Here is a 71,435-nt window from a genome sequence, read left to right as displayed (position 1 = left end):
CTCCCCCTCCCCCCCGAGAGCAAGAGTGATTTCACTAAAGAGTGTCCTATCAGAGAATACGATAACCGGAAGGAAGATTGGCCAAAATTCATGCATGGTGAGAACTGCTTAGTGCAGACGTTCACCGAGAAGATCGATGGAGGTCGTCGCTTCTTCAAATGCCCGCGAGCATGGGTAATTGCTATTATATTTCGTTTGTTAAATATGTTTGTTGTTTAGTTTAGTTACCTAAGGCATGTTAGGTTTTGTCGAATGAACTATGTACCTTTGTTTGGTACATGTTCTTACATGCCATTTCGTGTGCTTGTTGTTCGCTTTAATTACCTAAGGCACATTATGTTTAGTTCAGGACCTCTGTACCCTAGTTTGGTACATGTTCTCCCGTGTCATTTCATGTGTTGTGAGTGTTGAATTATATAATGTCCCTACTTTGTTAGGTTTTATTTGCAGTACGTGATCTCATTTCACTACGTCCGCAATATTAAACTGAATATTATGACCACAGATAATAAAAACAACAACACAATGAAAAGTCCAATACTATGACACATTAAACAACACAATAATACTAGAAGTACATGCCGACAAACTAAATAACGTAGTATATGACCTAACTATGCCCATACTTAAAGTACATTACATGACAACATAATAAAAAATCCAACAGTAGACAACATTGTTCATGAATAAACCATAGAACTAGCAAGTCATGAAGACTACTAAGTGCAACGAGGCCACTTTTCTTTTCTCAGGGCATCGGGATTCTCCTCCATCGTTGTTTTCGCTCGGCGTGCACACTCAAGCTTCTTCTCCCTCTCCTCCCTGTACGCAGCAACACGTCTCCTTTCCTCCTCTTCCTTGTGCTCCTTTTCTGCAGCCTCATCTCTGCGTCTCTTCTCCATCATCTCCTTGTCCTCTGCCTCCCACCGCAACAGTTTCTGCATTCATTCCTTGTCTTCAGGCTTGAGCTCAGTGTCGATCCACTACTCAAAATCACAGAGCGATGGAGGGGTCTGCAACAAATGCAATTGTTACAAAACAAAAAATAATGCAAGATTTCATATGACACAAAATAATTATTACACAATATTAATTCATCACCATCTTGTTAATGCGGCGCTGACACGGTGTAGGCTCAAACACAAAATTGGAACACAATCAATACCTCTACCTATATGTATCTCTTTTATCGGACTTGGCTACCTTGCAAGGATCGCCGCAAAAGCACATGGGCACTGGAATACCACTAGGCAGAGACAATGGGTCGAAGGCATTTTCGATCATCCGGTCATAACTATAATTTAACCAATTTCGTTCTAAGAACCGAAAGCAATTAACATTAAACCCTAAACCTAGGGTTTTTCATTTGATGATACCTTGATTTGCTAGCTTTTTCACGCCTTGACATCCTACGGTTGTATAATACAAATATTAAAAATTGCATGAAACTCTAAGTAATGACGATTCTTAGGTTGAAAAATCCAACTAATATATATCGAATCGATGCGAAAAAAAAACTAGGAGCGGAGCGAGGATACCTTGCTCTCGAAGATCTACGGATTAAATCAAAGTTTCCAAGGTCCAATATGCCAATTCGTGAGGTAGGCGAAGTGGGGAGAGCAAAATCTCGAGAGGGTGGAGAAAGAAGAGGAAGAATCCTCGGCCAGAAAGGCTGGGCGCTGGGTTAAAACACGACCTCGACGCCATAGATCTTGGTGCCAAGCTCGGCGCCAATAATCCCGGCGCCAACCTCGGCGCTAATGACCACGGCGCCGAGGTGGCTGCCATGTCACCGTCACGTCTGCGTCAACGTCGACGTGGCTGAGGAAGCTCGGTGCCAAATGCTCTGGCGCCGAGACGTGTAATCTCTGCGCCAATTACTGTTACGCCGAACTGATGGTCTAGATTTTGAAAGCATAACTCCAGAAACGTATGTGTGACAAACTTTAAAAAAAAGGCCAAGAAAAAACAAAAAAAAAGGACGGCAGGACCGGCCCGGTGGTCCGCGGCCGAGCAGTGCTCTCTCGCCAGTCCCTACGCGCTTGGACTGTTCACCCCGGCCGCATCCTGCTCCGGGCAGATTCCACGTTCCTGTGGGAACGGAATGTTTCACCTCGGTCTCTGACTCTGAGCCCTTCCTTGCCTGGTGGCTGGTTCGCGCGCGCGTTCACCGGAATACTGGAAGGCACGGACAACCGCAAAGGGACGCTCGGTCGGTGCATGCACGAAATGGTTTTGTTTGCGGACATTTCCATTGTTTTGCACCGCCCGGCGGCCTGGTGGGAGATCGGGGGGGTTGTCGGTGCGCACGGTAGCCTGCCGCAGCCATTCTTCGCGGCTGGATGCGCTTGTCGGCGAGCGGCGGCGAACTATGCAAACCTCTGCGTGCCCAGGGAATGTACCGATTGTCTGGACCTAGGTGCACATGGCCTGGATGAGGTACATATATAGAACAAAAACTGGCTGCGTTTAGTTCACGAAATGAAAATTTTTGGATGTCACGTCGGATGTTTCGGGGATATCGGAAGAGGTTTTCGGATACTAATAAAAAAACTAATTACATAGCTTGCCTGGAAACTACGAGACGAATTTATTAAGTCTAATTAATCCATCATTAGCGCATGTGAGTTACTGTATCACTTATGGCTAATCATGGACTAATTAGTCTTAAAACATTCGTCTCGTGATTTCCAACCAATCTGTGTAATTAGTTTTTTTTTCTATATTTAATACTCTATGCATGTGCCGCAAGATTCGATATGATAGTTTAGGGTGAAAATTTTTGGAACTAAACCAGGCCTTGCCATTGCAGGAAAGGAAACGGGCGAATATACTGCCGTGTTACCAGTTCCAAAAGCTGATCTACTCTGCCAAATTGTTCCGAGACGCCTACCAACTCCTTGGCTGTTTCCATGTACCATGACCTGTCACAGTGAAATTCCGTGCCAGTGCCAGAGTTTGTAACCGTTGCAGGCTTGCAGCATGTAGGGTTTACTGACGCAGCGGTGATCCCTTCGCGTATATATGGAGGACCAGAGACTGCACCTTGTTATGGGACCTCAGGTACCGTGGCAAGGTGCAGTCTGCCTCTCTGGTCTCTGGTGCCATCACGCCCTCTACGGCGAAGATGGGGACGATGAAGGCACTGGCGTGCGTCGCCTGGGCATTGTCGCTGATAAATGTCGTGATGGCCGCCGATTACGTCGTCGGCAACCCGGCCGGCGGCTGGGACGGCAGGACGGACTACAAGTCCTGGGCCGCAGCCCAGACTTTCGCGGCGGGAGATAACCTAAGTAAGTGTCATCAGGCATCAGCTCGTATACATATACTCTGTCGTCTGTCATTATGTGTTGCATGCCTACCATAGGCCGTCCTCGTAAAATTCTTATCGCGTTGATGATTCTTATGCACATGCAATGCAACACGATGCAGCCTTCAAATACAACTCATACCACAGCGTCATGGAGGTGACCAAGGACGCCTTCGAAGCGTGCACGACGACCGACCCCATCTTCTACGACAACAGCGGCAGCACCACCATCTCGCTCACCATGCCGGGGACGCGCTACTTCATCTGCGGCGCGCCGGGACACTGCCTGGGCGGCATGAAGATGGTGGTGGAAGTCGCCGACCGACCCGCACCCACCACACCCACTTCGCCGCCGCTGCTGCAGCCGCCGAGACGTGCAGGGCACAAGAAGCACAGGAAGAGGTACTGCCCGCCTGAAACCCTGCATGCGCCGGCACCGGCCCCCACAGTGCAGGCCGCCGAAGCAGACTTTCCGTTCGCGATGTTTGCTCCGATGTCAGCTCCGCCACCGCCGCCGCCAACATCGGGCGGGCTTACCGTGCTATGAGCAACGTGGGGCGAGGCCACAGCGGCGCTAGCAGCTCTTGGCTGGTTCATGCTTGTAGGCCAGTTTGAGATCAGGAGGTTTTAGACACCGGGTCATATGAACCAATCGTGTGCACGTTTTATTAGTAGATAGATTGTGTGGTATTTGTTGAGAGTTTGGGCTTGTATCTTTCGTGTGTTGTAAGGAGTTTATGTTAATGAACTAGTAGTATACTTATTCCTTGTTAATAATTGACATGGCGATATACCATGGAACATTTTATGTGTATTGTATAAACAGTAGAAAATACATCATGGAACATTATATAAATACTCAGCGAACACCAAATAATGCTTCATGTAACATCTCATAGGTATTAAGGAGCATTGCAAAATGTACCACGTATAGATAATTAAAAATAAAAATAGAAAAATGAATAAAAAGGAAGAAAAATTCAGGAAAAAAGTAAACTGAAAAATTCATGAAAAATGAAAGAAAATAAAAGATAATGAAACCGAAAAATAGAAGAGAAAAAAATAAAAAATAAAAAGGACTTATCATGGGCAAAAAAAAAACGCCTCATAGGGGCCTTTGCAGCTGCACGGTGATTAGTTTTTTTTGGGGGCTCTAGAGAGGACCTTTCCTCTTCGTGAACAATTGAGAGCGGCCAAAAGAGGATGATTTTATTTAGGTTTATGCCTGTTAAATATAAATAAATTACTACAATTCAATCATACAATAATTAGTTCACCATAAAAATTTCATCACAATTGGACCATAGAAACTGCAGCTATGAATTATTCAATTAATTACAGAAAAACATAGATCTAAAGACACAGCAAAAACTTTGTATTAAAGCATATCATATTATATGTTCACTGCGTAGATCTACTTATGTGGAGTCCAACAAAATTGGATTTTTCATTTTATGATTTTTGTGTGATTTACTATGATTTTTTAAAGATTCAGTCAAAATAAATAAAAAAGAAAAAAGACAAAACCGCATTTAAAACTGCTTATAACAGGGTCAGGGAGGTAAGATGAACGGTTTTAAAAGTTGAGGGAGGTATTTTGCCCGGTTTTGGACTTCAGGGAGGAAAAATAGACTTTCGCGAAAGTTGAGGGAGGTAATGTGGACTTTTTCCGACTAGAAATCATGTGCGGCGTTGCCGCGCGGATGATCCTATGTCGGGCTAGCACCAACCTGCGATACTTCAACCAGTAGCTGCAGGTGAACAGGACCGGATTCCATACACATTGATGTATATAGCTTGATTAAGGAAATCATTCTCAAAAAGGATGATGGCCTATATCAACTTGAAGATAGAAAAAAGAAGTTCAGAATATGTGATAAGCCTAGATAGTATAGCGATTCAGAAAAACATAAGCCCAGGACTCGTGATAACCAAAGGAGACATGTCAACATCTCTTGATCTAATTTTGTATATATTGCAATATATACGACGGACACCACGGGGAACCACTAGGAGATACACAACGGTGCTAGAGCTCCTAATGACTGCACTACTGCAGCATGTAATGGCTATATAACCCTTCTCTTCCAAGTCTGTCTTCTATTTCCATGTTACTGTCTGTTGAATAATAGCCACAGCAAGATTGTGTAAAAGGGAAAAATCAGAACATGCTCTTTTGGGTATGTATGCCTATACTGAGTTTTGATTATGGGCAGCATACTTTAAGTTTACTCAATCGGAGTTCGGAACTATGGAGATTGGAGTTTTAAAAACTAGAAGGTTTCAAATAAATATGAGGCAAATTTCAATTTGGTTAAATTTTGGTATGTCTTGGTGCACATTTTTTCCTTATATAGAGATAACAAATTTAAATGAGTTTCTGTTACTATTGTTCTATTTCTACTGCTGGGAAGGAAACCGGTTATTGCCTTGAGATATGTGATGAAGGTCCAGTTACATCTATGACAAACAGCAATAGCAAACGCAAGGAATGAGATTGGGTGTACCTTAACCACCTCGCGGTAAGCTCGGCGATCTTGTCGGCCAGGGCACGTGGGGAGAAGATTACATCAGTCATCACATCACACATGATGAACTCGACGAAGCAACCAAAGGAGAGAGCGAGCTAAAAATGTCAGTTTTGAAACTAAAGAATGAAATAGATGAGGAACAAATGAACTATTGAGGTTGGTTTGAATCAAAAGAGTAGCAACCAGGTGAGTATATTCAAATATATCATTAGGGAAATATAAAATGACTGCTGCCATATTAATAATATTAGTATAAGTACAGGCAACATCATAGAATATATTTACCTTTACTTGTATCTCTGGTTATCACATCGTTGTTGGTTTTTGAGTCTAGTGGAAGAATTCTCCATGGTTATTTGCTTATATTTCCTTGGTCAGAAGAAAAGGAGAGGGCATGTGATCCTGTAGCAGTATATTGGTTTGAGAAGGTAATTAAGAATGCAAATGAAATAATATATGTAGTTTGCACAGAAATTGAAATTAAAATATAATTATATAAATTAAGTTTGGCAAGAGAAGGATATACCTCTACAAGAACTGAACTTGAGAGCAAGGTAGAGGAAGAGTTAATGTAAGGGCTGCACTATACATGAATAATCATACATGAATCTAAGATCATAATTGACTGAAAAAAACTATATAGTCGTGGTAATCTAAAATTTTCAGGGACTCTAGTATAAAATTGCCTTTAACCGATTACATATGTATAGTCATGCTCCAGATATTATATATAAAAGAATGACAAATTATATACATTGGCATAAGAAATAATTTATGCAATGAGAATGAAAAAATTATGTTTGTGCGATTCTATATTATCACAATGAGAGAACAGTGATATATCATAATGCACATATGGCCATGGATTAGTAGATATTGGTAGAAGCTTCATTGCCTATGGGCAGTACAAATTGCTGACCTTGATACAATTCTATACATCAATGTTGGATTGTAATGTTGGATTTGATATGATTGCTTTACCAAATGTGCAGCACTGAAATTATGCACCGTAGAAAACATTAGAAAGTTACTTTACTTTAACCACAGAATGGCTAATTATTACCTCTTTAGTATTCAGATCACATTTAATTTGACAGTGTAAACTTATAGAGCATATATATTACAGCAAATAGAGTTTGCATGGATTTCTAGCTGAACAATCTGCAATCTCTATAATATGAATTAACAAACTGAAATACATTTGAGTATGTAGAAAAACGTGCCTGAGCAGGATTGAGTACTGCTCTTCCTGCACCTCTTCACATCTCATCATCATTGCATCTTACAAGCGCCCAGGTACCAATAATGGCCAAGTGAGATGCGATGGTGTGGGGAGATGGAGATTGCGTCGCGGTGAGAAATCAGTGGGCAGCGCACGGGGGCGATAGGCTAAGGTAGGTTTAGAACAGCGAAGCAGCAGAGAAGCCATGTTTTTTCGGACTGCCATTTCATCTAACACCATGTAGGCGTCCCTTGAGGAGCTGCTATTCTGAGCTTTCTTCGGTGTCGTGCTGCCCCACGCCACTGGTCGGAGCCACGGCGGTGCTGGGGAAACAGACAGGGGTGCGTCCCTACGACCACAACGATGCGGAATGTGCGAGGTGACGCGGGCGGCAGACCACGTGGAGGTCCCGGTTCGACTGGCGAGGTGGCCGTGCGCCGTAGGCCAGTAGCGTGGTGGGGAGCACGTTGCAGGTAAGCAGACGGAGCTCTCTTTCTCTCCCTAACGCTCTCTCGCCCTAGTCACGACGACATCTCCGGTGGCGGCCCATCGTGAGCGCGGCGTCCCCGGCACGAGCGGCATGGCGCGGCTGGTCTCGGCCACCTTAGGCGTGTGTGGGGGCCACAGACGTGGCGGCCTCAGCTACCTCACAGCAAGCGAGGGGCGCTGGGATGGCAGGGGGTGGACTGGCGCTCGACACCCCGCCCGCGCCGGGACGAGGGAGGTGAGGGGGGGGCAGCGACGACAGGTGGAGGACTGGAGGAGAGGAACTGCGCTACGGAGAGGCCGAGTCGCCCAATGAGCATGTTCGTGAGGATTCGCGACCGCCCGGGTTGATGCTTAACGGGTCAGAGACCCACTACAACACCGATTGGATGGTCCATATTGTGATTTGACCAGATCTGACGGCTGGCAGGTTTACATGTGACGTGGCCCTATCTGTTAGCTTGCTTTTGGTGTAGGATTCGGATTCATTTATAGACATGGGAGCTTATGGAATCTTTAACTTTCGACCCTCACGCAATAATGACCGTCCGATGCGGGTGTGATCAGGCCTCTCGCCCATCAAACTCACGAATCGTTTTGAACCCGGCTGACGCTGACCGCTTCTTTAGGCTCCTGCCAATGTCGCCGCCGCCCTGCCTTTCCACCCTCCATGAACGCCCTTCTCCGGTGTCTGCGCCCACCGCCCTCAGTCTCCTCCCCCATCCCCTCTTCCGCTCACAGCAGCCCCTCCTGTCGCATCGCGCTCGAGCTTGATCTACAAGGCGCCCGCCGCACCCTTCCACGCAACTACGGCAGACAACGCCTGCCCTTGCCAGCTTGCCGCTCGACCGTTTGTTCCCCTACCCCAACTATGCCATGCAGGAGGCCGAGATGGAGCGTACCACTATAGCCGTCCATCGGCCTTCCCAGTTGCTCAGATCAATCACCGGCCCCTTCATTCTTTCTTGAAGTGATCTCGAGTAGCAAAGCTAATATCCGGAACCAGAACTGCAGTTCAAGCAGAATGATGCATTGTATATGACCTTGTTAGAACTTGAACATGATCTATAGGCATAGAACTAGCATGTCTACTTGTTGTTGAATAAAATCATGAACCCTAGAACATCTACTAGTGCACTAATAGTAGGTAGAACAAGAGAAAAAGGGAGGGGTAGAAGATGGACATGTCAAACCTGACACCGCAGAGGGAGTCAATCCAGAGGCGTCGGCCATCTCGTTCGTCGGTGAAGTCTGCGCACGGGCAACGACGTTCGGGGAAGAGGTCGTTGAAGCTGTCAACGTCGGTGGAGCGGGGCGGCGTGGTTGGTGGCTTCCCGTCACTGGTTGCGCCCCTCTAGATCAGATTAGGGTTTAGGTTTCGGTGGGGAGCTCGGCTCAGGCGAACCTCATGACTTGAGCCGCCAGCCCCCACCTCTATTTATTGCGCAGTGTGATAGGGACCCTCCAGCCATAGTGGGCTAGGCGACCCTGATCAGGGCGCGGATCAAAGGCCCAACTGGGCCGTTGGGCTCAGTTTGGGATTAGAGATCAATCTAACAATCTCCCCCTTGATCTCCTACCATCTTTCAATTTTATATCATTTACTTTTGTTCATACCATTACAGATTAGCGCATAGAGCATGTTTCATCGTCACGGTCAATTGCCGATAGATTTAACAGCTACAACACACCACTCTGTTCTGAAATAGATACTTAACTTTGGGCCTTCTTTTGTCCAGAAATTATAGGCTTTCCCTTAAACCCATGCCGGCTACATATTCTCTAAACACGTTGGGTGGTAAGCCTTTTGTAAGCGGATCCGTGAGCATCTTTTCGGTACTTATATGCTCAAGACTTATGACAGGATCCCAGACTTTATCTTTCACAACATAATACTTTATGTCAATGTGTTTGGCAGCACCACTTGACTTATTGTTGTGAGCATACTGTACTGCCGGATTATTATCGTAGTATAACTTAAGTGGTCTATAGATGTTGTCAACCACCTTCAAATCGGGTATGAACTTCTTTAGCCAGTTCACCTGCCCCGTTGCCTCATAACACGCTATAAACTCGGCATACATTATGGACGATGTAGTGATGGTTTGCTTTGAGCTTTTCCATGAAATAGCTCTCCCTGCGAGAGTTAATACATATCTAGACGTGGATTTTCTATCATCTCCCGCATGATCAGAATCTGAATATCCCACTATATGGAGTGAATCAGATCTTCTATACGTCATCATGAGGCATTTCGTTCCTTGCAAATATCGCAAGACTTTCTTTACTAATTTTCAGTGTTCTGTTCTAGGATTGCTCTAGAATCTGCCAAGTAACCCGGCAACAAATGCCAAGTCAGGGCATGTACATACTTGAGCATATTGCAAGCTTCTGACAACTGAAGCATATGGAACCGCTTTCATTTGATTGATCTCATATTGGTTCCTGGGGCATTGAAAATCCCCATATCTATCGCCCTTGACTATAGGAGCAGGTGAGGGACTATATTTGTGCATACTTAATTTCTTTAAGATTCTTTCTATGTATGCCTTTTGTTACAATCCTAATACCCCTTTACTTCTATCTCGGTGAATCTTGATCCCTAGAATGAACGAGGCTTCACTAAGATCTTTCATATCAAATTTTAAGGACAAAAACTTCTTTGTCTCTAGTAGTAGACTGACATCACTACTAGCAAGTAAGATATCGTCCACATACAGGACAAGGAAGATAAACTTTCCATTCTTAAACTTTGCATAGACACAATTGTCCTCAACATTCTCTTTAAACCCAAAACTCCTTATTGTATGATCAAACTTCAAGTACCACTGTCTTGAAGCTTGTTTTAATCCATAAATGGATTTCTTTAGGCGGCATCCTATTCGTTCTTTTCCTTCCATGATAAAACCTTTTGGTTGTGCCATGTAAACATTTTCCTCCAAGTCCCCGTTAAGAAATGCCGTCTTTACATCCATATGATGTAATTCTAAATCGTAATATGCCACTAATGCCATTATGATTCTGAAGAAATCTTTATATGAGACTGGAGAAAATGTCTCATTGTAATCAATCCATTCTCTTTGCGTAAAGCCTTTTGCCACAAGTCGCGCTTTATATCTCTCTATATTCCCTTGAGAGTCAAGTTTTGTTTTGTAGACCCATTTATAGCCTACTGTTTTGGCTCATTTAGGAATTATTTTCAAGTCCCAAACTTTATTGGCATTCATAGATTTCATTTCATCTTCCATGGCCTCAAGCCACTTTGATGAATGATCATTTCTCATGGCTTCTTCAAATGAGGTGGGATCATCCTCCATTTGAAATTCCTCAGTATTGTATATATCATAGTCAATAGGAATAGCCGATTTTCTAACTCTTTGAGACCTTCTAGGGGCCTCCACATTTGGCACATCTTCTGTTTGAGGCTATTGTTGCTCCCCCTCATGTGTGGCAATAGGTTCTACGGGATCCTGAAGAACAGGTTCCTCATCATCATTCATTGTTGCCACAGGCGGAATAACAACAAGTACTGACACCACAGTATCTTGCACTGTCGGTGCAGCGATAGTAGGTAGTGAGAAAAATGGCTCATGAATCATCGAAGTGGGCGCATACACCCGCTTCTCTTTAGGATTAATTTCTCGAGCTACCATGCTCCCCTCATCATTTCATCATCTAGGAAGACAGCATGTCTCGTTCCAACAAACTTTGTATGTATGTCTGGACAGTAGAAACGAAAACCTTTTGACTTTTCTGGGTAGCCAATGAAATGGCAACTTACTATTTTAGGATATAGCTTCCCAATGTTTGGGTTAAATACTTTAGCCTCAATAGGACTCTCCCACACACGTAAGTGGTTTAGTGAGGATACTCTTCCTGTCCACAACTCATACGGTATTTTGGGCAGCGACTTACTTGGTACTCTATTGAGAATATGAATGACGGGTTTTAACGCCTCCATCCACAGGCTCAACGGTAAGGTAGAGTAACTTATCATACTGCGCACCATATCCATCAGGGTACGATTGCGTCTTTCAGCTACTCCATTCTGCTGAGGTTCGCCTGGCATAGAATACTGGGCTACTATGCCATTCTCCTATAAGAACCTTGCAAAAGGTCCAGAAACTTGGCCATATGGGGTATACCGACCATAGTACTCCCCCCCACAGTCGGACCTGACTATCTTAATCTTTAAATTGTGTTGGTTTTCAACTTCTGCCTTAAATATCTTAAATTTATCCAATGCTTCTGTTCTTTCTTTGGTTCGATAAATGTAGCCATAACAGGAGTAATCATCTGTGAATGTTATGAATGAATCATAACCATCCACACTCTTTACAGGAAACGGTCCACAGATGTCTGTGTGAATAATCTATAAAATTCCTGCGCTTCGTTTGACATCTTTCTTAGTTTTCTTTACATACTTTCCTTTTATGCATTCTCTGCATTGTTCTAAATCCGAGAGCTCTAATGGAGGAAGAATATCATTCTTAACTAGTCTTTCTATTCTCCCCCTTGAAATATGGCCTAAACGACAGTGCCATAATTTTAACAACGCATCGTGAGCTCTCTTTTGTTTTCTGTTTACATCCACAGACAAGGATACATTCTCATTGTCGCACGCAATGTTCCCATCATTGCATACAACATTCACATCATCATATAGTGATAACAAATAAAGCTCATTTTGTAAGATAGCAAGACCAACACATGCATTATTAAATGTTATCTTACATTTGCCATTTTCAAAATGGCAATCATATCCATCTTTGTCCAACCATGAAACACTAATCAAGTTTCTCTGTAAAGTGGGAACATAAAGTACATCTCTAAGTAAAAGTGTGAAACCATCAGCAAGCTCTAGAGAAAGATCGCCAACGGCTTCAACATCTGCTCGGACTCCATTTGCAACTTTAACGTGTCTTTCGCTTCTTTGCGTAGTCCTCGTCGAACGGAATCCTTGTAAAGAATTAGCAACATGAATATTTGCACCTGAGTCAATCCACCAAGTAGATTTCGAATATTGTACATACAGGGATTCATTTATGAACGTAATAATGTTCTCACCTTTCTTTGCCATGATCATCTTTAAGTAATTGGAACAATCTTTCTTATAATGTCCTGTCTTCTTACAATAGAGACACTGGTCTTTCTCTACTGTAAACTTGTTCTGCTGAGGCTGATGCAGCATGGGATCCTTTCCCTTTGACTTTGAGGAGGAGTTAGCATTATTATTCTTTTTATTGTTGTCTTTCACATAATTGATAGTGCCACCATTGGTAGCTTTCATTCTCTCCTCCTCTTGCACATACATAGTCATGAGCCTCTCTAAGTCCCACTTCTCGGGCTGTATGTTGTAGTTGACAATAAAAGTGTCAAATTCCTTTGGTAAGGAAGTAAAAATCAGATGGATAAGGAACTATTCTTTAAGAGCCAGATCCATTGGTTTTAGCTCGGATGCCAAATTGCTCATCCTTAGTATGTGCTCTCTTATGCCACCATTTCTAGAGTACCTCTCTGTCACTAGCTGCTTTTATCAGCTGGGTAACATATGTCTTAGAAGAGCCAGTGAACTGACTCTTTATTCTATCGAGATACTCGGTGACGGTGTCACACTCTGGGATTAAGCCCATAATTACAGGCTCAATCGTGTTCTTTATCACAGCTATACATTTCTTGTTGACAGTGACCCATTTCCTAAGCTCAAGGTGATAGGACATCTTTTGGGATTCAAAATCCCTCTCTCTAGTTGTCCAAGCAACATCAACCTCATTTGTCTCCCTCACCGGTGCCACAGGCTCAGTGGGACACGGTGAGGTGACTACCCAGTCCACCTCAGTCAAGATGAAGGCCAGGTCAATCTTTTTCTTCCACTCCGTGTAGTTATCACCTTTGAGAGTGGGGATCTCTTTGATACAACCCATCAAGTTGTATCCGCTTGAAAACACAATTCATATAGAGTGAGAACATAAACATAATAATAACAATTGTATGCCTTAGTTTCAATGTTGGTCAAAATTAAAACATACAATTATCCTCTACACAAATTCAACATCACCGTTGAGCATAAATAGAATTAATGCATGACAAAACTCATAAAATAACATCATAATATTGCCATTAATCAACATTGGTCAGAATAATAATAATATTATAATAAACAAAAAACATATTCATTTTTCAAAATTAAATTCTCCCGTTGGTTCGAATTTAATAATGAAAATAACAACTTTAAATACGCAGCGGAAAAAATAATTCACTTTAATGAATTTTCCCACAGGGAAATTCTCTTTTCTATTTACTTTAAGTCATTTATCCATTTTCCAGGAAATAAAAATTTAATGGAAAAAAGAAAAAAGAAAAATTGATTCAAAATGAATATTGTTCATCAGCCCAGCCGGCAAAACGACCCGGCCCACTCTGCTTGCGCGCGCGCTGTGCCTCCCAGACTGCAACCTGGGTGAAAGGATCAAGATGCCCAAGAGGGGGGGTGAATTGGGCTAATTCTAAATTCTCTTGCAATAATCAAATCCTACGGATAGCCCAATTAACCCCTTGTGCCTAGAAAAGTGTTTCTATCAAATTAACGCACAAAAGACTTGCAACCTATGTTCCAAACTTACTCTAGCATAGCAATTCTATGAATGTAAAGACAAGTATTGAATTGCTCAAAGTAAATACTTAAAGTAAATGCTCAAAGTAAATGGAGAGAGGGACGCGGCGATGTTTTGCCGAGGTATCAGAGAGTCGCCACTCTCCACTAGTCCTCGTTAGAGCACCCGCGCAAGGGTGTAGCTCCCCCTTGATCCGCGCAAGGATCAAGTGCTCTCTACGGGTTGATTCTTCGACACTCCGTCGCGGCGAATCACCCAAAGCCGCTCACAACTTGAGTTGGGTCACCCACAAGCTCCACCGGGTGATCACCAAGCTCCCAATCACCACCAATCTGTCTAGGTGATGGCGATCACCAAGAGTAACAAGCACGAACTCTCACTTGACCACGCGAAGCCTAATGAGAAGATGGATGCACACTTTGCTACTCTCGATTTGCTAGTGAGGCTACTCTCTTGGATTCTCAAATCACAAACACCTCACTAGGACCTTGCTCTTCTTGGCACTCACAAATGTGTTTCTCAGCTGTTGGAATGAGTAAAAGTTACTCCACACACGAGTGGAGCTTCTATTTATAAGGCAGCCTGAAAAACGAACCGTTATGAGCTTCTACGGGATGATCGGACGCTCCGATCATTTTGACCGGACGCTCCGGTCAGTTCAACCCGCGCAACAGTTTTCAAGTGATGACCGGACGCTGTCAGGGTCCGGTCAGTACTGACCGGACACGTCCGGTCGCTCTTGGATGCTTACTGTACTCGACCGGACGCTGGATACTCAGGGTCCGGTCAGCACTGACCGGACGCGTCCGGTCACACTTTCTCAAGTATGGACCCTTACTGGAGTTGACCGGACGCTGGCCCTCAGCGTCTGGTCACATTGACCTTCCAGCGTCCGGTCACACCAGACTTGTTCTCCTCGGTCAAATGAACTGATCGGACCCTGCGGCCAGCGTCCGGTCGTACCGGAGCCAGCGTCCGGTCAGTATTTGACCCTCCATTCACTTCCAACTCTCGATCATTTGTGAATGAAGTTTGCTCCAAAGGATCTTAGGCATTCATAGGAGCTACCTAGAGCTAGTTTTAACAAGTGTGCACCACACCTAACTCAATAGACTCAACTAGGTCAAGCTACCCATCCATACCCCCCTTAATAGTACGGCCAAAGGAAAAACAAAGTCATAAACTACTATAAGTGTCTCTCCAACTTCAATTGACACTTAGAACTAGTTATCCTTAACCTTGTCGTCCATCCTTTGAAAACCGAAATGATTTCCATCATAGGGGCATGACAACCTCGATTGCCCAATCGATCTCCATTACCATGACCTAACTTAATTGCCTCTGCAAAACACACGTTAGTCAAAGTAATCTTGTATTGACATTAATCACCAAAATCCAATTAGGGGCCTAGATGCTTTCAATCTCCCCCTTTTTGGTGATTGATGACAATACCTCCTCGAGTATGTTATGGAGTGAGGTTTTTGACGGGCTTGGTTCATATAAGCTTTTGTCGATAAGAACAAAAGAGTTAGGTAAGCTTATATGACCCAAGCCAACTCAATGTACTCAAAGGATGTGAATTAAGCATGAGCACGACTTAACATAGCTCATTTGCATCGGAGTATAAATGCGGAAGCAAAAGCAAATGAGCATGACACAATTGATATGACATTTAAATCATGCATAGTAGAAAGCACACATGTCATATATCACAATCACATAGATAGCACTATCACATAGATAGAATAATATGCGTGAAAGTAAACACACGAATGCAAAAGTAATAGTGTATCACACAAATAAAACTCCAAATGTATATAATAAGCTAATACTATATAACTAGCTCCCCCTAAATGACGCTCCCCCTGAGTCTACATACTCGAACCCTCTCCCCCTTTGGCGTCAAACACCAAAACCTAGGGGTCGGTCGGCAGGGCTGCAGCGGACGAGCCAGGCGCTGAAGAACGTGGGGCAAGCTGGAACTGGGCACCATCATCATCTGACCCTGAGCTCTGAACTGACTGACCCTCTATGGCAGAAGTGTCGCTGAAGCGGTCTTGGTCAGAGCTAGGGCTGGTGCTGCCTGTGAAGCTGCTAGTATGTCTATCGTAGGATCTGACGAGGCGACAGACGAGGGGAGCCTCTGAGTAGTCACTGCGACTAGGGCTGCTGTAGACGGACCGGCGGTATGCATATGAGGCGGAGTAGGCATGCCGGTCAACTCGCTGAAGGATGCTCCAAGACTCCTGGAGACTGACGTGTCAGGCACGAATAGCGAGGAAGACTGCTCTGGTGTGAAGCCTGTCTGAAGTGGAGTGAACTGCGAGGCTACCACGGGTGAGGCTAACCACTGGGACACATGTACAAGAGGTGAAGCAAACTGAGCTGGAGGTTGTCCCTGACTCTGGAGCCCACTGGGCTGTACTGCTGGAGTCGTCGAAGTGGTAGGAGGCTGAGCAAGCTGGGGCGAAGGCTGTGGCTGTGGGGCCCCAATGGCTGTCACTACATGCTGCATAAAACCCATAAGCTGCTGCTGCAAGAGTATCTGCTGCTGATGCATCTGCTGCTGCTACTGCATGGCCTGTTGCTGCCTCTGGAACTCGTCCTATCGAGTCTGAAACTGGGCAAAAGTAACAGCTGTCTCCTATGCCTGTCTATCCTATGTCTGCTACATCCGCTCAAGAATAGCAATGAGAGCAGGGTCTGTCTGCAGAGCAGGTGGAGCAGAACTGGAGCTACCGGCCTCTGCATTGTGTCTGCGTGGAGGCATCTGAGGAATAGGCTGGTAGTCATCATCAGAGCTGTCACTATACTCGCTCACCTCCTGCTGTGCCTCTAGCTCCTCCTCCTCAGTGGCTGCAATCCCTCTGATGATCTCATCCTGCTGAGCTACGGACTCTAGCACATCGGGACGACGGCTAGGCTGTCTGGGTGCCTGAGGAGTGATGTGTCTGATCCTCTATGATAGGTTGTAAGCTGGGAACTCTGTGATGGCACCTGTATACTCATCCATCATACCAGGGGGCTTATCAAGCACTACTCTGTGGATGAGGAACGTGATCCAGTGAGCATAGGGAAGCTGCCTGTGACCCTTGAATCCCTCAGTTATAGTATCCTCCATCTCTGAAAGAAGGAGGTCCCAGATATCAAATACTGTCTGCTGCATCAGGGCATTGAGAAGCCAGAGCTGTAAGCGAGTCAGGCCCTCCCTGTATCCCAACCTGGGAAGCAGTGTCCTCCTGATGATGGCCTCTAGCACTCTTGCTGTAGGAGTCAAGTCACTGGGGTTCCTACTCGACCCCTCACCAAAGGGCTCCTTGAAGCAATGGCGCACTAAATCTGTAGGGGGCACCTGCCCTCCATGAGGACGCCTAGGAGGCTTCTGCTATCCATAGCATACCTCATGCAGCTTGACAGGCTGATCCTGTAGCCGCAGTATCTCTCTGGCCCTGCCACGCGTCACTCTATAGTCTTTGCCTCTGAAGGCAAAGTGAATAAATCTGTGATGTGGATCGATGAAGAGTGAAGCATAAAACTGACGGACCCAAGATGGTACATATATTCCCGTCCGTCCAATCAAATCTGTCAACCCTAGCAGATATGATAAATAAGGTCGAATGTGCTCTCCGGCTGCTGCCACAATAGACTCTATCCGACAGACTCTCTGAGATCTGAACATGGCCCCACTGTTGAGATAAGCATTGTAGAAATCTTCCTGCAATGGCGTGTAGAAGCCCTCAGCTGCTCTCTCATCCCTCCTCGGAGGAAAGCAAACCTCAAACTCAACAAAATGCAGCTGCTGAACTTGCCTGGCTGTAGCGGCCCTCAAGTCAAGGTGTACCACTGGAGGCGGACTCTGTGGTCTGGGCGGAGGGCATGACCCCCTGCGCTGTGTAGCTGGCCTCGGTGGAACTGCAGCACTGGTACGACTCAAGCGGCGTAGCTGAGGTGCCGGCTCGGTCTCCTCGGTCTGCTGGGTCTACTGTGCCTACTCACTCTCCTGAGTCTGCTGAACTGGCTCCTGCGCTGCTGACGGACCCTCCTCAATGGCAACCCGTCGTCCTACAAACATGGCAGTCCCAGCTGGACTACTGTGATGACGCTCAACCTCCTCAATCGCAGCTCTGACTGCTGGTGAAACTGGCTGATCTGCAATGACAACTCCGCTGCAGGCACCGCCTCTCTCGGCACGCTCTGCGGCCTCTGCAACAGCTGCTGCTCTCGCTGTCTCTGCGTCGGGGTACTTGCGCTTCTTGGATGTCACCTGCTTGGTTGACTTGCCCTTCGATCCGGCTGGCTAGCGAGGCGGGGGCCTCCGATCATCATCACCTAGGCCACCACCAATGTTCTTGGTGTGAGCCATCTGAACTGACAAGATGATGAACTGACGCTGATGAAGATCAACAGACAAACTGAACCTCTTGAGGTTTGGCCTCGATCCTTACTCGCGAGCTTGGCTCCGAGTTGACTGCCAACTGCCACAAGAACCACAATAGCACCGACACGCTGCACGATAGAATAGATGGATATATAAATAAATACAATATGTCTAATAGATGCGAAACCCTAATAGAGAAAGCAATGTAGATGCGAACTTGAATCGAATGGCTTTCTACCTTACGATCAGCGATCCGAGAAAAGATAAGATGTCGCGCGGGGAACCTCAGAACCGGCTAGGGTTAGGTCAAAAGCCCTGAATGCAATGGGGAATCAGTGCATTGTAATTTGATCTAGGTCACAATTGAACAGATCAAGATTGAAAAAGTCTTGCCTTACCAATCAAGGAGGTGGTAGGGCTAGGTCACACGGCGTGAGATGACTAGCAGGAAGATTGCAGCGGGCTCGGCTTAGGCGACGTGGTGGCGAGAGGGCTGGGCGAGCGTGGTGGTGCGCGAGCTGCGACGGCGCGGGCTGTGCTGGCGCGGTGGCGCGCGGGAAGGCTCTGGCGGAGCTTGTAGTGGCGCGGCGAGGCTGGAGCACGGCGGCGTTGGCGCGGGTGAGCAGCGGCGGCAATCGGGCGGCGGCTCGGGCTAGGGCAAAGGCGAGGTGAGGGGCGAACAAGGGTACTACGCGGTTAAATAGTTCCCCACACGCGACGGATTAGGAAACGGAGAAAAAAGTCCTGAAGCCGCGTGAGATCCACTGACCGGACGCTACCACCCAGCGTCCGATCGATTCCAGAGAGGTCCAGTTTCTCTGGAATCGGGACCGGACGTGTCCGGTGGTCCATGACCGGACGCAGGCAGGGTCCGGTCAGTACTGCTTGTTCTTCCATCGATCGACCGAACACTGAACCCTTCCTGACCAGACGCACAGACACAGCGTCCGGTCACTCCTTCACCAGCAGTTCACCTCCTGTGAACTGACCAGACGCTAGACAGCAGCGTTCGGTGCAGCGTCCGGTGCACTTTTTCCAGCAGATCTTCAAACTTCCTTCTCGCTGCCTGTTCCCAATCAAGTCCCAACTTGAATAAGATCCAAATAAACACCAATTGGGACTGGTGTGAGTGACCTCTCTCAAACCCTCATATTTTTTCAAAATATTTTGCCTTAGGCTATAATTCTTTTTAAGAAAATAGGCAACAAAAGGGTAAATGGAACAAAACGACAAAACAACATTCATGCATATGCAATACTTGTAAGTAAATCTAGTTGCTTGTCAAGTTTGATCCAAGGTTAAGCTTCTTCACATGCTTTTCGGCGGTTATCTTAACCATGTTAGACAAGCCCTATATGCATTGCCACAAATTGAGCATGTTGTATATTACAATGAATGCAAGGGACAACACAAGCTCAATTTTTAGTGAAGTTACTAAAATCAAGTACATTGAGCTCATTCCGCAATCTATAAAATGTAGCATCATCTAGCGGTTTAGTGAAGATATCCGCTAATTGATCTTCGGATCTTACACCTTCTAGTGATATATTATTTTTAGCCACATGATCTCTTAGAAAGTGATGGCGGATATCTATATGCTTGGTGCGAGAGTGTTGAACCGGATTATTTGCAAGTTTTACTGCACTTTCATTGTCGCACAAAAGAGGTACTTTCTCTAGAACTACTCCATAGTCTAGCAAAGTTTGTTTCATGTATAATATTTGTGCACAACAAGCACCCGCGGCAATGTATTCCGCTTCGGCGGTGGACAAAGCCACACTATTTTGTTTCTTGGAGGACCAAGACACAAGTGATCTACCAAGCAAATGTCACCCTCCGGATGTAATCTTTCTATCAACTTTGCATCTGGCGTAATCTAAATCGGAATAGCCAATTAATTCAAATAAAGCTCCTTTGGGATACCAAAGGCCAATGCTTGGTGTGTGCTTAAGATACCTAAGGATTCTTTTTACGGCAATTAAATGTGTTTCCTTAGGACTAGCTTGAAATCTAGCACACATACACACACTAAACATGATGTCAGGCCTAGATGCGGTTAAATATAACAAGCTACCAATCATAGAATGGTAGAGAGTTTGATTAACCGGGTTACCTCCCTCATCTAGGTCGAGATGTCCATTGGTAGGCATTGGTGTCTTGATTGGCTTACATTCATCCATCTTGAATCTCTTGAGAAGATCTTTTGTGTATTTCTCTTGAGAGATGAAGATGCCTTCTTTCATTTGCTTGACTTGAAAACCAAGAAAGAATGTAAGCTCACCAATCATTGACATCTCAAACTCCTTTGACATCAATTCACCAAATTCTTTGCATGAGTCTTCATTTGATGATCCAAAGATGATATCATCAACATATACTTGACAAATAAAGATATGTCCATCAAGCTTCTTGGTGAATAGTATAGTGTCGACCTTCCCAATGGTGAAGCCCTTCTCAATGAGGAAGTCCCGAAGGCGCTCATACCAAGCTCTTAGGGCTTGCTTAAGCCCATATAGTGCCTTGGACAACCTATAAACATGATTAGGATATCTAGGGTCTTCAAACTCGGGAGGTTGATCAACATAGACTAGTTCATTAATAAAGCCATTTAAGAATGCACTTTTCACATCCATTTGATATAGTTTCATTTCATGATGTGATGCATATGCAAGTAGGATACGAATGACTTCTAATCTTGCAACCGATGCAAAGGTCTCTCCAAAATCCAAGCCTTCAACTTGAGAGAACCCCTTTGCAACTAGTCTTGCCTTGTTCCTCACAATAACACCTTGATCATCTTGCTTGTTGCGGAACACCCACTTCGTTCCAATGACTCTTGCACCTTTTGGTCGCTCTTCAAGAGTCCAAACTTCATTTCGAGTGAAGTTGTTCAACTCTTCATGCATGGCATTGATCCAATCCGGATCTTTAAGAGCTTCTTCTACCTTGGTAGGCTCATAGCAAGAGACAAAAGAGTGATGAGCAATAAATGAAGTAAGTTTTTGAGATCGAGTCATTACACCCTTTGATGGACTCCCTATGATGAGATCTTGAGGATGATCTTGTAGGAGAGGTGTATTTCTTCTATTGACCACTTGAGGAGGAGGTTGTGGAGCATCAACATCTTGTGCTTGTACCACCAATTGCTCATGGGAGATATGAGTATCTTCATTTTCCACTCTCCCATCTTTTTCACCATCTTGTGGTACATTTGATGAAGAAGGTTGGTTAATGACTTGTACATCATCATCATCATCTTTTGGCTTGATGTCTCCCACCGGAATATTCTTCATAGCCTCCCTCAATGGTTTATCACCTACATCATCAAGATTCTCATGTGCTCCTTAGGAGCCGTTAGATTCATCAAATTCCACATCATATGTTTCTTCAACCAAGCTGGTGGCATGATTAAATACTCTATATGCTTTGGACTTCAATGAGTAACCAACAAGAAAACCTATATCACAACGTCTTTGAAACTTCCCTAGGTGTTGTCGCTTCTTGTAGATGTAGCACTTACAACCAAACACCCTAAAGAATGAGACGTCCGGCTTCTTCCCATTGAGCAACTCATACGATGTCTTGACAAGGAACTTTTGAAGAAATAGGCGGTTGGATGCATAACATGTGGTGTTGATTGCTTCCGCCCATAGAGCTTCGGGGGTGTTGTACTCATCTAGCATTGTCCTTGTAAGAGTGATCAAAGTCCGGTTCTTCCTCTCAACTACACCATTTTGTTGAGGAGTATAGGTTGCGGAGACTTCATGTTTAATTCCAACTTCATCACAATAAGCTTCTATGTTTGTATTGTCAAACTCTTTGCCATTGTCACTTCTTATCTTCTTGAGCTTCACTTCAAATTCATTTTGAGCTCTCTTGGCAAACTTCTTGAAACAAGATGCAACTTCGGATTTGTCATGAAGGAAGAACACCCATGTATACCTTGAATAGTCATCCACAATCACAAGACAATAGAGATTTCCTCCCAAACTCTTGTATGTTGTTGGTCCAAATAAATCCATGTGTAGGAGTTCTAGCACTCTTGTGGTTGACATGAAAGCTTTGGTTGGATGAGTGTTTGCAACTTGCTTGCCGGCTTGACATGCACTACAAAGCTTGTCCTTCTCAAACTTCACATCCTTCAACCCTCCCACCAAATCATTTTTCATAAGCTTCTTGAGTGAGCTCATCCCAACATAAGCAAGTCTTCTATGCCATAGCCACCCAAGTGTGGTTTTGGTGAATAGGCAAGTCTTCAAGTTTGCATCTTCGGAGGTGAAGTCAACTAAATATAAGTTGTTGTATCTAAATCCATTGAATATCACTTGATTGTCATCTACCTTGGATACAACAATCTCCTTCTCGGTGAATAAGCATTGAAAACCAAGATCACACAATTACCCAACAGATAGCAAGTTGAAGCTCAATGAAGCAACATAGAGCACATTGGAGATGGAATGATCATTTGATATTGCCACTTTGCCTAATCCTTTAACCTTGCCCTTTGAATTATCTCCAAATGTTATTTTCTCTTGTCCATCTACCTCTTCATCTAGTGAGGTGAACATACGAGGATCACCGGTCATATGTTGAGTGCAACCACTATCAATAACCCAATGACTTCCACCGGTCTTGTAGTTCACCTACACACATGAGATTCAAACTTTAGGAATCCAAACTTGTTGAGGGCCCTTCACCTTCTCAACAAGTGACTTAGCCACCCAAATCTTCTTAGGCCTACTCTTGTTGGGGGTCCTAAGAACATGACTTTTATCTTTCCACTAGAATCTTTTCTAAGCATATAGTGAGCATTGAAAGCAAAAGGTCTAGCATGCTTGGGCAAGGGTTGTGGTGATGGAGTTTGACACTCATGAGCAAAGTGGCCTTCTTGTCCACACTCAAAACATCTCTTTGGCTTTGGCTTTGGCTTTGATTGTTGGTGTTGAGCTTGAGCCTTCTTCTTCTCTACACTTGCCATATATCCAATGCCACTTCTATCCATCTTCATGACGGTATTCATGAGTAGCTCACTTTGGAGATGCTTGCCTCTAGCAAACTTGCTCAATCCCACCTTGAGATGCTCTTTCTCTATCTTGAGCTTCTTGTTCTCTTCCTTGAGAATATCATTGTTCTTTTCTTCCTTGAGTTTCTTGTTTTCTTCTTTGAGCTTCTCATTCTTAAGGATCAACTCTTTGTCATGATCAAGAGTTTCTAGCACAATGGTGTTGTGACTTTTCATCTCTTCAAGATCTTTCATGAGCTTCTCATTGTCACTCTTGAGCTTGACATACTCATCATAGTCATTGCACTCAACCACTTGCTTGCCTTTGCTACTAGATCCATGCTCAATGCTCTCACCAATTAAATCATCACATGAGGTAGCTATATCAATCTTAACAACATGGTTAGTAGCATCATGTGGCTCATTTGGTAAGAATTCTTGTGCAATAACAAGAATATCATTATTAATCTTAAGAGTAGTGTATTCATCTTTTAGCTTGTTGTGACTAGTGATAAGCTCATTGTGCACCCACTCAAGTTTATCATGTTTATCTTTAAGCTCTTTCTTAAAAGATTTGAGCTCCTTGAGTTTGGATGATATAGAATCATTTGTTTCTTTGAGCTCATCATTAGTCTTTTCCAATGTATCACACTTAGCTAAGAGTGAATCATTTTTAGCATCAAGTTTTTCATTTGTAGCTCTACTTTTTCTAATGATCTTAGTGTATTTTCTTAATATTTTGACAAGATCATCATATGTAGGTGAATCATCATCGCTATCGCTATCATCATCACTAGCTTGCTCATCATCACTACTATCATCACTCTTAGTTACCTTGCGTTCACCCTTGGCCATAAGGCATAGGTGTGTAGAGGATGATGGCGATGGTGGCGGTGAGGATGCAAGATCAATAGCAATGGCGGCCACCTTCTCATTGTCACTATCATCATCGGATGATCCACTTGATGAATCAATGTCCGTGAGCCAATCACCGACAATGTAGGCCTTGCCACTCTTCTTCTTCTTGTAGAAGTCCCTCTTTTTGCCATCTCTCTTCTTGTATGGCTTGTTCTTTTTCTTCTCATCTTCATCTTTATTGCTTGAATCATCTTTCTTGCCCTTGTTCTTGAATTTGTCTTTCTTGGGCTTTGTACATTGATGAGCTAGATGGCCAAGTTCGCCACAATTGTAGCAATCCATCTCGGAGATTGGCTTTCTTCTTGAGCTAGTGAAGAACTTCTTCTTCTTGCCGTCAAACTTGATGCCACTCTTGTTTAGCTTCTTTAGCATCTTGGCGGTCTTCTTCACTATGAGAGCAAGGCTTTCTTCATCATCTTCATCACTTGAGCTCTCATACTCAAGTCTTGCTTTGCCCTTATCTTGGCTAGCTTTGAATGCTAAGTCCTTCTCTTTCTTCTTTATAGAGGATGGGCCATCTTGTGGGGTGATGTGCATGTACATCTCATGAGCATTGATCTTTCCCAAGATTTGTGTCGGTGTAGCGGTGGAAAGATCACCTTGGTGTAGCACGGTCATAATATGGCCATATTTGTCAATGGGGAGGACACTCAAAATCTTTCTCACAACGTCGGATGGCGACATTTGAGTAAGTCCAAGCCCATTGACTTCCTCTACAAGAATATTCAAACGTGAATACATCTCATTAGCACTTTCTTTGGGAAACATCTCAAAAGAATTTAGCTTTTTAATTACAAGATGATAGCGTTCCTCACGCTCACTCTTGGTTCCCTCATGGAGCGCACAAACGTCCGACCATAGTGCATGGGCGTCTTTGTGGTTCCTTACACGATTGAACACATCTTTGCAAAGGCCTCTAAAGATGGTGTTGCGAGCCTTTGCATTCCATTTTTCATAGTTCACTTCATTGCCTTGAAGTTGTGCGGCATTCTTGGGTGTTGGGAACCCTTGAGAGGCGGCTCTAAGAATTCCAACGTCTAGAGCTTCTAGGTATGCCTCCATGCGAATTTTCCAATATGGAAAATCATCTCCCTCAAAGATAGGAGGAGGTCCATCCCCGTGAGACATCTTGCTCTAAGCGATTAAGCTTAAAAACGTGAGCACGAGGCTCTGATACCAATTGAAAGGATCAAGATGCCCAAGAGGGGGGGTGAATTGGGCTAATTCTAAATTCTCTTGCAATAATCAAATCCTACGGATAGCCCAATTAACCCCTTGTGCCTAGAAAAGTGTTTCTATCAAATTAACGCACAAAAGACTTGCAACCTATGTTCCAAACTTACTCTAGCATAGCAATTCTATGAATGTAAAGACAAGTATTGAATTGCTCAAAGTAAATACTTAAAGTAAATGCTCAAAGTAAATGGAGAGAGGGGCGCGGCGATGTTTTGCCGAGGTATCGGAGAGTCGCCACTCTCCACTAGTCCTCGTTGGAGCACCCGCGCAAGGGTGTAGCTCCCCCTTGATCCGCGCAAGGATCAAGTGCTCTCTACGGGTTGATTCTTCGACACTCCGTCGCGGCGAATCACCCAAAGCCGCTCACAACTTGAGTTGGGTCACCCACAAGCTCCGCCGGGTGATCACCAAGCTCCCAATCACCACCAAGCCGTCTAGGTGATGGCGATCACCAAGAGTAACAAGCACGAACTCTCACTTGACCACACGAAGCCTAATGAGAAGATGGATGCACACTTTGCTACTCTCGATTTGCTAGTGAGGCTACTCTCTTGGATTCTCAAATCACAAACACCTCACTAGGACCTTGCTCTTCTTGGCACTCACAAATGTGTTTCTCAGCTGTTGGAATGAGCAAAAGTTACTCCACACATGAGTGGAGCTTCTATTTATAAGGCAGCCTGAAAAACGAACCATTATGAGCTTCTGCGGGATGATCGGACGCTCCGATCATTTTGACCGGACGCTCCGGTCAGTTCAACCCGCGCAACAGTTTTCAAGTGATGACCGGACGCTGTCAGGGTCCGGTCAGTACTGACCGGACGCGTCCGGTCGCTCTTGGATGCTTACTGTACTCGACCGGACGCTGGATACTCAGGGTCCGGTCAGCACTGACCGGACGCGTCCGGTCACACTTTCTCAAGTATAGACCCTTACTGGAGTCGACCGGACGCTGGCCCTCAGCGTCCGGTCACATTGACCTTCCAGCGTTCGGTCACACCAGACTTGTTCTCCTCGGTCAAATGAACTGACCGGACCCTGCGGCCAGCGTCCGGTCGTACCGGAGCCAGCGTCCGGTCAGTATTTGACCCTCCATTCACTTCCAACTCTCGATCATTTGTGAATGAAGTTTGCTCTAAAGGATCTTAGGCATTCATAGGAGCTACCTAGAGCTAGTTTTAACAAGTGTGCACCACACCTAACTCACTAGACTCAACTAGGTCAAGCTATCCGTCTATACCCCCCTTAATAGTACGGCCAAAGGAAAAACAAAGTCCTAAACTACTCTAAGTGTCTCTCCAACTTCAATTGACACTTAGAACTAGTTATCCTTAACCTTGCCGTCCATCCTTTGAAAACCGAAACGATTTCCATCATAGGGGCATGACAACCTCGATTGCCCAATCGATCTCCATTACCATGACCTAACTTAATTGCCTCTGCAAAACACACGTTAGTCAAAGTAATCTTGTATTGACATTAATCACCGAAATCCAACTAGGGGCCTAGATGCTTTCACTGGGCTTGGGCCGGCAAAGCCACCCGCGCGCGCGCTCCCGCATGGGCCGGACGCCGGTCCGATCAACGCTGGCCGTTCATCTGAGATCTCACGATCGCGCGCGCGTTTCGCTCGAAATAAACCGTGGCGACCCCAGGAAACCCTAGCTTCATTCTCTGATGGCCTTTCTCTCTCTTCGCCTTGCTCCGTTCTCTCCTCAGTGCAGCAGCACCGAGCAGCCGAGTGAAAGCAAGCGCGATGATAGCGCCGTTGCCGGTCCCCTCGCCGGCGTGCGTGCTCCCCAGCGGGTGAGCACGCTGCCGTCGAGCGGTCTGGGCGGCGGTGCTATCCACTTCACCTCCTCTTCTGTCTTGGCCCCGCGATGGCACGGAGACGATGATGGCGCCATCGTCGGCCCTCTCGCCGGCTCGCGCGCTCCCCAGCGGGTGAGCGCGCCGTCGTCGAGCGGCCTGGCCGCGGTGCCCTTTGCCCGAGCACCCGCCCGCGTGCCGACGAGGTGACAACACGGTACGGCGGCGAGGTAGGCCTCTTCCCCTTTTTTCTTTGATTTTCCTTTTTTTCTCGGATCTATCCGATTTAGGATTGGGGATGGGGTTAGGATCGAGATTATGGTTTGGTTAGGGTTAGGGTTTCGTTCACTGTTCTTCTTCCCAACGGGTTAGGGTTCGTTTTTCCGATTAGGGTTAGGGTTTCAATCCGAAAACGGATCGAACCCTCTGTTCTTTTCTCAGATCCGAACGGATCTAATCTGATAGGCTAGATCTATACCCAAACGAGGCTCTGGTACCAATGTTAGAACTTGAACGAGATCTATAGGCATAGAACTAGCATGTCTACTTGCTGTTGAATGAAATCATGAACCCTAGAACATCTACTAGTGCAGTAACAGTAGGTAGAACAAAAGAAAAAGAGAGGGGTAGAAGATGGACGTGTCAAACCTGACACTGCAGAGGGAGTCGATCCAGAGGCGTCGGCCATCTCGTTCGTCGGTGAAGTCTGTGCACGGGCAGCGACGTTCGGGGAAGAGGTCGATGAAGCCGTCGACGTCGGTGGAGCGGGGTGACGCGGCTAGTGGCTTCCCGTCACTGGCTGCGTCCCTCTAGATCGGATTATGGTTTAGGTTTCAGTGTGGAGCTCGGCTCAGGCGAACCTCGTGACTTGAGCAGTGGGCTGGGCGCCCCGTCACACCTCTATTTATTGCGCAGTGTGACAGGGGCCCTCCAGCCATAGTGGGCTGGGCGCCCCCGATCAGGACACAGATCAAAGGCCCAACTGGGCCGTTGGTCCCAGTTTAGGATTAGAGATCAATCTATCACTCCAAACTGCTTATCAATCTCTTTGTTTTCTAATCTAATTTCGTAATCATCTTGTTGCACATAGAAGGATTTATTTTCCTTCTCCATATTTGCATGATTCTGGTCGATTCGGCTGATGGCGTGGACTGAATCGTGATGTGTCGGACTGAATCATGATGCACATGCACATGAGTCCGTTGATGCTAGATTAGGTCGGAACAGGGTAGTGCCCAGCATCCTGTCGTGCAAGCAGTGGTTACCGCACTGCACATACAGCGCTGGTAGCACGCGGGCAAGCGAAGTACAGCAACGACAACGAGTTGTTTTCCTCTCACATACAGCGCATGTTCGCTTGTTGGTTATCGCACTGCACGTACAACGCATCTTCGTAGTATTTTTCTCTCATAACAAATCAGCATTAGTCGGGCTTATCAGCACAGATACCAAACAGATATGCTCTCACATATGGACACCCTCCCTTAGCAATCACTAATGCATTCCGATAGCTGCACCCAAATCATAGGAATTGATTAATAAAGCAATTGCTCATTAGAATGTATTTTGGAGTTCTAATATTTACCTCTGAAACTCAGTACCTTTTAATGTTTTGCGCCTCCCGTGTAGAACATTTGAAAGTTGGTTTTAGCAATAGTTTGAGATGCTTCCCTGTTAGTATTCCTCCAGGGAAAAACCCATAATAGTACCCTCTACCCTGACATAATTCTATAAGCTTTTGTCCTCCTGCATACGCTGCTTTCTTGGTCATGATCACTTAGCTCTAATTTGTCACAATTTGGTATTGCAATTTATTTTTCCCTTTCTATGAAACGAATTTATGTCATAAAAGCAATCGTGAATTAGAGTTCATTGGTGACTTGGCTGAAGATGATACCTCATCTAAACCATAAAACTTCCATTTGCTAAACCTCCATGTCTTAGTTTTGCTGATACCCTGATAGCTGGAATGATTGAGATCTGAGAATGCATAAATATTATACCCTGATTCCTTCCGGACAATCAAATGCATTTGCAAGTGTTGGATACACACTAAGTGTTCAAAATATGCCTTGCTCTCAGCAGGTGAGCAGGAGTGCAGTTGAAGCTGTTTCATACTTATCAATGCACAAATCCCTTAAAAAACAGAAGATGGTTGTTTTTTTTAAAAAAGTTCTAACGTGCTGCTCCCCACCTGTTTCTCATTCACAGCGCCTACAGACCATGTGCTTAACCATCTCTTTCTATTATATACCATATCTTTGTGCCAAAAGGAGAGGATATTGTATATATGGTAACCTTGCAACACATCCTCACTGGTCTTTGGGCTATATACATCCATGCATGAATGTAGAGTCCGGATTATTTTCCTTTATCTAAAAAAGATCTTCACTGTCACTGGTCTGTATCTTCACCTTGAGGAGGTTGCTGCATGTCTGGGACTTGAGACCTCATATACGTGCACTAGCAAAGTCCCAGTGTTTTCGTTTCAGAGGCAGAGGCCTTGGCGCTTGTGTGGTTGGGTTTTTGAAGTGCGGGGGATGTGGAAGCAGATAGGTGGAACATTGGTTCAACACAGTCTGAAATTGGAGATTCCTACTGCATACCATTGTGCTTGCCTTATTATGGCTTATGTTTTTCTTGTATTTGATCTAGCCATCGTGGTATATTATATGGAGATTTATGAAGGTAGCATTCTACCTTCATCCTCTTCTTCAGGAGTGATTTCGCCGCAAAAAAAAAAAATGATCCAAACACTGATGCTGCCTTTCCAGTATGAGAACAAGAAAGAACAATGATTGGAATTCTCAAGAAAGTTGGGTAAGTCTAGCTTCTAAAGGTTACTTGATTAAGCTGTATATATGCCTTTTCGATGCCATTAGGCAAATGTACATATTTTACAGTTAGAGAAATGCACTGCATGTAGTTACTTTTTGTTAACATATACTTACTGCTCTGATCGTGCCAAATGATGGGTCCATAATATTACTATGTTAGTTTCAGCTTATATGCTTCGCAACCTGATTACCAATGAGCTCTCTCCTGAGAAAACAACCCAGCTAGTATAGCTCCTCATTTTGATATTTCTGTAACTTTTTCCTCACGAGAAAAAAAACACCCAGTTTATATGGTATGTGATGGTTATCAGATAGATCTCTCCAATTAGATTAATTGAAGCTGCTGCATAATTTACAATTGAGTACTCCTTACAATTTTACTGTACAAACAGACTAAACCTAAAAGACCAACTTGGAAAACAAGTTTTCAATTTTACAACTCGTCCTTGCCGCCATAAAAATAATATAGAGTTTAATGGCTATTTCTTGATCTTTTTTTTCTTTTTCAGGAACTTATCCAGGAATACATAGAGCTAGTTCATTCCACATTTTCTTCATAAGCTGTTCATTACGTCATTGTAACTTTTTTTTGGATAAGTTCATGTAATTGTTATGATAAGCTAATAGCTCATAAAAATAAGCAATACCATCTCTGGTAAACTTGCAATTTCAATGTTCTACTATATATTTAATTACGATTAGGATCTAAATTAGGCATTAACTAAGAGCATAAGAACATGATATATACAGTCTACTTGCTCGTTGGTTTTAGCCAGAGCTTATCAGTCAGCCAATAGTATTTTTCTCTCACCGATCAAATTTATCAGCTCACATACCAACCCATGACACAGAGTCACCAGCTCAGCCCGTAGTATCCATAAGCCCGTAGTATCCATAAGTTTCCGTGTTCCACAGAAGCCAACAAAAGAGTGGCGCGTGGCTTTCTAGTGGAAGTGGAGTGACGCTACCTTCCGGCTCTGGCGTTTCGAGATCCACGTGACGGACTGGAGGACTGGTGGCTGGTGCCGACGAACAGCAGTAGCCCTGGTCCTTCGCCCTAGTAGCCAGTAGGCTAGTAGCCGTGTCCCAAAGCATACAGCCGATTTGTTGCACCGTTAGTCGATTTGTTGCGAAAAAAAAATATTATTTGTTGATTAAAAAAATATACCTTATAAGCCGAGAGACAGAGCGACAGCCGAGGAAGTGCTGCTGTGCTGAGTGCCAAAAATAAAGTGCGCGACAACTTTTACACCACTGTAGTTTATGAAACCGACCGAGTGCCGATGCCAACCAATGTGTGCCCCATTCTTCGTTTTCGCGTCGCCGTGCTCACGTGTACGCTAGGTAACAGTAACAACCGGCTTTCTACGCGTACGATACGTACTCCACCTGAATGCCGGATGCGCATCATTGTGCATTTGTGCGGGAAGAAGGCTGCCCCAGCGAGCGTGTCTTGAATGCATGCATCCATGCACTGATGATGCACAGGTCCTCTCGTAACTGTCGAGCGAGTACTACCACCGGTCCACCACTAGTGCTACTACGGTACATCATTAGTAGGACGTTGATTAGTCCTAACCGTTGCCATCAACGACGACACGATGACCTTGACTGTGATGCCGCCGTGACATTCATTTTGGTTCCACGTCTCCAAAAACTTTTTAGAAGCAGTCGTCGCGTGCACAATGATGCTGCACCCTCTAAGCAATGTTCCTCAGAAACGGAAGAGCTTTGAAATGATTCAGGAGATTTGGGCGACCTTTTACAGCACCGGCCAATTTCAGCGAATTTGTCTACCAGTCCTGCCCTGAAATGATGACAGATTAGGCACTATTACGGCTACGATTACTTGGGGACTAGACTACCATCGATTATGCTAAAACCTGGCGACGACGAGTGCGTGGATCGGAGCTCTGAAAGATCTGGCCGACTTCAATTCCTTCCTTCCTGTGCTTAAGGCCGCATTTAGTTCCGAAAATTTTTGGCTTTTGGCTACTGTAGCATTTTCGTTTGTATTTGGTAAAAATTGTTCAATTATGGACTATTTAGGCTTAAAAGATTCGTCTCGCCAATTACAGGCAAACTGTGCAATTAGTTATTCTTTTTACCTACATTTAATGCTCCATACATATGCCGCAAGATTTGATGTGACGGAAAATCTTAAAATTTTTTGGTTTTTGGGTGGGATCTAAACAGGGCCTAAGTATAAGTGAACACAGTTTCTCTTCCATTCATTCATTATTTCATTTCACTCACTTCACAGGGCCGTCGCTTGGGTTTTACTCCACGCAGGCGGCACTGCGGCAGGTGCGCACAGTAGCAAGAAGGCTACGGGCACTCTCTCCGGTAGTTCTTGCATGCATGAATCATGATTAATAACCTGCGAATAGTGCCAAGTGTCTGCAGAAGCCATGAGCCAAGTTTACAGCGCTCCGTGCTGCCACCAGTACCAGCAGTGGTGTAGTACCGGTACCAGTCATGAAAAGCAGAGAGCACATTGAACTCGGCATGAATGGCCTAGCTAACACCATGGCACCTTTCTTTCTTGCTTTGTCATGAAAAACACGACCCAGCTCGAGTCACAAGTGGCGGTTTGGAGCCTCAATATCGCTGTCACCCATGGCCCGCAGGCCGCAGCTTACGGGCTGTTCTAGTTGCATTGCTCGGTAGGAGTAGCTGATTTCAGGACAGTCTTGGCAGGCAAACGCTGTAGTAGGTCCTGTAGCGGAATCGCAGGAGCAAATGCGGTAACCAAACGCAGGGCGATTGTTTTAGCGAACCTAGGCAGGGCAGTGAAAGCGCATTTATGGACGCGTTCGAGCCTTGAGACTGCCTTTCGAACGTTGATACCTGTGCCCTTTTCGCTGTGCCCTCTTAGCTGGACCGATAAGCTACGCCCGAAAGCATGGGCTATTTGGCGGGAGAAAAAAATTAATGTTTATTGACCGAAAACTCAGCCCGCGTTCTGCTCTTTTTTTATACCTCACGTCACCCGCACATGCACAATTTTAGCACTAACACACAGTAATCGTTGCAAAATACCAGCAGTAACGCAATCAATTGATCAATGCGCTACTAGCTCATAGGAGTACACCAGGATCTATTACAGACAAAATAAAATCGTCAGCGTCAATCAAACAGCATGGAAACTCAGGCTATCCTAAGGGCGCGTTTGGTGGAGCTCGCGTCGGCTCTGGCTCTGCCACTGTATGGGTACTGTGATGGAGCCGGCGGAGCACCACAAACATAGCTCCGGCGGCAGCTCCTTCTCAATCCATGTTCATTTGTATAGGAGCCGGAGCAATTTTTAGTCACTACAGTGATCTATAGGGTTGCACAGTCGCTGCATGGAGGAGCCGGAGCCCCGAAGAGCCGAGCCAAACACGCCCTAAGGCGAAGCGGCGACCACCATGGGTACAAGTAGTCCTGGCTATAGTTGGCAAACGGGTCGGCCCGGCCCAGCCCAGCCCGGGCCAAGCACGACCCGTAGGAGATGAGCTGGCACGGCATGCCGTGCCCCTCCGGGTATCGTGCCTATCCTTCAGCCCAAGCACAGCCCTACGGGCCGAAATCCGTGGCGTGCTGGCCTGGTAAGCACTGCCAAATCTGCGGGTCGTGCCAGCCCACAGCCCGGTGCCATTAAAACACCTCAAACTGTTTCTCTCATCTAGCACTTCTCTATTTTCACAATTCATTCACAATTCAGTATTTCACATTCACAAGTAATAAACTGATCACAGTCACATATTCTCAATTCTAAGTTTCTAACAAAAGCAACCAAAGGAGACAAGAGAATTAAAATAACTAAGTTGTTTGTGCAATGCTGCCTCATTAAAAACCTTTCTTGGTAAAACTCATCCCTTATGAGAAACCTTAGAAATGAAAAAAGAGTGCAGCACAAGCTCTTAATAAGTCTTCCATCATTGTTCAAAGGTCCCAAGTCACATAGTCACAGTCACAGATGACAGATATAAAATAGAGATAACAAATTAATTATCAACAGCTCTAGATGTACTAGCCCTAGATGAACCAGCCCCAGCCCTAGATGAACCAGCAGTACCAGCAGCCCCATCTACATCTTCATCGAGGTATATATTCTTGAATGAGTTCTCCAGCTCTTGGTTGTCAACAGCATATTGTAATCTGCTTTTTTCCAACTCCTAATCCTTTATATAGGCCAGCATCTCCATAGTTCAGGCAAAAACATGTTTATATGGAACCAAGTGTTTGAGCATAAGATATGTAACATTCCATCTAACATCTATATCTAAGCCAAACTTTTCAGGTCTAACACCCTGAGCAGTATAGTAGTTCTTAAACATAGCAATTATTTGATTAGAGAAATTTAAGAAGTTAATATCAGTTCTAAAATCTTCTGTGTAAGATTTGAATCTCTTTAAACCAGATTTTACAATCAGATTAATGATATAACAAGCACAACGTTGATGCACAAGACTGTACTTACGCTTAGAAGGATCAACAGGCTCAGGTGTAGGATCAGGATCCAAATAACCAGCAAACATATGTGTCAAAGTTTTCATAGCCTTAGCATTAGAAGAAGCATCGTCTAGAGTTATAGAGAAAACCTTATCAATGAGACCAAACTCCTTCAACCACACAAGCAACTCTTTCAGCAATATTTTCACCAGTATGTTTCACCTCAATCAACCTAAGCCCAATAACCTTTTTTCTGTAACTCTCAATCAGCGCTAACAAAATGAACAATACTATTGTAATCCTCCTTAGCATTACCAGACCAAATGTCTTATGTTAGAGCAATAGAGGAAGCAGCAGACAACATAGAATTCTTAAGCATATTACGACATTCAGTAAACAGTTTACTCAGATATCTAGTGATGGTCTGTCTAGATACTTTAACAAACCTATGGTTATGAGCACGAACAATGTAATCCTCCCAGGCCTCTGTGTCACCAATACCTAACAACAAATCAAGCCTAGCAATCAAGCGACACAATTCAGATCTAGCAACATCAGGTTGATTGTCCTAGTTATGCATAGAACCATCAGTATTATAAGCAAGCCTAGACTGAACCCTAACAGCTTCAGTTTTCTGCCCTACAAGATTTCTGACACCTCTTCGAATGCCCAGTGCTAGTATTAGATCTAGCAAACAAAGTATGCTTACACATTTTACAGGTAGCTTTAGTGTAGATTTTCTACCATTTATAGTCTCATAGATCTCATCAAAATCAGCCCACACAGCAGATTTACGCTTACCAACACCAGGTCCAGAAGAGACACTAGTACCAACAACATATGGAGTTGAGCCGTTGAAGCAGACCGGGGTCCCAGTTGTTGTCGCCCTTTCACCACCACCGCCATCCAGATCGATCGGAGCAGCAGAGCCGCTACCGACATGGTTACCGAACAAGGCAGCAGCGTTCTCTTGGGTGTCGTCGTCGTCCTCAGGTGCCAGACCTACTGCGATCAGATCGTTGTTGCCGGTGAGCGGCCAGACGATCTTGTCATCAGCACCAGCCATGGCGCCCTCGATCGCGAAGGGCTCTCCAGCACCGTTCCTCAACGGGGTGCGGGGCTGCCTTGGTCGCTCTATGCCACAGCTAGAGGACGACGCATCGGCTACCGACCTACGTAAAGACATGGAAGAAGAGGAGGGTTAGGGTTAGGTTTAGGGTTAGGGTTGTACCTGCGCAACCGGAGCCCGATGTCGGAGAAGATGATGGTCACCCAGAGAAGACGACACACCGGTTAGAAGGACGGCGAGCGACAGAGGGGGGCAGACGGGGACACGAACTCATATAATCACCACGATCTAGAGGGGAGATGGGGATAGGGAGAAGGGAGAGGCGGAAAGAGAGCAGGAAGGGGATTAGGTAGGAGGAGTAGGGAGCTGCTCGCCGGTGGCAGGCAGATCGTCGAGGTCACCTCACCGGAGTCGAGGAGGACGGAGCCAAGACTGTGAGGGTGAGACCGCGAGAGCGAGGAGAGACGAGAGTAACGCGAGGGGATGAAATGAGCTAGGGTTAGGGGTGTGAGGGAGAGCCGCTACGGTGTGTGCTTATATATGATGGGGGGAGGCGGGGACGTCGGGGAGTGAGTGGTGGGCCGCGCTGGGCCTTGGGGAGGGAGGAGTGAGAAGGGAGAGGGGGAGGCCGGGCCGACCATCGAAGGCCGGGTCGTGCCGTGCCAACCCACGGGCCTGAGCAGCGGCCCAGGCATGGCCTGCTCCCTCGGACCGGGGCCAGCCTGGGCCTGTTGACCATCGAGGCGTGCTGTGCATTGGTCTGGGCAAAAATTGCGTGCTTCATGTCGGAGTCGTTGTGCCTCGGACTGCATATACATTTATAGTCCTGGCTTTGGCTAGGGCGCACCGCGGGGTCGCATCAGCCTGTTCGTTTCGGCTGGACTGGCTTATAAGCCATGACTGAAAGTACTGCTGGCTGGTTTGGTGTGAGAGGAAAAACACTGTTGACTGGCTGATAAGCCAAGCCAGATAGATGTAGTTACAGGCTGCATGTCTTTGAGCACCTCAGCCCGCGGGGTCCCATCACGCCCGCGGTCCCGCTCCCCTCGCTCCTCTCCCACCCGCCTACGCCTCGTTACAGTTGAAGATTTGTTGTTACGTGTCGGCCATTGTCCCCGTTCTGGCGTCCCTCGCGCCTCTCGTTTCGTTTTTGTATGGTTGGCCAGGCCAGACGCCGGAGAAGCGAGAACTAACCTCGCTGTCGAGCTGGTGAGCGTGAGCCCCGCCGAGTCACAGGTCGCGCGGCGCGCAAAAACCCACCGCTCTCGTCTCATTGAGGTCGTTGCCAGGCAAACAGCAGCATAGAGCTGGGCAGCAGAGCCCCGAGCCGAGCAGTTGGTTTTGGTTTGGTTTGGTGGTGCGCCTTTACTGCCGCGCGCCCGCCCAGCCCAACACTTTCCCAGAGAGGTTTTAATTGCCGGTCCGCTTTCCTCGCTCTCGCTTCCTTCGGATGCCGCTCTGCCGCGCCCGCCAGCCGCACTGACCGGCCGGCCGAGTAGACCAAGTCACGCAGCTCACGCGCCACGGCCCGCGACGCGATGGGCGAGCGGAGGAGGCGCGCGACCGCTGCTTCCCTCGGGGGTGGGGGTGGCGGTGGCGGTGGCGGCGGTGGTAGTATTGCGCCTGCGCGGGCCGAGGAGGGCAATGCCGCGGCGCCAGGGAAGGCACCTCCACCGACGGTGTGGTTCGCGCTCAAGCGGTCGCTGCACTGCCGCTCCGAGCCGTCGGAGGTCCACGTGCCGCGCGCCAAGGCCGGACCCGTCGCGGGCGGGGGCGGAGGCCGAGGCGCGGCTGTCGGCGGCGGCGGAGGCCACCTGTCGTCGATCGTCACCACCAAGCGCGCCACGCGGTCGGGTTGCTCGCGCTCCATCGCCAACCTGCGGGACGTGATCCACGGGAGCAAGCGCCACCCGGGGCAGCCGCCCAGCAGCTGCAGTCCGCGGTCGATCGGCAGCAGCGAGTTCCTCAACCCCATCGCGCACGAGGTCGTGCTCAGCACCAACTCCCGCTGCGAGCTCAAGATCACCGGCTTCGGCGCCGGCTGCGGGGGGCTGGCGGCCGTCGGGGTGGGCACCGCCGGCGGCGCCGCGCACGACGCCGACGGTGGCGGCGGCGGCGTCGTGTCGTCGTTCGTCGGCACGCTCCGCCCCGGCACGCCGGGCCCCGCGTGGGCCGGAGCCGGAGGACACGGCCTGCCGTACAGCGGCTCCATGCGGGGCGGCATCGTGCGCTGCACGCCACCGAGGTCCCCGAACATGCTGCTCGAGCGGAACGGCTCCGTGGCGAACGGCAATGGACACCGCGCGTCCTGCGACGAAACCGCCAAGCACAGCGCCGGCAAGGGCTCCTCCGGTGGGCTCAGCTGCCACAGGTGCGGCGACCAGTTCAGCAAGTGGGAGGCGCTGGAGGCGCACCACCTCTCCAAGCATGCAGGTGACGCTGCTCCCTACTGCTGCTCACATGCATCTCTGTTGCATCCGCCGCGTTGCTTGCATCTCCCACCGTACAGATCAGCTAGCGCCCCTTTTCCTAGTGGTACACTGGTACATACAGACACAGTCCTCCTCCCTCCTCCCCCGTGTATCTTCACGCCTCCGGTCCCGGGCGGTGCACGGTGGGCGGTGGCACTTTAGCTAGTGCCGGCCGCACATCTTTATCAGCGCAAAAAGTTGCAACTACCTGGTACAGAGGCCGGCAGGGTTCACCGCCATGTTCTTCATCCGAACGCCTGCTTTTTTGCGAATCCACGCTCCCAACTTTTTCAATAACTGCGAGCCTGTAGCATCAGATTCTGGTGGATTCTGCGTTCCGTAGGCTGTAGCAATTGCTCCATGCTTTTTCTGCATTATAAAGATGTACTGCATGCTCATTTACACCAAGCCATTTGCATGATTCTTGATTGCAAAGCAGAAGCTTTCAGAACAATTTCTTTTACTGCTCACGCAATGCAACTTGCAAATTCAGAACGAGGAAGATTGATTTGAGAGTAGCGACTAAGCAAGCAGTTGGATTCTTGATCGGCATTGAGCTAGTAGCTGAGCCGGCCACTTGTTGTACATGTGCGTGCAGTGACGGAGCTGGTGGAAGGAGACTCGTCGCGGAAGATCGTGGAGATCATCTGCCGGACGAGCCTGCTCAAGTCGGAGAGCAGCTGCGTTCGGATCGAGCGGGTGTTCAAGGTGCACAACACGCAGCGGACGCTGTCCCGCTTCGAGGAGTACCGCGAGGCCGTGAAGCTCAAGGCGAGCAAGCTGCCCAAGAAGCACCCGCGCTGCCTCGCCGACGGCAACGAGCTGCTGCGCTTCCACGGCGCCACGCTCTCGTGCGCGCTCGGCGGCGGCGGCTCCTCCAGCCTCTGCGCCTCCGACAAGTGCGCCGTGTGCCGCATCATCCGGCACGGCTTCTCCGCCAAGAAGGAGGGCAAGGCCGGCGTGGGTGTGTTCACCACGTCCACCAGCGGCCGCGCGTTCGAGTCCATCGAGGCCGGCGACGACGGAGCTGACCAGCAGCTGGGCACTACCACGCGCAGGGCGCTGCTGGTGTGCAGGGTCATCGCCGGCCGCGTGCACAAGCCGCTGGACAACCTCAAGGAGTTCGTGGGGCAGACGGGCTTCGACTCGCTCGCCGGCAAGGTCGGCCCCTACTCCAACATCGAGGAGCTGTACCTGCTGAACCCGAGGGCGCTGCTCCCGTGCTTCGTGGTCATCTGCAAACCGTAGCCAACTAGCTAAACACACCATTCTTTTGTCCTTTCACCTTCTGTCGCTCTCTCCGTCGTGCGTTTCGATTGCTACTCTGTTGTCTGAGCTACTACTAGTGTAACACAGCACAGGTATCGGTTGGGTCGGCTGTATTTTTTGTCCATGTTTCTGTGCAGGTGCGTGCGTGCCTTCATGTGCTCGTGGCTTGCTTGGGTGTCTGGTTCACCGTCGGCTTCCGACCAGCTGAGCAGACAACATCGATCCAGTCAACAGTCATGCTTCGCCTACCTGAAGGAGAGAGATGTGTCGATGTGGGCAGCACAAAGAGTAGCTCATCACTGTATATATGCCATGTTCGGCTCGTAGAATTTTAGCTGAAACTGGCTAAATGGTTGTGAGAAAAAAAAAAACTGTTTCAACTAAAAAAAGAAATCGAACAAGTTGAATATGGGTAAGCCGGGGCCTAGTCGTTTCTCATGAACAGACAATATAGCCCCATCGTGTTTGGTGTTTAAAAACTCTACCACGAAGTTACCAATCAGGCAACCACTGGTCTCTTGAATGCTGACTTGCTGCGTATAGCCCCATCGTCCATCTCTTGTTTCAAATTTCGTCCAATGTTTCAAACACATTGGATAGATTCGCGTGCCTTTAAACCCGGTTTGATTCTCTTTTTTTTTTTATTCGGAACAGTATTTTTCTCTCACAAATTCCTTCAGTATTCCTCTAAACCATTCAAATTTCTTAAGAATTCCTCCAAGCGAATAGGCCAAAAAAAAAGTCAATAAGAAACTAGATGCAACATAGAAAGAATTCAATAAGAAGGTGACACGGAGGAAAATAAGATTTGAAGGAACCAAGAGGTTTATAGAATATTAATCGTCATATTCGCTTGAGCTTATTCAGAACTACTTTTCAGCCATGAAACAATCAGCCTGTTCGTTGGTTGGTTTTTAGGCTGATAAGCTCGGCTGGTGCTAGTTTATTGTGAGAGAAAATACTGTTTCATGGCTGATAAACCCTGGCTGAAACCAACAAGCGATCAGACTGAATATTTTTCTCTCACAACATTTCAACATAAGTATCAACATCAGCTAAATTTTAGCATCAGCGAACAGGCAGCCTGTTTGGCTGGCTGGGCTGGATCATGAATTATTTACTGCTAGCTAATTTGATGGTTTAGTTTAAGAGAAAAATATTATTTTAACTTATAATCCACGATACAGCAATTGCGGCCCGCCGGGCAGGGTGAGCATGATTGTTCTATATACTGTAATTTTTTCTTACAAATGAACCTTGTCGTGACAGACGCAAGCCGCAAGCCAGTGCTGGTCCTTCCTGCGCGCTGCAAGGTCCCAATTGCAAGTCCAATTAAATATGCTGTGTCAGTCTATGTCACTGTATGCATTTTTAAATGGCAGAAAGCTCGGTGTCAAAGTGACCGGCGTTGAGCCCCTGGCAGGCATTTTCATCGTGCCCAGCAGCTCGGTACCAGAGACACTGGCGCCTGGCTCGGCACCAGCATCAATGGCGCCGAGCTAAGAGTCCATTTTTTAAATTCTTTTCGCCAGAAGTCTATTTGTGGGATTTTTTTTAAAAAAGGGCTAAAATATTTTGCTGGTATGAAACTTGACTGAAACTGACTGGTTTTGTGAGAGAAAACACAGTTCCGCTGATTTTGATAAACAGTGAAATGAACAGTGAAATGAGTGGCCACCCAGCGAACACGCCCATAAAAAATTCGGGCAGCCACGCCATGTCGTTGTCACATCGATGGTTACTAGCCGCCTGAACCGGACATTCAATGCGCCTTTTGTCTCGGCGTCTGCGACAACAGTGGCGGATCGGGGCGACGCCGACGCCATGCCAGCTCTGGGCCATGAGCCTGCCTGACCCGCGCGTTGCGTTTTCCTACGGCCGCAGCCGCAGCCGCACCCTGCGCCCTGCAGCTGGAGCGCCATTCATCAATGGTCCGATTCGTCATTCCGCTCAGAAATCAAAATGTTGGTGTGGATGCGGCTTCACAGTTCAATTCTCAAAATGCTGGTGCCCTGCGATTATGTAGCGTCATTGTACTTGTACGGAACTATAGTGATAATCAATTTCTCTCTTCAATCAAATATACGAGCAAAATAGAGTAGTCATTGCGCCCATGTATTGTTTGGTTTCGGTTCGGAATTCATCAAACCAAAAGTCTGTTGCCTCGCACGCGCTCATGCCGGATTATATTAATCGTCATGTTCGCTTAAACTTATCAAGTCCGATTTATTAGTCTATGGTATCCGTATTTTTCTCTCACAACAAAACAACATGAGCCGGTTTATCAGCCGCAAAAACCATCAGCCGAACTGCTCGATTGTTCGGTTTCCACTCAAAATTTGTTTCCTTGACTGCTTTTTTTTTTTTGCAATGCCACACAATAGTACTAGGTCAAACTATTTGAAATTTAACCAAATTCATACACAAAGTTCCTAATATTTATCATACTTAATAGGTATTATTAAATTTAACATGGAATACATTTATTCAGAGTCATAAATTTAGATACCATTCTTGTAAAATTTAGTGGAGTTTTAAAATAGTTGGACTTAAACCAAACATAGTATGAAATTGGAGAAACAAATCCTACCAGCGGTATGGGGCTTACCGACTCATCAAACGATGAATCTGTCTGATCAGACGCCGTATTAACGCACCTCATAGTGCTAAGCGCCAGGGTTAATAATGCCTGCATTTTGTATCAAGGGTTCTGGACAGGCACCAGCTGCGCAGCACAGGCAGCATTAACCTGTGTTCCATCGACCAGCACCCCCGCACTCGCACGCATTTGACCGCACGTACAATACGACGGCGCCTACAATTCCGTGTTCAAATCCAGTTCCTCCGCGCCAGCGCGCTCGCTAATCGTGATACGCCGATTACGGATGCCCCCAAAGTCTCCACCTGCCAAACCTACAACATCTGACAACAATTTTGCAAGTCTGGAGTCTTTGTTCTGCCACTATATTCTTGCTCCAGCTGGTATTTTAGCATAGCCATCTTTGTTTTGTCGCGTCTCTATTCTGCCCAACTGCTTGTGGACTGCTGAACGCTTTGGCTGATTACGCACGCTGCTGCCTAAGGCCAACGAGAGACCAGACCAGTTAATTCACCAAATGCTAAGCTCATACTACTCCGTAGCCTATGTTCAGTAGTTGCGTGTTGTGGCCCTCATGATGCCTGGTGCTCAACTATGATTCTATACTCCCTCCATCGGTCCTAAAATAGGAAGTATCCAAACGTTTTAAAATTCGTCTTACCAAATTATAAAAGATTCTACTACAACTATGTTTAAAATGGCATCATTCATATGCACATCTACTATTAATTTCTATTAATAATACAATTATAGTGATACGTCCTAAAATTTCTAAGATACCTTATATTCTGGATACAAAGAGTATGAACTATCCAGACATCCAGTGCGTTCCAGGTTCAGAGCAGAGCTTACGCTCAACGCCAACGACTGAGTCCATGGCACAACCATTGAATAAATCTCCAGAACTTTGAACTGAATCCTTACTGTTTTAGATACAAGTTCCCTGTATCCGTTTTAGATACAAGCCCTGTATCTAAGCAGACACTTTCTTCTTTTTTTCCTGTGCCTCTTCTAGACCATCCATAATCGTAGCAGCTTAGAAACTGAAGTGACCAGGATCTCTAGTTAAGTTCTCTACTCAATCTATGCATAAACATACGACTACACAAATCTATGCCACTAAATACGAGATAAAAGCAGCTAGATAAGCATTCTTGCATATGCAACAGCAAGGCTTCCTAAACAAAGTAATGGGGTTTGTAGCGCCAAATGGGTAGATGACAAACACTACCCACGTTGATTAGTAACAGTACTCTGGAGCAAGCGACACAGTTATTATTATATCTCCACCACTGGCATCGCCAAAGAAGTGTCCAACAGCCCCAGTCAAACTTAGGGAAATTTGACTCTGGATGGAAAATTTGACTCTGGACGACAAACACTACCCACGTTAACTTCTTTATGTTTTCTTCGTTTTTGGTAGGTGAGCTAGATCTTGAGTTTTTTCCCCTATTGCAATAAACACAAGACTTGGCAGAAAACTATAAAGGCATCTAATCTAACAAAGAAAAACTTTGAAAGCTGTGCAAGAAAAAAAATATATGCAAAACAAAATTATACATGTTCCATGGTGACCTACTGACCTTGATCCCCTTTTAATCTGTGTGACTCACAACTTATAAGATCAAATAGCTCATTTGCCTTCATTCTTAATTCCATTAACTTAGCTGTAGAAACAAACCTGAAGACCATCTTAATGTTTAACCAGCCATAGCAAAATGCAGTCAACCTGCTTGTGCTAAATTATAAGTACATGTATTCTAAATCAAAACAAGCCCCCTTTCACCTAAGGAAACACTAACAGTGTACTTGAAAATCAGCAATCCAAAGTGTGACAAATTGGTATGCATCAACCTGCATTTTTTTGTTAATGCACTTCAAATAGTAAGTTATTTGACAGGTAAGATGTGTTCGAGAAAAAACAAACAAATAAGATGATCTGTTCAAAGAAAGAAAAACAATTAAACAACAGTGACTATAAAGTGAAAAGAATTCTGCTATGCAAATATAAATATCTAGGGGAAATGGAATTCGATCTGGAGTGACATCAAGCCCAAGTACCATGAGGTATGAAATTTCCATATTCCAAACTTGAAGTCAACCAGGCCAATGATTCAGGAGTTATGTATTTATTTGCTTGCCAAAGCAAACAGTGGCATGATCAAACACCAGCACATGAAAACAATTATAAAGCTCACACATCGTTTATGGATAAATACAGAGGAAAAAGGCATTAAAACAAACGTAATTAACAATATTGAAGACCTGTGACAAAAAAGCCAAAGCAAGCCATTCTAGGGAAGAATAGGGGTTTGATTCTAATATCATGTATAACGAGTAGAGGTGTTTTTACTAATCAACCTACAGCTAGAGAAGCAAAATAAACCATTATCTTACTGAAGTGCTAGAGAATTGCAATTGTACAGGCAATTCTGCTGTATCAGGCCAGCAAAGAAGGAGAGCAAATTCAGTTTGCATCACCATGACACATCAATGCTTAAATTACAAAGGTATATCCTCACTGAGCATTTTTCGACTCCTCTTCTTCCTCGTACCCATCTTCATATGATACAGAGTCTTCTGAATCAGTTTCAGCTTCTACATCATTGTCTTCTCCAGCAGGTTGCGGCATCTTCAAACCCTCATCTTTTCTAGTATGTGGTGGCATCCTCAAACCTTTTCGAGGATAGTAGTTCGTCCTTCCAAGATGAAGGATCCTCCTAGCATTCTCCATCCTTGATGCAGCAATCAATGCAGTCACTACCCCCTGCAGCAACGAGCACTGCACTTTGCACTTCCTACTAAAGATCTCATGGCAGCAACTTAGAGCACGATCAAGCTCTCCAGCCTCCACCAAATGTGGCACAAGGGTATGAAATGTGCCCCTATTTGGTGCACATTCATTCTTTACCAGATCATCATATACCTTCTTGGCTTCATTCAACCTCCCTTCCTTGCAATAGCCTCGAATCAGTTCGTTGTAGGACACTGAATCAGGTTTTGGTCCCTCCTTTTGCATCCTCTCAATCAATGCAACTGCATCCTCAACCCTCCCTTGGGAAACCAAACCCCGCAGCTTTGCATTATAGCTCTTCTCATCCGGCTCAACATTCCTCTCCTTCATCATCTCCCAAACTTTCTTGGCATCATCAAAGCTATCATTGTTGTAAAACCCATTGAGCAGAATGTTGAAAGAGATGATATCGGGGGAAACACCACGCTTCTCCATGAGCGTGATGACATCGAGGGCAGCCGACAGCTCCGGCTTCTGGCACAGCGCACTGATGAGTATATTGTAAGAGTATACAGTGGGTACAATGGTGGGGTGTGAGGCCGGGATCTGCTGGAACGCGGTGGCGAGTTCGTCGAAGTAGCTGGCGTCGACGTAGGCGGCGAGGAGGGCATTGAAGGTCATGACGGACTTGTGCTTCGGTGGAAGGCCATGGAAGATCGCGGCGGCGTGGGACGGCATGGAGGCGCGGCCACAGAGGCGGACGAGGCGCGCGGCGAAGCCCACGTTGGAGGCCTCGATGAACGGCTTCTGTGAGTCGATGACGGCCGCAATGGCGTCGTGGCGGCCGAAGGAGGCGAGGCGGGCCACGGCCACCTCGTACACGCGGTGCTTGTCGCGGAAGCGTTCAGACGCGGTCGATTCGGCGATGAACCGGGACACCAGCTTGTCCGGATCGCGCTCCCGGAAGATGACCTTCAGGATTTTGTTGAGATTCCGGGACTCGCGGCGCTCGTCGGGCTTCGTACCCGCCTGGCCGGCTGGCGCTTTCGGAGCCTGCGCGGGCTCGGGCGCCGGTTTGGGTGGTCGGGCGCGTGGCTTGGTCGACGAGAAGATGCTGGCGAGGCGGCGCGCGGGGGAGGCGGCGGCAGGGGAGGCCATGGCAATGGGGAGGGGGGCAACGCGACGGCGGTGGTGGTGTTTGCCGACTGGCCACTGTGGTGAGACCTGATACAAGCGTAGGGTTTCGCATTTTGCGGCACAGCCTATTTGGGCCGTGAACTTTTGCAGCTCAGCGCACAGCCCAGCTGGACCACCCCGCTCATTGCTGCAGACGCAGAGCCCATCGAGGAGAAGATGCTGGAGAGGCGGCAGGGAGGCCACGGCCCACGGCGATGACGCGTCCACAGCTCCAGGCCTCAGCCGGCCGCGGGACGCCCGCCCCTTGTGTAGCCCTACTCGGCCTGTGGCTAGCTGCACAAGCAGGTCAGTAGGTAAAGGAACGAATTTGGCAGTAGAGTATGCCTCTCTCTTCTTTATGTGCAAGATGGCAATAGTAAAAGAATTAGGACTTGAGATTATGCTTCAGAAATGTGAACAAGTGATCTAGATGCTTTGGTGCATCTGCTATTTTGGTCAGTCAAATCAAATGAAAAATCATGTTCATTTGCTTAATTCAATAGTCCACTAGAAGTTCTGTGATATTGTGTCAAGCTTCTTCTTTGATCTGAAGTTTTTGCACATTATCTATAGACCATAATGGTTCCATTTTTGCAATTTTAAAAAATGCCGACTAATCCACTGGTAGTTCATATGTTGTTTAACTATAGTTTTCCATTCTAATAAAAAATCACTTCAATTTGTCACATTTTAACCATATTGAAACGGTATGCAGTCCTGGCTAGTTTAGATGTGCGTCTGTTCATCTGTTATTACCTGAGCATCTATTAGATTACACAGGAGGTAAACAGGGATACTTGTGATCTTGTTCTTACTGATAAAGCCATATCTATTGTCCTGCCAACTTGAATATTTGAGGTAGTTTTCAACCAGATCTGTTAGATTCCCTGGACATTGTTTTCAACCAGCAGTTTAGTGGATAGAAGATTAGAGGTGGAACAAGTTCTCTTCCTGCAGAAATGAAAGGTTCACCTTATTAGCTAAGGCTGTCCTGCTTGATTGTTAATGTCTATAAATCCAAATTCTTTTTTTTTTTTTGGCCTTGGTGAGACCAATTCAAGGCTCACGCTAGCAAAGGTTCTTTGTCGCATAATCACATTTTGTTTCTCCTTCATTCGCTATCTGTCTTATCCTGTTGCTTCCTATACTTTGCAGATGCATGAACTTCTGAAATAGCACGCTATTGATTGTTGTCGCTGCACATGTTCCTTCACTCATGGAGTCCCTCTTGGTGATTCAAGCATGGAGTTCAGCTTTAACAACCATATGGAAGTGCATATGGAAATATCAGTAATCTGCAATATTCAGCTTCTTGAGCTCCAACTACATAGATATTATGGCAATCCTCCTTCTCCTTCCCTAAGTCTCCTGCCATGTGATTCACCAGCTGCTCCTCCTGTGATGGGCGTCCGTCCGCTTGTTCTACAGCCACGAACATCGACATATTTCGATTCCCATCTTCCTACTCTGTCTTTGGTACTTCAGATGTATCCCCAGATAGAGCAGTTTAATTGTTGTCTGCTTACTGTACTGTCAGGAGACAGTGGTGTTAGAGATTAGTGATTAGTTGGGTCGCATAAGAATAGTATTTTTGTTCATGTGATCTAGTGGAGTTAACACATTGGAGAGTGTGTAGTTGTAGAGGTTCCAGGTTCCTGTGGATTTTCCTTTTCATGGTGCATTACTACATTTCTTCTTAGTTGCTTAGCAGATCTGCTATCACCCACTTGTTCAATCGGGTAAGATTCTAGTGATAATTTAGTAGCAGCCATTGTTAGATTAATTAATCATATTTCAGTTCTAGCCTTTTGGTCTCTTGGATTAGGATTATTGGCACCTGTGCAGTTGCTGTTTTTATGGGTCTTCTGTCTTTTGTTTGTTTGTTTAGCCCTCAAGCATTGGCAGATCCTGATGTAGCTATGTCTTTCTGTTTCATGCAAGTTTGTCACGTTACACTTGTTTTTTCCAAATCCAGCATGCATGTTTCATGTTTTTTTTTCTTCTAAATCCAGCATGCATGTCTTCCTGTTCGAATGCTTTCTTGTCCTATACCAGTACGGTTGTGTATTTCATTTATCCTAGTCTGAACTGATAGATAGCCATAGGCATCATGAGAACAATCTCCTTTTTACCTATGTTATATGTATTTTGGCCATATACAATAGCATTTTCCAGAGCCAGACATGTCATGAGAGATCACCATTTTCATTATTGTGTTACTGTAGATGTCTCAGTGGAAGCAATGCATGATTTAAAATAAGTGAAGTCGTAACTTTTGATAGTACTTTGCTAGATGCCAGAAGACATTGGATGTAAGGATGGTCAATTTCGAGATGATTGAAGTATATGATTATGACTTCACCATTTTCTATTGGATTTAAGGATGTAGAACAATCTGTATGAATGCTACTAGTAGTTGGTTAGATGTCAGATAATACTTTTGCGTTTACTAGATTTGGTTGTAGGTCTGAATTATGTCTGTATTTGTATGGTGAGACTTGTTCCTGAGATTTTTCATGATTTTGTGGCTCTGACATTGATATGTAGGTGATTTTTTATATTATTCACCTCTTTTTGTTTTTTCTTTATTTTTTGCTAACTTTTCCTGATTTTTAAGACATGGTTTATCAATTATCTGTATTAGCATTGTCTAAAATAGCTGGAAAAGGTAAGCAGTTCACTTCCCTAGGAAAAAGTCTGCCAAACAACGGCATGGGCAGCCTTCCCCGTACGTGGACATCTTCCGAGCGGTGATGAGGGGAATAGATGACGACGACGACAACAACAAATTAAGATCCGAGCCCCCCTCCAACCCACCCCCCACCTACTTAGAAATTTATTTGCTTGTTAAAGCTAAGTACTCTCTCTGATCCAAATTGTAAGTGGTTTTGAATTTTCCATAACGTTTTTGTAGTTGCATAGCAAAAGCTATGCTTTTCTGAAACGAGGAAACCACAGTTCCTATCGATGAAGAAGACAAATAAAGTCAGCTAGTTTGTTTCCAAAAAACAACTAAGTATAGCAACTGACCCAGAGACTAACCAAGCCGCAACAACAGAAAGTCAAACAGCCAACCATTTCACCCTTCCAAGTCGAGCTGCTAAAGCAACAACTGCCAGAAAGACCACAATCCAGAATCATAGCTCCCAACATACTACAGACTGTGGCACCGATTACAGAAACACAGTCTGTGAAGCAGCTGGAGATCCAGCTCAGTCAATTCGGTATTCTTCTCCATGATCTTCATCCATTAGCAGTGGCGCCAAGTTGATGGAAGAGTTTACCCAGCAGCCTCTTGGCAATCCTGACTTACAATTTGGAACAAAGCGAGTAGCTAACAGTGGTATTATTAGAGACCACATTATTACCTTTTTACATAGGTACTGTTGAATATCATTGATTTGATTGCTACCGTTGAACAGACATTATGATTCGAATGCATCATGAAAACTTTTCTCATGCTAAACATTCTAGGGAGCACCAAGTATTTGCTGTAAATATCTTGTCATAAGTAGTTGTTATTTTACAAACATATTACAGCACAAAAGCGAAATGAACCACTATCTTGTTAAAGGATTGCATGTTTACATGCATTCTTAGTGTTTTTGTATCGGCATGACAGAGACCAACAAAATAGAACAGGTACTGTGTGCATGGGCATGACAGATCAATGGCTAACCTTCAAAAGTATATCCTCCTCACACCATCAAGCAGTTTTAGACTCCACTTCCTCCTCACTCCCCTCTTCATACGGTACAGAATCATTGCAGTCAGTCTCAGCATCGACATTATTGTCTTTTCCCTTAAGTGCTGGTATATTCAAATGCCTCGGAGAATAGTTGTTCTTCCACCCAAGCTTAACAATCCTTCTAGCCTCCTCGACTCTAGATGCAGCAACCAATGCGGTCACTACTGCCTGCAGCAATGAACATTTCACTCTGCACTTCCTATTAAAGATCTCCTGACAACAATTTAGAGCAAGATCAAGCTCCCCGGCCTCCACAAGACATGGTATGAGGGTTTCAAATGTGCCTTTATTTGGTGCATATCCATTCTTTACCAGATCTTCATACACCTTCTTGGACTCATCCAACCTCCCTTCTCTGCAGTACCCTCGAATCAGCTCATTGTAGGATACTGAATCAGGTTTAGGCCCTTCCTTCTGCATCCTCTCAATCACAGCAACTGCATCCTCCATTCTCCCTTCAGCAACCAAACCCCGGAGCTTTGCATTGTAGCTCTTTGCGTTCGGCTGAAGATTCCTCTCCTTCATCATCTCCCAGATTTTCTCGGCCTTGTCAAAGCGACCATTGTTGTAAAACCCATTAAGCAGAGAGTTGAAAGATACCATATCGGGGGTCAGACCGCACTTCTCCATGAGCGAAATGACATCGAGGGCGGCCGAGGGTTCGGCTTTCTGAGAGGCCGGGATCTCGTCCAACGCGGTGGCGAGAGAATCGAAGTCGCCGGTGTCGACGTATGCGGCGAGGACGGCGTTGAAGGCCGTGACGGACTTGTGCTTCGGGGGAAGGCCAAGGAAGGTCGCGGCGGCGTGGGACGGCATGGAGGCGCGGCCATAGAGGCGCACGATGCGCACGGCGAAGTCCTCGTTGGAGGCCTCGAGGAAGGGCTTCTGTGAGTCGAGGAGGGCCGCGGCGGCGTCGCGGCGGCCGAAGGAAACGAGGCGGGACACCGCCACCTCGTACACGCGGTGGATGTCGCGGAACCGTGGGGACGCGGTGGACGCAGCGATGAACTGGGATACCAGCTTGTCCGGATCGCGCTCCTGGAAAATGACCCGCATGATTTTGCCGAGGGGATTCCGGCGGTTGCGGCCCGCCTTGGGTGTTGCCTCCGCCTCGCCGTCTGCCGCTTTCTGGGCCGGCGTGGGTTCGGGCGCCAAATTTGGTGGCCGAGCGCACGGAGTGGCCGAGGACAAGATGCTGAACAGCCGGCGCGTACGGTAGAAGGCGGCGGGGGTGGCCATGGCCATGCGGGCGTAGCGTGACGGCGGGTGGGGTTTGCGTCGAGACGACGGGAACCCTGGGAGTGGGAGGCGGAGGTTTTTGCGATGCTGCGCATTGTATTTGGGCCGTTAATTGTTAGCCCAACCAGGTAGTAGTACATCCGAACCTAACTGAACCGCCTGGCCCATTACTTGCCGCATCGGGGGCTCAGCCGCTCAGGGCCGCTCTCGCCCAGGGCCCCACCGAGCTGCGACGGCCATGGACGGCCACGTCCGGCGGCTGCTGAACCGCGTGTCGATCGCCCTGGCCGCCGTTGCCACCGCCGCACTACTGCACCTGTTCCGCCATTCCTCCTCCTACTGCATCGTCGGAGGCAGCGGCTCGCCCACATATTCGTCCCTATCATTGGCGCCCTTCCCGCGCACCTCCTGCGACGCCGCATCCCGCCGCGTCGTGGACCCCGACCTCCGCCTCGCCAAGCTCCGGGCCTCCCCGCGCTGGCGCCGCCGCAGCGATGCCCTCTCCTCGTCCATTCTCGTCCCGCTCCGCCGTCTCCGCCTCCTCGGCGAATCCTCCCGCGTGCTCTGCGTCGCCGCAGGCGCGGGGCTGGCCGCGGACGCGCTCCACGCGGCCGGCGTCGGGGACGTCACGGCCGTTGATCTCGTCGACTTCCCGCCGCTCGTCCGCCGAGCGGACGCACACAACCTCCCGTTCTTCGACGGCGCCTTCGACGTTGTGCTGTCGGACGACCCGGGCGCGCTGACCGGCGCGCTCTTCCCGTCCCGGTTCGCGACCGAGATCGAGCGCACCGTCCGACGCGGTGGCGCTATCGCGATCGCCGTCGACCGGCACGTCGGCTTGTCCACCGTTGCCCACCTTTTCAGGAAGTCGCGCATCGTGAAGGTGAGGAATGCTACACTGGATGGTTCCCTTGTGAACATCGTCATCTTCAGAAGTTACAGAAGCACGACAAACTCCCATTGATTCATTGGTCATTCTTTCCTGTCTGTTTTTTTTTATTAGTGTTCTATTTAATTATTTTATATTTTGATCTTAGGATTTTTTTTAATAAACTTGAGTAATGCACCTTCTTTCTGTTTTGTGATTAGGTTGTTTTCAGTTGTCATGGTTAGTCTTGACTCTTGAGACATGGTACGAAGTTGTATGAGTATCTAAGTAGCCATTACAAATGACAATGACCAAATTAAAGCCTCCAACTCAAGCGACCATTGCGCCCTGAAAATCAACTTAAAAACGTTAAGCATAGATGAACATGCCGACTTCAGAGGTCAGAGACCCCTGGCTCCCTTTTTTTTATTTGCTTGTTATTACGTGAATATTAGGATTATCGTACATGAGCTACAATAGTAATCTAATTTAAGTCCCTTGCATTGCATGCTCTGAACAAGGGGATTGAGGGGGATTTTCTGATAATGTGTGCAGCAGACAAGTCCGAATCCATAATTTTTGTTCCGATGCAAATTAATCCGACACTGAATTCTCCGTTGCGTTAACAACCAAATGCAAAGTTGAACTCTGAGCGGCGCTGCGTTCTTCCAAATGAACGTGGTCGCATGATCTGGATCTGGGGCACCCGCCCTTGGCCTTGAGGAGTTTGTAAAGCCCTGCGGTGTCTAGCTTCCCAGGCGCCACACTGAAAGAACTTGTCAGCCTGCAATCTGCTTCCTCAGACAATGAGATCTCGGTGATGGTTTCTTGTACCCCATTGTCGACGAAATACTGCCGGCCCTCTGTCGAGCAGTATGTCTACGGTAGTAGATGAATAGGTAGAGGTGCGCGTGACGTGACACGGAACGTAGAGACAACGATTTAGACAGGTTCATGCCGTCAGCTTGACGTAATACCCTACGTCATGTGTCTTTGGTGGACTGTATTATGAGATGAGATATGAAACGAGGAGGGGTTCCTACCCGTCTTATATAGCACGGGGGTAGAGTTACATGTCGGTTGAATCTATCCTGATCGGTTTACATGGTAGGAATTACAAATATTGCGGTATCTTAGCATATCCAAACGGATTTCCCTTAATCGTCAAGAATCTTCACGTAGCCTTGCGAGGCACGCGCGACTTGTGCCGTGCTCCGCATCGCGTAGTCTTATGGGTTGGGCCTCCTCTGACGACTCAGTCCTTGTACAGCCCTGTGGGTATTGAGGATCGTACCCCCACACGCATTCAGCTCGACCTGCACCTGGGGTGACAGCAGTGACACGAGTGTGCCTGTGCCAGAGAGCCCTGACTCGATCACCTAGCGCACGGTGCTCTTGCGCTGCCTGCAGTCTGCAGTGACTAAAGAGGATAGGGAAACGGTCCGCCTGCAGAGCCTCATCACCAGTCCACACATCCAACCAGAAGGATGTATCTCGGCCATGGCCGATATGAACCGTGGTAATGGCCTATTACAAGGGAGCAAGGAATACCGGACCTCCCAGTGCTGTGCATAGAGATCACCCTCCATTGTCGCCAAACAAAGCCCACCTGACGCACCCATAGTGCGTGCCCATGCCAAGCCCTCGGCTGCAGTGAAGCCAGTGGATGAGCTTAAGCAGCAAACATAGGTTCTGTATCCCCAAATCCCTGATGCCAAGTCCTCATTGGTCTTTAGAGGAGCAGACCCGTTCCTAGGCCATCAAGCACTGTGATTGTGAAGGGGGTGACAAGGCATTATTGTCACCAGACCAAAGAGCGGCCCTACTACGCCTATCATCTGGGAGATTACGCCCGGCGGCAGCGGGAGAGCACACATCACATATACAAACTGACAATCAGCATGGTCTTATTGTTTGCTAAATGTAGAAAGCAGGGTAGAAACTAGAAAGTGCCAGATACCCCTAGGCCCAGCAGGAGAACATCCAAACTTGGGGCCTAAAGTTAGAACTCATAGAGAGACCTCCTAGTCCTGTTCGCTGGTTGGTTCTGGACTGGTTTAGGCTGGCTGGTGCTGGTTTATTGTGAGAGAAAAATACTATTGACTGTCTGGTTTGGACTCGCTGAAACCAACAAGCGAACAGACTAAATAACGACTGGGCTTAGATAATACGAGTTCCATTCCAGGTGGGCTCTCAAAAAAAAATCAGATCAGATTGAAAAAAAAGGCAAGGTCTCCCGCGCATTTCTGCTGGGGCGAAAGGGCCACTAGACGTTTCTCGCAAAACAAAACCGGCGCGGCCACTGTTGGCCGTCGTGCACATGCGCCTCAAGGAAAGGAAACAGTGTCCGATCGATCATCTCCGATCTCGACAGTTGGATGCAGCGCGTGCGGAGGGTTGAATCGCCCACAGTTGCCACGGTCAGACACAGCGCCGGCATCGCACCTGCGAGCGTGCAGTAGGATAGCGACCAGATGGAGGGCGGCCCCGCCGGTTGCTGGGAATGTCCCCGGCCTCGTCGCTGTCCCACTCCCATGCACGAGCGCTGTTCACGGCAAGATGCAGCCCACCAATGCAATGATGCCGCCACCGTGCGCGGAGGAGGGCAGGAGGCAAGGTAGCTCGATCGATCAGAAAGCCTTGAGCCACGTCGCCGCGTCATGGTCCGCGCACAGTGGCATGTCCCGCCTGGTGATTCGACGGGGCTTCCGGCACGCACGAATCATCAGCCATCTATCGTCGTTAGCTGGGCCGGCCAACGCAACCAGATTTCCCCGCCATTTATCAGTCCAACTAGATAGCTCCATCACTGACCCGCGCGAAGGAAACCTTTTTGGCGCGTAATTGCTGGGTCTGGGAATCAAACGCGGGGCCGGGGTCGGAGAGTGGATGGCACCAAACGTTATCAGACAAGGGATTCAATGGCGCTCTGACTTCCTGCCTCCCTGTTTAGTGTGTTACTCATCTCACTCATCTGCTATTGTAATATGCCTTTGGTAGCCAGGCCGGCCGGGCCATCGATGGCGCATAGGAGGAGGCATGGGTGCGTTCCTATCCTATCCCTGCCCTGCCGGCTGCCGCGCGGGCCGCGGCCGGGAGTTGGAGGCGCAGCGGCCAGCGCGCGCGCGCATGCGATGCCTTTTCCCTTCGGCTGACGACGGCCGGCGCGCGTGGGACGTGGCGACGGAGTGACGGGCCGGCGGGCTGCCGGGCTGCGACAAGACGCGCACCAGCCACCAGGCTGGCCCCCCGTCATCGCCACCGTCCCCTGCATCTGCATGAACCCGGTGGCATGTCATGGGGCGGGCGCGCGCGGCCGGGCAACATGTCCTCTGCTACACGTGTGCCCCCGGCTTCTTTAACTCCCACCCAACCGGCCAGCCCAACCACCGTCGCTTATTCCGAAGGATCTTATCAAGAACCCAGCTTATTAAGAATTTCTCTAGTGCATAGCTAGCATAGGATGGGAGTGATGAACGCTTCGTTGGGACGGAGGCATTGCAGTTAACGGTGCTCGTGCTCGGTGTCATGCAATAAGACTGCAGGAGTGTATGGGTCTAACTGATCGACATGCATACATGGCAGTATATGGTTGTTGACCAGTTGGGCTACGCTGCGCTGACGAGACTGGACCCGATGACCAGGTCAAAATGATCTGACAACTAGTCTGGACGAGGGGCAACCGGGCAAGCAATGATAGGCGGTTGCACGCACACTACAGGAGCAGCACGTTTGGGCGGCATAGACCACTGGGTCCGCCCGGCGCGCGGCCAGTGCCCCTCTCTACGCGGGCGATTGGTTTGGCAGCGAGCTCCCGCTCCCGTGCCAGCCCCAGCCCCAGCCCCATTCCAACAGCCGCGCACGCCCGCCCGGAGCCGGAGATCATTGCCGCGCGCCGCAACAGCCAAGGTGCGCCACCGCGCCCGGGGCCGCACTGTCCGCTTTGTACCGTGCCGCCCACATGCATGGATCAATGATCGATGTCTTTACTCAACGCCTTTCGGGTTTCGGCCTTTGGCTTTGTCTGCCCCCTCTCGATCTTGCCCATCGTCGCCAGCTCCCTGAGGACCGAGAGGTGAACGTACGCTTTGGGTCAATGATCGATGTCTTTATGACCCAATCGCTGAAATTTGTAGGAATTTGCTTGCCTATCAGCCTATGTTTATGTGGAGTGTGTGCTTTACACGATACTGTGTCTTTGTGTGCAAAGACCTCAACCAAACGCTCGACGCTCCCGGAAGATTGGCGACCATGTCCACGTATAGCGCGCGGTGCTCTCTCGAATAAGTAATTAAGCTAGTACAATGCTGGAGTACAATATTGTCACGGCCGTACTATTCATTATTAGACCTGTTTCCGTGCTCGAGCGCTGTCATCTTCAGAGACCTACGCCTCGTACTACGGACGTATCGATGGCTGAGTCGCTGACGCATATGCCTGACCTAGTCAGTTGAGCTGCCAGTGATCGAAGACGTCCTGGCAAAGAAAGTTCAAAGGGGAGCAAGAAGTGCCATCGCAAAAACAACATTGATGACCACACCAGTATGCCAGAACTTCTCCGACACTCCTAACGTCCAAGCTGGTCTTATTGGGTCGCGTTCTCATTGTACCCCCGTGTTTTCATTTAATTTTTTAACAATATTTCATTTTAAAATAAAGCCTCCTTCATAGTATATTCATATACAAACATCTCCTTTCTTTTTATGGGGGCGCATATATACCTTCATAACTGTAGTTTCATAAAAAAAAACTTCTTAATTGTAGGTAAAACAGGCGGTCAGGCGTGCATGTAGAACAAAGGACTGGATCATACCATAAATATTTCCACCAAAATTCTGCAGGAAGGTGCTCCTGCTATAACGTCGTGTCTCGAGCTCTCAGCTCTAGCTGGCTGAAATGGGTAGTTAGCTACGATACTTAGAGCCTGTTTGGTCGGGCTCCTCTTGGCTCTGGCTCCGTGCTACAGTGGTCGAGGAGTCGGAGCCGGAGGTGACAAAGACAGTGGCTCTTCTCAGCTCCTAGTTCATTTGGATAGAAGAGAGAAAAAACAACTCCAATGAAATATCATGACCCGTGCACGTTTTGGAGGAGCCGAAACCTTAGGAGCTCTCCAAAACGACCTCTTAGCTAGAGGGAAAATTGCTCTTTAGACTTTTTGGCTGGCTTATCCTCCTTGGTTTGGGTCTTGGGAGTTGGGGTTGTGTACTCTCTTTTTAGTATTTTGTTTTATGGAGTGGGACAAGTGCTCCTCCGAAGACAAAGAGCGAGTGACTTGCCCGAGCCATGGATAGCCTATAGAATTGATATTGAGCCTAACTATTATTTTATGCTTATTAGGGAGGGGGTTGTGCAGCACCTTCATTCTAAAAGAAGACCCGCTGACTCAAAAGTACTAAAGTTAGTATTAACAGCTTTGCCACTTTTCAGTTGTTTTTATGTTTATAATAAATCACCTAAAACTATAACTATACATAGCTTAAAATTGCTGTATCATTTGAGAGGTATACATATCGAATGTTGATTAAATTGCTAAATAAAAGAGCAATCAATAGACAGTAATAATTTTTCAGACCACTTAAAAAACCAGGCACTATAATTACCAGGAATTAATCGTCTTATAAGCCTGATTAGAAAATGAGAATGCTTTCCCTTCTCTTTGGATAGAGATATATACGCCTGGCACATGCCATCAGTTTTTTGGGAAAAAAGGGGGGAAAAACGTGCTGTACTCCTGGTGGTCTGATTAGAAAATGAGTAGTGCATGAATCCACTTTTGTACATCAATGCTATTTTCCGTGACCATGTTTCCCGGGATCAAACAATGGTAGCGCGCCGCAACAAATAAAGTCGAATTCATCCACATGAATTTATAATAAAAAAGAGAGAAACATACATATAAAATCCAACAGAAAGAAAAGTCCATCTCTAGTACTGTAATAATTTACTACAATCTACTTTTGCAATATGTAGTAACTCTTTTAGTTTGACACACAGGAAAATCCATATTCCGTATATATGGCTAATATAAAAGTAGTAACTTAGTATATGTAACTGACATGCACCAAGCTAAGTGCATAGCAAAATACACGACCTGAAAGAAACACAGGACAATATTACAGAGATGAAGAGAAAAAAGGTTCAAAAATCAAAAGATGATGTGGATACCCCTAGGTCATCATTCCATAACTATTAATTCCTCGCTGCCTCTGAAAGTTCATACTGTAAGTACCAACGACCAAACCACCATCGTCACGTACTCCGTCCAGCTGAAAAGGTCAGGCGTCCCCGTTGTTGGCGCTCCATTGCTTGTTCCCTGGACTCCATTTGGGGCACTTGGGGCTGAAGTACTTGGCCTGCACCCTCGCGTCGAGCAGCTCCACGACCGGCCCCCGGGCGCACGCAGCGCGGCGCCTTGTACTGGTTGATGGACGCGCCGCGGCTGATGGCGTAGTCCATGAGCTTGTCGAACGTGCCCTCGGACACGACGCGTATCTCGAGGGGCCCGATGGACTTGTCGCAGGCCCGGCACTGCCGGTACACGCTGTTGAGCGCCTCCTCCACCGACAGGCAGCAGTCCTCGAACACGGACGCCGGCACCGCCCTGCTGCCCGCGCGCAGCTCCCAGAACAGCACGTAGTGGCCCGGGATGGTGGCCGCGTCGGCGTAGCTGGTGTACTCCACCAGCGACGCGCCGAACGGGCCCAGGTGCTGCACCGCGCCGCTCACGGCCGCGTGCAGCTCCGTCTCGTCCGTCTTGTCGGAGTCGATGCTCAGCGCCACGTTCTGCCGCCTCACGAAATTGAACATCGGCGCCTCGTTCTTGAAGCCGGCAACCCTCAGCACGTCGCCCACGCGGTACCGATACAACCCTGCAGTCACCATCGATCACATAAAACGTTCATAACAATCGCCCACTGCTCGGTCTAGCTAATTGGCATGGATCGTCCCAGCATGCATGCTTAATGCTTTCGATCGAAGATGTCAGGCGGCATACCGGAGTAGGTGGTGACCACGAGCTCATACTCGTGACCGAGCTTCACGTCCACGAGGCCAACCAGGTCGCGGTGGCTCGGCTCTGCCTTGTCGTCGTCGCTGCACTGGAGAGGAAGGAACTCGAAGTAGCACATGGTGGGGATGAGCGTGTACGCCACGTCGCCTGGCTTGCACATGGGGTTCAGGTTGAGGCCGAAGTAGCACTCGGAAGAGGCGTACATGGTGCACGCCAGAGGCAGGCCGCCGCCGTAGAACTCCAGCGTCGGGATGTACTGCGACATGGCGCCGGTCACGATCACATCGATGTACTTGGTGCGGGGCCACAGGCGCCGGATGATGCCCTCCCATGACGGTCCCGCGCACTCGGCCTCGATCTCGTCGGCGAGCGCCGGGTCGGCGCCGCGAAGCACCCTGCCGACGACGGCGTCGCGCACGGCGCGGTCCGTGATCTCCGGGTCGAGCGTGCCCGTGCGGATGTCGCGGCACAGGCGCGGCCAGTGCTTCTCGAGGAAGCGGACGGCGCGGAGAAAGCCCGAGGCGAACACGGCGCCGACGCGCAGCACGTCGGCGCGGTGGACGAGGCCGCACAGCAGCTGCGCGTACATGCTCTGGTACGAGTCCACGCACAGGATGGCCTCGTTGGGGCTCGTGTACTCGGTGTAGGGGTCGTGTGGCCGCTCCAGGAACTGCCGGCTCCGGTAGTAGCTCGTTAGCACCGGCCGCGCCACCAGCCCGCCTGGCGTGCGCGACTCCGCCTTCACGAACAGCAGGTACATCGCCTTGCCCTTGTCCAGCCCAGGCACCGACTGGCTCATCACCGGCATCTGCAGGCTGTATAGCAACGACCTCCTGTCCAGCTCGTCGGCGATGGTCGGCATCAGCTTCCTCTCCCCTCCAGATGTGCCAGAGCTGGTTCACACAAACATCGTCAGTTATCAGTACATGTTTCCATGTCCAGCCACAGCAGCGTCGTGATGCATGGTGAGATGAATATACATATACCTCGTGAGGAACTCGGAGATGGGTTTGCCTGAGAGGATCGGCGAGGTATCGCCGTTGGCAATGCGGAGTATGTCCGGCTGGAGGCCCTCGTAGGTGACGAGCGGGACGACACGGTGGAAGACTTCGACGGCATCGGCGGATCCGCCCGGGACGCCGTAGCGGCGCAGGTACTCGGCCGGCGCGTTCTGCGACAGTATCTCCGCGAGGACGCGCCGCTGCACCTTGCCGGCGTTCGCCGTGACATGCTCGATGAACTCGAGCGCCTCGCAGTGCGCCCCGGGGGCGAAGCCGCCGGCCGGCGGGGTTGTCTTGGTGGTCGGTGCTTCCGGCATGGCACTGCAGTGCGTACGGCGCGCTTGCTTGCTAGTACAGTCGTTCGTGCCTTGGTGCCGCCCGCTGGTCGACACGAGGCGTGTGTTATTTGGTGCTTGGACACGCACGGCACTGGGCAGCTGTGGGCGTGTGTGTGTGTTTGCTGTGTGCGAGTGAAATGCGGCTGCGTGGGTTTACATAGAGAGAGGATAGGGGGAGCGCAGTCAAAGTAATGCTACTTGGTCGCCTGCTGGGCCTACCCATCAGTTAGTACTGACCACTGGTGGCTCTCGGTACTGGACTTGTAGCAAGCATAATTGCAACATTCGGCCCGTTCGCTGGTGGGTTTCTGGGTTGGTTTGGGCCTGACTGGTGTTGGTTTATTGTGAGAGGAAAACATTATTGGCGGGCTGATTTGGGCTGACTGAAACCAACAAGCGAATAGGCTGATTGTTTTGTGGAATGTCTGTTTGGATGATTCAGTTATAGGTTTTGCAGAATTGTCCCTTGTTAACTTCTTTTAGTTTAATACAAGAATATATAGATAGCAGTATCTTTTATTTTGCAGCTCAACTTGCTGGTTGGGAATATCGAATCGCTCAAAATATTTGTCACGCCATTTATGTCATCGACTTTTAGACTTCCTAACTTGCCTTAGCAATGCACCAGCTTTATTAACAAGAGAACTGCTAAATGACATACAGTACCTAATTACCAGTTTTAACCAAGCTGTCACTAAATGTAATTTGAGCTTGTATTTCTTCTTAAACGGCTTTATTACCACCTGATGCTATAAATAAATAAGAAAGGTCCGTTTACCAACTCTCATGTATACTTATACTTTTTTCTTTTTATTAAAAAAAACTTACTTCATCCTAAAATATAAGAGATATTAAGTTTATCCTGAATCAAACTATCATAAAGTTGCATTGACCAAGTTTATACAGAAAAATACCAACATATACTTTGTATAAAAAAGATAAATTATAAATCTACATTGCATAATTGTATTTATCATACAATCTGACGTCACAAATATAATTATTTTTAGGAAAAAGTTGATCAAACTGAAGACGATATAACCTCGAACGACTCAAAATCATCCCTTAGTATATAGTATAGACGAAGAAGGACCACCACCTGCCGTCTTGCCGTTCTTGCTTCCTCCAGCAGTAAGAAAAAGTGCGGGCCGGTTTTCTAATAGGATTCAGCAGCAGTTCACATAGCGTCGGGATCTTCACCTCTTCCCCCAAGAAATATTGTAGGAGTACGTACTTGACCACCAGCTAGGCAGAGAGGCCATGGGACTATGGGAGCTCATGCATCAACAGCAAGCGACGAGCTTGAACAAGCAAGGGGCGCCTCGGAGGGCTCCCGTGTGCTTGCCCGCACGGCGGCACCGCGCGGCCGACACGGCGCGCGGGCGGCGGAGTTGCTTCCATAGCTAGCGTGCTCGCAGAAAGGCCGGCAGCTGCATCGTTTCCCGGCGCGCAGCCACGTCTTCGACGCCCTTGTTGGCCTAAACAGTACACAATAGCACTTCACTGTCGGCCTAATCGCTGCCAGAATTAGGAGAATCCACAGGCGTTAGACCCTTCACTATCGGTTTTTGGCTCTGAAAATCAGAAATTGATTTGGGATGTGACCGAACCGACAGTGATGACAACTATCATTGCCGGTTTGTGTCTCTAACCGGCAAGTGGCTTCACGACCACATATCACTGCCGGTTCAAGCCAAGAGCCGACAATAATTAGACTCTATCACTGTCGGTTCTAACCAAGAACCGATGATAATAAGACTACAACAAAAAAAAAAGACTGCAACCGTCCTCTCCTTCATCCTCTCTCCCATCCCGAGAACGGAGACGTAAGTTTGAGCCCTTCCCTCCATTGTTGCGGCTGCTCTTCACTATGAAGTTAGCGCTTAGATTTTGAAGAATGGCTTGATCTTTTTGTTTTAAGGTTACTAACAAACATCCACTCCTTTGATTTTGTTGCTTAATTAGCTTCGTTTTGATGGCTACATTGCTTGATTCTGATTCTAGTTCTTTTTCCATTCTAGAGAGCACTTTTCTAATTGGATATTTGTGCAAGGCTCAAATTGTGGTGAATCCATCATCTAAAAGGTTGATGTCTATGAACACATTTAAATTCCTAGCTAATTATTCTATGGTGGTCAAAATCATCATTGTTAGTATGTGATGCTATAATTAGTTCTTAGAAGTAGAGTATATTCTTTTATAATCTGTTGAGAAAATTAATCTATGTGTCACATAACAACGCATTGTGTGGAGCTACATTGTTGTTCATGATCATATCTCTAATTTTAGACTTTTTTTTAAATTAGTTTCTCCATTTTTATGTGACATGGATTAGAATAATCGTTCTTCATTATTGTGCAATAATTTTTTTATGGGGCTACATTTTTCAATTTATATGGGCATTGTTTGGAGCTACATCGTTGTTCATGATCATGTCTTCAATTTTAGTCTTTTTTTTAAATAAGTGTCTTCATTTTTATGTGGCATGGAGTAGAATAGTTGTTCTTCGTTATTGTGCAATAAATGTTTTTTACTACGATTTCTAATTTACAGGGCCGGAGCTACCAATTTTAATTTTCTAATAATTAGTGTACAATAATTTTTTTCAAAAATAGTACTTTTGAGATATAATTGTTGTTCATGAAGCTCGATTTCTTATTAATTCTTTGTAATTACTGTCTCAATATTTTTTTGTGCAGAGATGGATCGATAGTGGATGCATCGGTCCTAAATGGACAAGCGGTACATGCATGACGTCAGCCAGTTTATCACCTGATGCCAAAGCCCATGCTGGGAATGAAAACCATGTCTTCTGCCCATGCAAAGATTGCAAGAATCAAAGGAACTTTCGTCAAATTAAGTCTATACGATCGTACTTGATTACCGGGGGTTCATGCTAAACTATACGATATGGACTATGCATGACGAGGTTGATGTGAATGTTCCGCAGGAAAACGATGATGATGTGGACATGCCTGACATAGCCATCCACGATGCTGAGGAGGAACCTGGTGTCAACACGGAATCGATAGTGACGCTGGTTATCACTGTCGGTTTATTTTGAAAACCGATAGTGATTTATAAAAAAAAATTGTGCCAGCCCTTAGGTTCGAGCTCGGGTCTCGAGGACCAGAGTTTTGAGTTTTAATCGATGCGCTAGTATTGGAGGTGTGTCAATGTTTATTTTATTTTTTTCTTTTTGACCTTTTAGAGTGCATAATATTTTATAAAATTAAGCCAAAAAATTGGGCCGCTTGGGACTCGAACACGGGTCTCGAGGGTTATATTGCGCGGTCTTAACCGTTGTGCCGGTCGAAGAATTTCGAAAGAAAGAAAGAAAAAAGATATGCTACTTAACATGTAACCGCTGCACCCCCATCACTATCGGGTCCAGGCATGGCCCGACCTGTGATGTTGTCTCATCACTTGCAACCGGCAGTGATGAGCCATTGGGATAAAAGCAAGGTGCGGGGTAAAAATTTCCAAAGTCATTTCAACCCAGCGCCAACCCCTCCCCTACGCCGCCGGAGCACCACCCCGCGCCAACGGGTACCATCGCCCCCCGCGCACCCGTCCACCGCCCCCGCGTCGCCGTTGCTAGCCCCACGCTCCTCTTCTACGACGCCGATGCCCGTGCGTCCCCTCGATGCGTTCCCATTAGTCCCGCGCCAGCACCCACGACGTCGTCCATCGTCCCACACCTGAGCACCGCGACGTCCGTGCCCTCGTTCCTCGCCCACGACGTCGACCTGTGCCCCTCCTCCTCCACGCCTGCACTCCCACCGCCGAGGCCTTCAGGAGCTGCTTCCCCACCCCCCATGGTAAGTGCGTGGCTCACTGCCCGCTATGTGTTGATGAAATGCCTGTTAGGTTAGCCGAGGCCAACCTGGGCTCTACCCCTTCCTTCTTGCATACGAGCTTCAATTGCATACGAGAGTAGATTGTGGTGGAATAAATTGTGCGTGTTTTCATACCGTGTGTGAATTGGAAGTAATAGTTTGTTAAAATTTGTTGCCCGATTCGCATGCACCTGAATTCTGTGATTGCCCGGTTATTAATTTTATGCTTCTTTTTTCGTTAAGATTATTCGATAATTAAGATTCTATGATTGCAGCAACCATTTCGTCTTTATTTGTGTCAATCTTGCTAAAAATCTGATCGAGGTATGGGCCTCGAAGAAAAAAAAATTATCATATGGATGCACTAGTGGTAGTGCTGAATTAGTAAGCGATCATAATAACATATTATTTTCTAATCATACATACCGCTTTCTAATGTTTCTCCTTTTAATATTGCATAGTATCTGAAGAAGACATATCGATGGAACGCAGGCCCCATTCAAGGTTGTCGAAATGGAGGGGAAGTACCTAAAACAGCTGGTAGAAAATAATGAATGCGGAGTTTATGTAATGTGGGCAATGCTTCGCTACATCGGTGGGATATCGGAAAGAAGCAGATAAGTTGGTGTGTATAATCCCCATTTCATTTATGTCTGTTAATAATTCAATAAAATGATTTACTGATTCCTCTTTGGATATCATCTTTTTTGAACGACAGCGTAAGAAATATAACCACGAAAGGCTGTTAGACATGGAGATCGTCGCACTGCAATCGGAGCTTGCAAAATTCATCTTAGCCGAGGTATTAAAAAAAGATGGAGTATTTTCCACTGCACAATCCGTAAAGTTTAAGGACCAGTATGGCCCAAAGCGGTTCGCTAGATTATTGTAAGAAGTCTGAGATGCATGCTTCATCTTATCGAATAATTTCTTTTTTTTTATTTTGAGGGATCGAGATTTTGATAAGAACATTTGAATTGTAACCATAACATTTATAATGTTTAATATTGATAGACCTGTCGTCTACGTAGCGTATATAAAGCGAAACCCGATTTCACGAAAAAAATATAAATTAAAATAAATTATAAAATAATAAAATACGAACGGGCCATGACTGCCGATTAGAAACAAACCGACAGTGATGGCCATGGTGGCACTGCCGGCTTGAGCCACAAACCGATAGCGTTGACTTAAACATCACTGTCAGGGTCTTATCCTAAACCGGCAGTGCTGGTTACGACAACACTGTCGGCTAAAGACACAAACCGACAAGTGATATTCGAGATAGTGGTCTTATGAATCGACAGTGTTGGTGGAACTGAACTCTGCCAGGTTGTGTAAAGGGCCGGCAGTGAAATTGCAGAACACTGGCGGTTTGTAGGAACCGACAGTGATAGCTGACTCTCATCAGTGCTGATTTGGTTACGCCGGTTTAAAATTCAATAGGATTGGATATTTTAAACCGGCACTATTGTTCCTGGTCTGGGATAGTGCCGGTACTCTCTCGCTCCCTCCGATACATCGTGCGCTACGATCTGATCGCCTTTGCATTGATTTATTAGTACCACCAGCTGCTCCTTCGCCATCTGTTCTTGTTTCTTGAGTGGACCGTGCTTAGCTAGCCTCCCGTTTGGTCTAGCTTGTGACGTGTGAGGGTAGAGGTAATCGTTCGGGAGATTAACTTTTGCACATCATGTTCGTCCAAGATGTGCCCGGACTAGGGACCGCGGGATCGAACAGCCAATGGAAAACTCTAGGCACACCGGGTAAGAACCAAGAGCATAGATATTTCTCACTTGTTTTTCGGACTCCCAGTTGTCTCCATCTCCACGATTAAACTATGCTACGTACTCCTATATCGCTAAGAAGGCCAGTAACACAACACCCCACAACTCCTGCCAGATCGATCAAGTCAGCTGATAGTAGTACTAGTAGGAAAAAAAATGTCATGATTCAATTATGCTAGGGCTTGTTCGTTTGGAGGAATTCTGAAGGAATTTGGATGATTTGAAGGAATGTTAGAGGAATTTATGAGAGAAAAACATTGTTCTGGATGAAAAAAAAGAAGCGGATCAAACCGGGTTTAAGGGCACGCGTTACGTTTGCAATAACTTTTGTCACTTGCATACAGATGCGCGAATAGGTGCATCAATGGGTCCGGCCGGCGTGTCCTGGAGGCTGGAGCTCAGACGTGCGATGGACGAAGTTAGAAAAAAATTTAGGAGAGGCTAAACAACGACAATTAGTAAGAAAAGAGGTTCAGCAAATCTTAGTCCCCTCCTATCTAGTACATCTATAGCTAAAATTTCAGACTGACAGTCTCTACGGGACTTCGCTTGGCTCGCGAGGTAGGGGGCTGGAGCCCCCTAGCCCACCGCTGGCTCCGTGCCTACGTGCGATTAGAATAGATGGAGACGCCCGGGCAAATGCACGACGGGACGGAACGTGCGCCTGTCCAAGCTCTGCGCCTGCAAGCGCTTGAAAAGTGGAAGCTACACGTAACAGAATCGGATCGATGCTAGGGCCATGCCAGAAACGTACAGGAGCGAGAAGGACCTGTGCGCTCGTTGCAGTGCACGGCCGCGTCGCCTACGGCCTCTCTCTCTCTCTCTCTGTCGCACAAAAGCAAGAGGTGTGTGCAGACAGCGGCGGAGCAGTAGCATGATGCGCGCTGCCACTTGGGCGTAGGCAGCTCACCTCACGTGCCCCACGGGCCGGGACAGACAAGCCGTGTGGGAGTCGACTCGTTCTACCCGACTCAATCGATCGCGAGCGACTGAGCGAGAGTACAGGTCGGTAGGCGTGTGTCGTCCGGGGCCGGGAGCTGTGCACGCCGGCCTTGTGTATCTCGGTGCAGTGTTGGCCCCGAATGGAGAAAGAACGAGCCGCGCACAGGCAAAGCGATCGAGGTCACCCCGGAAAACGAAAAAGGGCGTGGATCTTGCATTGCATGCCGGGTTCGTTTCTGCGGTCGCCGTCTGCCCACGGGCACGGTGCAAGCGGCGCCAGCTCGTAGCTTCTGTTGGGGGTCCTACGATACAACGGAAGTACACAGGCAAACTGGGATAGCTCCGAAAGACCTTGTACCCGGTGGTTATGTACCTCCGCCAGAAGTTCATGACCAAACAGCCTCCTGTAGCACATACAGATACTACCACCAGTAGCGTAGCTTGCAGCCTATCCAGGGGCTCACGTTTCTCTTCCTTTAATAAATACGGTATATATAATAATAACATCACACAAGACACACTCTCATCCCCTCCCCCCGAATGAATAGGGACTGGACGAGCTTTTGCTTCAAATAACAGAGAGCCGTTCATTTGATTAGATGGGGATTGCTGGAATCATCTATTACTTTTAAGGAGATGAAATATATATTTATTTAATTTAAAATTTAGTAAAATAGGAATATATATAAGGAAAATTTGAGATATGGAAATTATTGTCTAGATCTAACTGATGCATGCTTGACCTATTGGATGTAGTAATCCTTTTATTTGTGACTTTAGATGATATGATCGACATAACTTGATTAGCCATAGCTACCGTGAGCTTTTTTTCATTCGTATGCCTCATTCCCAAATCCACGTACGTGACCGTGATCGTCTCGCTGCCAAATCCACGCACGTACGTGATCATGATCCTTTTTGTTGCATGTAAATTCTCGTTGCTAAATCTAGTAATTTTTTATATTTTAATCCTCTTTTTTCAATATTTTAATAATAATCGCACCTGGGAAAAAAAATTCCGGATCTGACCCTTTTAGTCGCGCCTGGTGCCTGCTTGCGCGACCAAATAACGTTGTCGCGCCACATGCATTGACGCGACAATACCTGTCACGTTAGACAACGTTTCCGACGTGGAAAATCTCGTCGCAGCCACTCTCATTGACGCGATAGTATTGTTCTGTCGCAGCCACCGGGAGTAGTGTGATAAGGCTCAACTTAAAAAATCATAACACTTCGATACGACGTTGGATGAAAATAATTTTTATATGAAAATTATAAATCTCGATGAAATCTACAACTTTCTAGTTTTAAGTTTTTCATTTGAGGATGTTAAGATGCTAAAAATATTATATAAAATATTAGCTGCATAATAATCACGTTCTATCATTTGTCGCATTAGAAAAATAATATACTTTTTGTATGGTGTCAAATGAAAATATTTTTTATATTAAAGTTGTACCTATCAATGAGATTTACAACTTTATACTGCTGAAATTTTATATTTATTTTTCGAGCATCTTAACGATCTCAAATATAAAAACTTAAAACTATAAAGTTGTAGATCTTAGTTGAGACCTAAAACTTCGGTATAAAAATTGTCTTCATTTGACATGATACAAAGAGGATACTATTTTTCTAATGCGCTAAGCGATTGTCAGGTTCATAAACTCGGGGTCCCTTATGGACTGGCTTCCCAACAAAGGTTCGGCCTAGCAGACAACGTTTGCGAACGACGCGCAACTCATGGGCCAGCCCAAAAAACCTAAATGACAGCCCAGAAGGGCAATCCAATCTCCGACTGGAAGGCGTGGCCGAGGAGGAACGACGCTCGCTTTCGACTCCAGCCCGCCTCTCCGACCGGAAGGCCTCACTGAGGAGGAACAACACTCGCTTCCGACTCCGGCCCACCTCCGGACGGCCTCTCCGACTGAAAGGCCTAGCCAAACACCACTTCTGACTCTGACCCGCATCTCCGACCGGGGATACGCCAAAACCCTGCTTACAGCTCTTCTCCGACTGGCGCAATCAGAGCCGACTGGGACCAACCGACCGGGAACGTCCGCTCGGCATAGACTAGGAAACGGACGGAGAAAGTAAGGCAGGGCACTCAAGTCAACCGCAATACCAAGGACCGTACCCTGTACACCTGCCGAACAGTACACTACGATCTTCCTGGCATGACAGAACCCAAGCAGCGTTGTAGGCGTCGACATTTTTCCTACAATGTTGTGGGTGCCATCAACTCTCATACCAGACAAACGCGGTAAGGCTCCCCCACATGTCTCTAGGCATCAACAGTGTGTGGACGTCGGCATTTACCGTACCAGGCGAACACGGTAAAAACCCCTGCATACCTCTAGGAATCAACAGTATGGCAGGCACCGACATCTGCCGTACCGGAAGAAGATGACACTATCTCCCACATGCATCTGACATTAACAGTGTTATGGGCGCCTACAATCATCTTGTACCCAACGGCGTGGACAACAAGACTTAGCATACGTACACTCTCCCTCTCACCTTTAAGTCCATTCCCTTCATCTATAAAAGGGGATATGCTCTCTCCCAACAGAGGGGGATCTGTCCACAACAACTTGAACAACACACCCAATAGGAGAACCACTAGGTTCAAACCTCGCGCACACGCTCAAACACTTAGCACATAGTGGAGCTCCTGTCACTCTCGGCCCTTTAGACCAGAGTCCGATCGGACCTCTTGTACCCTCATCTTTCTTCCTTCTGTTTGTAACCCCACAGCAAACTTCAAGCCCCTAGGCTCAAGAATAAAGTCACCTGACCGACTCAAACTGGATGTAGAGGCACGTTGCCTGAACTAGTATAAACCCTGTGTCATTGAGTGCTAGGCCATCTCCGATCACAACGTACAACAAAAGTACTAAATATTTACATGTCGGTCACTTTCTGCACCGATAGTTGGCGCCGTCCGTGGGAAAGATGTTGTACGTTCACACTTTTTGGTCATCGGATGGCCCACTTTTTCTACCACCTTCGCCATGGCGGGCTCAAGCGATACGACTCGCTTCGGCTCACTAGGAGTTTCCCGTACTTCCACCTGTTGGGATGCGGATTCCACCCGTCTTTCGAGCCATCCTAGGCCTTCCTCTTCGGAAGCCTGGACTTCGTCGCCGACTGGCTCGGCGTACTACACCTCCGCGAGAAGGCAACCATCCCGGTGCCAGTCGGAGGGGCGCCCTCCATCGGCTCTGGGACACCCACGGACTTCAACGACGAGGCGCCTGTGCTTCATTCCGAGCAAACGCTCTTGCTCAAACCCTGCTGTGAGTAATGCACATACTATTATTTACTCGCTATTTACTATCTTCCACCGATTATCCAGAGGGACCCTGTTGTCCCTGCCAGCGACCTGCCATGTGTACCGGTTCCCCTACGGCCTCACTGTCCCCCACGGATGCAGTACACCCTAGGGGCTCTGAAAGGATGCTGGCACCGCCCCCTCTCATGTCCTAAATTCATGGGGATGGCGAGCTATGCTCCCACCTGTTTCCTCGACCTCATGGATGACGATGTTGAGAGTGATGGCTCCAGCATCGGTGACATGGCACCTAGCCATCGTCCTGTCTCGGGAGTGCGCTATGGCGGATGCTCTAGGACAGCCATCGGTGGTAGCAGGAGTCCTTGCAGACTCACACCCCTCTGGACCCTTGTGGGGGACCCTCAGCGCTCACACAAGAGCACGATGAGGAGCTACGACAACGGCGGCAGAACCAGCCACCACCTATGCCGGTGAGCTCAGCGCACCACACTACGCCCCGTGCGCATAACCCGGCGAGCGGCGCCCGGGGTCGTGCCTGCCAGGTCCAGCGCAACATCATGGACGGGGGGAATGATCCCCCATAGTTCGCTCAGGCTGGCCAGAACATCACCACTGCGGCAATGCTTCGGTGTGGCCTTCTCGAGCCAAATGACCCCTAGGAACAGGCGATCCACCGGAACCTCCGGGCACTGGTGGAAACCACCGCCGTTCAACAGGCGGAGAGCTTTGCATCATGACACCGACTTATGGCCTCTCTCCCCACCCGGGGAGTGGGGACGCACCAGACGAATCGCTCCACCTGCTCACCGCTATAGCTACCAAGCGTGGCACAGGAGGCCACATCTGCGCCCCAGCCTGACCTGGCGCTCGCTCCGCACCGACCGCCAATACACGAGTGTCTTGGGCCAAACCTAGACGCTCTCAGCGTCATCAGCAACCGATGTTGGTCCCGGCATGATGATGGCATCCATCGAGCGACAGTGATGGCATGTGACACATATCCTGGCCGGACCATCACGAGTAGTGGTGAAACACACCTCAGGTGCGGTCACCGTCCAGACGACTAGAGTCCTAGCCCAGATGGCCCGAGACCACGGGCCTTTGGCCAACGCATCTAGAGAGCACCGTTCCCGCAGTGCTTCAATAGAGGCTGGGACAAAGGCAATGCCAAACGTGAGGATCAGGATGAGGGCCCCTCCATGCAAAGGGGCAAAAAGAACAAAAAGATCATCACCGATCGGCGAACTCTGCGTTGGTCGCCGCGGCTGATC

At 47.4% G+C, this 71,435-nt stretch overlaps 5 protein-coding genes and 1 pseudogene across 5 annotated transcripts; 3 read left to right on the top strand and 3 right to left on the bottom strand.

Annotated features, from left to right (window-relative positions):
* Positions 1–3,127: 3,127 nt before the first annotated feature.
* LOC136453368 (stellacyanin-like) lies at positions 3,128–4,009 on the top strand. Its single transcript, XM_066453939.1, has 2 exons — positions 3,128–3,293; positions 3,433–4,009. The coding sequence occupies exons 1-2, from the start codon at positions 3,128–3,130 to the stop codon at positions 3,855–3,857; spliced, it is 591 nt and encodes a 196-aa protein (XP_066310036.1). The 3' UTR covers positions 3,858–4,009.
* A 33,180-nt stretch (positions 4,010–37,189) lies between these two features.
* Positions 37,190–39,910, top strand: LOC136453367 (uncharacterized). Its single transcript, XM_066453938.1, has 2 exons — positions 37,190–38,282; positions 38,919–39,910. The coding sequence occupies exons 1-2, from the start codon at positions 37,388–37,390 to the stop codon at positions 39,566–39,568; spliced, it is 1,545 nt and encodes a 514-aa protein (XP_066310035.1). The 5' UTR covers positions 37,190–37,387; the 3' UTR covers positions 39,569–39,910.
* A 4,410-nt stretch (positions 39,911–44,320) lies between these two features.
* LOC136453366 (small ribosomal subunit protein mS79 (rPPR3b)-like) lies at positions 44,321–46,119 on the bottom strand. Its single transcript, XM_066453937.1, has one exon. The coding sequence runs from the start codon at positions 46,078–46,080 to the stop codon at positions 44,707–44,709; it is 1,374 nt and encodes a 457-aa protein (XP_066310034.1). The 5' UTR covers positions 46,081–46,119; the 3' UTR covers positions 44,321–44,706.
* A 3,454-nt stretch (positions 46,120–49,573) lies between these two features.
* LOC136453363 (small ribosomal subunit protein mS78 (rPPR3a)-like) lies at positions 49,574–51,146 on the bottom strand. The gene has a single exon (XM_066453935.1). It carries the CDS (start codon positions 51,089–51,091, stop codon positions 49,805–49,807), a length of 1,287 nt encoding a protein of 428 aa, XP_066310032.1. The 5' UTR covers positions 51,092–51,146; the 3' UTR covers positions 49,574–49,804.
* Positions 51,147–51,234: 88 nt separating this feature from the next.
* LOC136453364 (uncharacterized) lies at positions 51,235–52,276 on the top strand. Its single transcript, XM_066453936.1, has one exon. The coding sequence runs from the start codon at positions 51,324–51,326 to the stop codon at positions 52,047–52,049; it is 726 nt and encodes a 241-aa protein (XP_066310033.1). The 5' UTR covers positions 51,235–51,323; the 3' UTR covers positions 52,050–52,276.
* A 5,583-nt stretch (positions 52,277–57,859) lies between these two features.
* Positions 57,860–60,413, bottom strand: LOC136453362 (probable indole-3-acetic acid-amido synthetase GH3.1; annotated as a pseudogene).
* Positions 60,414–71,435: the final 11,022 nt, after the last annotated feature.

Source organism: Miscanthus floridulus, chromosome 5 (assembly GCF_019320115.1).
Source record: "Miscanthus floridulus cultivar M001 chromosome 5, ASM1932011v1, whole genome shotgun sequence".
Lineage (NCBI taxonomy): Eukaryota > Viridiplantae > Streptophyta > Magnoliopsida > Poales > Poaceae > Miscanthus > Miscanthus floridulus.
This window is presented reverse-complemented; position numbering and strand designations above follow the sequence as displayed.

Bases quoted from the DNA above. Each gene is read 5' to 3' on its own strand.
- LOC136453363 (XM_066453935.1), bottom strand. From the start codon at position 51,091: ATGGCCATGGCCACCCCCGCCGCCTTCTACCGTACGCGCCGGCTGTTC.
- LOC136453366 (XM_066453937.1), bottom strand. From the start codon at position 46,080: ATGGCCTCCCCTGCCGCCGCCTCCCCCGCGCGCCGCCTCGCCAGCATC.
- LOC136453368 (XM_066453939.1), top strand. From the start codon at position 3,128: ATGGGGACGATGAAGGCACTGGCGTGCGTCGCCTGGGCATTGTCGCTG. The intron at 3,294-3,432 runs GTAAGTGTCATC...AACACGATGCAG, and splicing joins CGCGGCGGGAGATAACCTAA to CCTTCAAATACAACTCATAC.
- LOC136453364 (XM_066453936.1), top strand. From the start codon at position 51,324: ATGGACGGCCACGTCCGGCGGCTGCTGAACCGCGTGTCGATCGCCCTG.
- LOC136453367 (XM_066453938.1), top strand. From the start codon at position 37,388: ATGGGCGAGCGGAGGAGGCGCGCGACCGCTGCTTCCCTCGGGGGTGGG. The intron at 38,283-38,918 runs GTGACGCTGCTC...ATGTGCGTGCAG, and splicing joins CCACCTCTCCAAGCATGCAG to TGACGGAGCTGGTGGAAGGA.